Source organism: Eleutherodactylus coqui, chromosome 7 (assembly GCF_035609145.1).
Source record: "Eleutherodactylus coqui strain aEleCoq1 chromosome 7, aEleCoq1.hap1, whole genome shotgun sequence".
In the NCBI taxonomy this organism is placed as follows: Eukaryota; Metazoa; Chordata; class Amphibia; order Anura; family Eleutherodactylidae; genus Eleutherodactylus; species Eleutherodactylus coqui.
In genome coordinates this window covers 100,513,237-100,574,184 of record NC_089843.1, presented here as the reverse complement: position 1 = coordinate 100,574,184, position 60,948 = coordinate 100,513,237, and the positions used below count along the sequence as shown (strand labels likewise).

Sequence of the window (60,948 nt, the reverse complement as noted above, 5' to 3'; positions counted from 1 at the left end):
CGACGTTGACAGTGAAGGGTAAATAATGCGTTACCCTAATAGTTTGGACTTTTACAGATACAGCGATACTAATCATAAATATGGCCATTTTTTTTTCGTAAACTTAATACCTTTTATTAAAATCAATACAACTTTTTAAAACTAATTTTTACAGTTTTGCCTAGTCCCCACAGGGGACAAGAACTTGCGATAGTTTGATCGTTCCTGCAGTATGCTGTAATGCCATAGCATTACATTATACTGCAATTTGACAGGCAATCTATCAAGCCATGACACAGGCATGCCTTGATAGGTAATCTGCCATGGCAGCCCTGGGGCCTTTCAGAAGGGCCCTGGGATGCCATGGCAAAAACACGGCAACCCGCCATCTTATCGCAGGGGACAATGCAAGACCTCTGAACATCGGTCGAGGAATTTAAAGGGTTAACAGCTCCAATGAGTGGCACTGCTTATTGGAGCTGTTGCAGGTGGGTGTCGGCTGTAAGAAACAGCCGGCACCCACATTATATGTAGCAGGATCGACCCATGACCCCCCTCCATAATACCTAAGTCCACGATCTAGGAGCAAGACTTTCTATGTAAATGCTCGGCACGAGCGCTGACGACCTTAGCGCTGATGGCTTATGCTCTTTCCTAACCTGCATGTTCTTAGCAGTTTATTTAGGATCACAACAAAATTTATCTTTGTTGTAGTGATAAATAATCAAAAGGTGCAGGAGAAGTGAGATAAGGGGTGAAAACTAAAAGCCCATTTACACGGGACCATTCGTTGAGAGTCGTTCAAGCTCCTGTACTCTCACTAGTCGTCCAGTGTAAACGCATGCAGCAAGTGAACAAGAATTGTTCCGTCGTTCAATTTCTGCATGCAAAAAACTGAAGGAGGACAAGCTGTTCAGTTTAAAACAGCAGTCATTCACTTCTGAACTACTGTATGTTTAACGTGAATAGAGATGGGCAGAGGGAGATTGGGGGGGGGGGGGGGGTGACGCTCCCCAGCCTGCTCCGCCTCCATGCCGGCAGTGCTTTCAGCGGTGCCAGTGATACTCGCTCCTATGTAACAGTACAGAAGCAAGCATCATTTGCCCGACAGCTCGTCCCATCTAAATGGGTATAAGCTATTAAGTCCAGCCTCACTGGCTGATCTATCGAGACTCAGAATACAGTGTCTACATAGTGATATGCAGAAGCTGCAAAAGACAAAACTAACCAAAATTTTGAATTAAACCATATTGCAAAACAGATCGTCAGCCCAAAAGGTGTTCTAGCCTGTAAAGGGGTTGTCAGGTTGTGTTAGATTACCCAATGACAAGCAGAACAAAGGCGGCAGGCTGTACATGAATGCTTATTTTCACTACAGCACTGTTTGTAACCATTGCCATGGACATGCTGAATCCTGCAGAGCAGGAGCTATGTGCTATGGGTAACAGTATGTAGGGCAACACAGCATTTTACAAGGTTATGTCTGAACCAGATTGCCCCTTTTACTGTATTCTAAAATAGACCCAGTGACCTTATTGATACGGATCGATTATTACCTGTTCAATATGTCTCTCATTAGTCTTACAAATTATTCAGCGTCTGTTCACAGACTCATAAAATGAGGCAAATACCCGTCTGAAAAGAATACAAGTGACGTTACAAGAGCACGGCACAGCTTTATTAAACAGTTAGCCTACAAAAGGGGCTTCTCTTATAAAATGTAGCATGTTTAATAAATAACCAAAGTAAAATAAGAAAAACCGTCCAGAAGATAAACTGCAGTTGGCTATTAAAAAGACTCTTCAGGATTTCTAGTCTTCTTCATGGTGGCCAGTTTTAGACAACTGTAACAGGAAATAAGACACAGATGAGGAAATCTTACTCTTTAAATAACCAGCAGAGAAGAGGCGACGATCAAATATTTATTGCATGCTTGGAAAAAATGTATTTCTGCAGACCAATAAACTTGTCTCTCATATGGAAGGATACTCTCAGGCTTCATCCTCAGACAGTGGACCCATGTCTGCACTCCTCCCAAAATGGCCCTTTGTTATGCATATCTGCTTCTATCAGCAACTCACATTCTTTAAGATCTACGGACACCTTTGGGGGCTAAAATAGATTTTTTCACTTAAAAGGCATGTATCTCGGGCTGACAATCTTTTTTGCAATAGGATTTTTTTAAAAATTTTGCCCCATTTGTCTTCTGTAGCTACTACTGCAATCCAAGTCTCACTAGGAGATCCATCAGTGTGCTGGACCTACAGAACCATTTCCTCTTCACTCTTGCAGTTTTTCTCAGCTACTTTATGACCAAACAAAGAAATGTTGTTGGTTATAGATTAGGCAACGAAAATCTTTAGGAGAGAGAGAGGCAGAGAGAAGCATAGCCTCACACCAGCACTTGGATCTCCTACTGAGATTTAAAGAAGTTTCTGGGCAAATACTATTAACGATCTATCCTCAGACTCGGACCTCAATGTGGAGCCGGAAGTGCAATAGGAAGCTTAACTCCCATTGATTTCAATGGGAGTGAAGCCGCTGCTGAGACTTCCTGCTCTGACTCCAATGACGATGTCTAACGACAATGATAGCAGGTCGGACGATCAACTGATTACTGGGGATCCTGAGTGATGGAATCCCAGCAATAAACTATTGTCCCAGAAAAGCCTTTTAAACAGCAGTGTCTATGTACAGTGATATGTAGAAGCTGCAGAAGACAAATGGTGTAAAATAGTTCAAAACTATTACAAAAATGATCAGCCCAATATACATGCATTAAAGTGAAAAAAAATTTGCCCTCAAAAGGGGTTCATAAGCTTTAAAGGGGTTGTCCCGCGGCAGCAAGTGGGGTTATACACTTCTGTATGGCCATATTAATGCACTTTGTAATATACATCGTGCATTAAATATGAGCCATACAGAAGTTATTCACTTACCTGCTCCGTTGCTAGCGTCCTCGTCTCCATGGTTCCGTCTAAATTCGCTGGCAGCTTGCTTTTTTAGACGCGCTTGCGCAGTCCGGTCTTCTCCTTTCAGCACGAGCCGCTTCAGTGTGCTCGCTGCTACAGCTCTTCTGCGCATGCGCAGACGAGCTGTCACTGCTCGGGAGCGCGCTGGAGCGGCCATTCTGTACCATCCTCTCTTAGAGGAAGGGGCAGAGCCGCCCAGCTGTCCCGAGAAGCCGCCCAGCTATCCCGCCGTCCTGCCGCCCAGGTAAGTGATGGGCCGGGGGGGGGCTGCCGCTGGGCCGGGGGGGGGGGCTGCGCCGGTTACCTGCTGCCTGGCGGTGGGTGACTGTGTGCCGTGGTCGGCCGCGTTCAATCCAGGGGTCCGGTCGGCGGCTGCGGGGCGTCTGGTTGTCAGGGAGACACAGCTGGTAGCGTCTCGGGAGCGCGCACGTCGGGCTACAGCAAGCGATGGGAAAAGAGCCGGCGGCCATCTTGGGAAAATTTTTATAAGTTGCTGAAACGCTGGAACTGTAAGTACAAACCAGCTAGAAAAGTCATTTACAGGGGGGCTTAGTAATGTATGCTTAATTAGGGGGACTGGGCAAAAAAAAAAAATTCACTGCTTCCTCGAGACAACCCCTTTAAGCACTGAAATCAGTCTGAAACCCACTGTGGAAGATTTATCAAAACTAGAACAGAAAAGGGTTCTAATGCCCATAAAAACCAATCAGGTCATTCATATATGAACCCCATTCTTTTGAATGAAGTCATACACATGAGCAATTTATTTTCGGCACGCCTATTTTTTTGAGGCATGCCCTTGCCCATCGTTTTCAATGGAGTCGGCGGCAGCATTGCACAGTGTGCTATGTGCACATGAGTGCGATGCAAGGTCTCCCCATTAAAAACAATGGAAGACACTCCACGATCCTCCACCGTGACTGTCACCTGCAGCGGAGGATCACTGCTTCCCGAAAGTGATCCGAGACGGTTTTGAACCTAAAGAAGAGGTGGGTAACTTTGTAAATTACATTATTTAGCCTCTTCTGATCCCAAGTTACAATTCGAATTATGGTCCGGAGTTGCATTTACAGTTTTTCAGGCTGCAGAACTAAAATCTCCCAGCATACCTTTCTGACTCTATATGACTGAATCGAGCTTACTCTGAGGATTAACAGTCTACAAAATGTACATGTGGGTGGTTGTACACGAGAAATTCTCCACTGTTTTATCAGTTTTCCTTCTTCGCAGTGGGTTCTGTAGAGTCCTCTCACTTAGTGGGATGTTTCTGTATTTATTTGTTTAGCCCACAACTGTACTTGCATGGTAACCTGATGCCAAAAGACTAATAGCCCCACCGAATTGTAGGAGCTCAGTTAAGCTTCCAGGGATGCTTAGGCATGGACTCCAATATGAATGAGGTTGGTGAACATATCTCTGGGATAAGCCGTTACTCAGGATCAATGTAAAATAAGTTACTTAATTTTTGGTACTCTTTGGTGGACATAACTTTTTACTACCATGTTTCCCCGAAAATAAGACACTGTCTTATATTAATTTTTGCCCCAAAAGAGGCAGTGTCTTATTTTTGACGGTCTCTGGCAGCACTGCGGAAAAACTTCAGTGTTCTCTCCTTCTGACATATCAGCTTCTTGCTGGTGAGAGGACACTGCAGTTTGCTGCAGCGCTGCCGGAGACCATCGCAAGGCATCGGGACGCTGCGGAGCAGGTGAGTATTGATTTTTTTTTCACAGCAGGTTAGCTAGGTCTTATTTTTTTTTTTAGATTTCAAGCCTCCCCTGAAAACCATCGGGATAGGTCCTATTTTAGGGGAAAACACTGTATATAAGGATTGGCATGTGGCAATGACCACCCTCACATCAAAAAGTAGAAACAAAATGTAGTTGTGCAGCCTGGACTGACACCTTACGAGGCAGTGAGGGCGCACTGCAGACTTATGTACCAATCAACTCATCTTTTAACTTCAACTTTTGGTTTTATTTTCAAAGCACTGAAGCAAAGCAAAAATGTTTTAAAACGGTGCACATTGCCCTGAACATTAGTAGTTACAGGATTAGTGATTTTGAATTAAATCGATACTTACATGCTAGTAATATGTTAAAAAACGCAGATCCCACCAGGTGAATAACAGCATGGATTAAAAAAAAGAAAAAAAGAACACATTAAAATGATATATTTTACAATTCAACATATATCGCTAGGTAGTTAAGACTTACCTTAATGACATCAACCCAGTTCCATCCACGTGGTAGTTCTCCCTTGTGGTCTAAAATGTATAAAGAATTGTGTTTGTCATCAGTGGTATAAAGATCCCTTGGTATTCAGAGCACCTCAGTAACCTGTAACCATGGGAGAGATCCCATGCACTGTATACCCTTGTAGATGGACAGGTGGATATAGCAGAGTTTCTACAGGTAAGTTTCTTCTTAAAAATAAAACATTTAAGCTGGTGATTCACTTGGTGTGAAATAGTCAAAATGCAGTAAAAATCATGTATAAAGCCAAAATGGCCTGACTCAAGCTGCTCTTAAACAGCTAAAACCCCCAAATCTCATCTACCTGCTTTGATCTTTGTACAATTTTGGGACTAAAACATCCTAATGCTTTCTTTGTAATCTTACCTTTGTTGGACAGTTCATCATTAGGCCTCATGTCCACGGGCAAATTAAGAATTAAAATCCGCAGCGTTTTTCACGCACGCGGATCCGCGCCCCATAGGAATGCATTGACCACCCGCGGGTAGATAAATACCTGCGGATGGTCAATAAAAGTGATTTTAAAAATTTCTGGAGCATGAAAAAAAATGGACATGCTCCATTTAGGTGCGGATCACGCGTGCAGGAGCTTATAGAGCACATAGCTCAATTGATCTCCCGCATGAAAAGTAAAAGACAATTACAGTGCATCCTCACTGCATCCGCAGCCCAAATCCGCGGTACAAATCTGCAGCGGATCTGATTTTCCCCGTGGGCATGAGGCCTTAGAGATGAGTGAGCGTGCTCGTTTAAGCCTGCTACTCAAGCGAGTAGCAGTCTTTTCGAGTAACCGTGTACTCGTCGGAGCAGCAGGCTTGAGAGACAGAGACAGACAGAGACAGACAGAGAGACAGACAGAGAGACAGACAGAGAGACAGACAGAGAGACAGACAGAGATCTCTCTTCCCCCGATTGCCCCCCGCATGCTGCTCTGGCGAGTACACAGTTACTCGAAAAGACTGCTACTCGCTCGAGTAGCAGGCTTAAACGAGCACGCTCACTCATCTCTATTCATCATCCCACCTCCTTCATTGCCCCTTGAAACAGCAAAGCCCTACAGAGCTACTAGGGCTTAAAAAGCCTATGCACAGCTTTTCACTTACACGCATGTATTTGGAGCTGACAATTATTTTTGCAATAGCGTTTGAGACTTTTACAGTGTTTCGTCTTCTGCAGCTTCTACATATCACTGTATATAAACAGTGCAGTATAAGCAGCTTATCACACTGGCTTTTCTTCCATACGTTTCACATACGGACATCCGAAGTGTGTCCCAAACCCCGAACTCAGAGCATCATATGCGTATGAGGCTCCAAGTTTGGGTCTGGAGATTTGTGGTCAGGCCACTTCTGTAGTCCGTACATGAAAATGATAGAAGAAAAGCCAGTATGGTTAGCACCCAAGTCTTCTCAATAGGAGATTGGTCGCTGAGGCTGGACTGCCTGCTTATTTTTTTGTCTTTCTCTCCTTTCCTGCAGGTTCTTATCAGCAACTTTGTTGTGGTGATAACTTAGCTGATAAGAACGTGCAGGAGAGGAGAGAGCAGAGGGAAACTAAAGGTCATTTTACACAGGCCACTTATTAGGCGCGAACATTCCTACAAACCCTCATTTGCTTGACAATTGGGCTATGTAAAAGGACGAATGATCAGCTGATGATCGAGCAAACACTCATTCGTCACCTGAGGAGAGCATAAAACTATCCGCTGGTCAGCTGCACATTTCTCCGTGTAAATGGGAAGATGTGCAGCCTATTAATGACAGCTGTATGGGGATGAACAATCATCTCACTGGTCCCTACAGGGCAGACTGTGTACAAGGAGGGAAAGAGTGATGAGCAAAATGCTCATTAGCACAGACAAATTATCTATACATGTAGAAGGACTTATTCGTCAGTCCAGCCTCACTGTTAGATCTTCTATTGAGACTTATGCCTCTTTATCATGGGCCGAGAATCTTGGGATTCTCGTTTGTCCAAGCGAATGAGCTGAGGACGTCATCACCAGTTCGTTCACGCTCGGGCAGCCCGTTTAGAATCCTGCAGTTCTGGTTCACTAATTGTTCAGTGTTTCACAAACCTATGTGAATCATTGAACAATCAGCATAGAGAATAAATGCCTTATTGCTGGAGGTCTGACCGCTGGAACCCCAGCGATCGCGAGATCTGTGCAACATAAATCCTCCATGAAAATGGAGCAGCGGTGCGCTCACGTGATCACCCTTCCATTCATTTCTCTGAGACAGAGAGATCAATGCGCTCAGCAAGTTGCCTTTGTTCCATAGAGTCAATAGAGCAGTGGTCAGACTTGTGGACCAGAGCTCTACTTTAATGGAGGATTCAATTCAAAGATTCAAATTGAGGATTCAAAGATCCTGGGATTGTTGTTGGTCCCAGCATTGGAACCTGAAGGGATCAGACATTTATTCTCTATCCAGTAGATAGGAAACAAATGTGGTTAGTGGTAAAAACTCTTCAACAGGGCAAGGATGAAAGTCGGGTTCACTCTTTTCAGGGCTGTTACCGTATATACCGGCGTATAAGACAACTTTTGAACCCCGAAAAATCTGCTCTGAAGTCAGGGGTCGTCTTATACGCCGGTAATACAAAAAAAAAAAAAAGAAAGTGTCAAAAAAAAAATCATTACTCACCTCCCCCGGCGTTCTGCGGCGCTGCTGCAGGCTGTCGCTCCCTCCTGGTCCCCGGCAGAGCATTGCTTTCTGGACGCAGGGCTTGAAATCCCCGCCTCCAGAAAGCTAATACTGTGATTGGCTAACACACGCCGTCAGCCAATCACAGCCATTCAATGACATCATTGAATGATTGTGATTGGCTGAAGGCACGTGTGTTTTAGCCAATCACAGCCATTCAATGATGTCATTGAATGGCTGTGATTGGCTGATGGCCCTGCGTCCAGAAAGCAATGCTCTGCCGGGGACCAGGAGGGAGCGACAGCCTGCAGCGGCACCGCAGAACGCCAGGGGAGGCGAGTACTGATTTTTTTTTTTTGCTCCACTGTATTCCCGGCGTATAAGGTGACAGTTGGGGGGTCGTCTTATATGCCCCGTCGCCTTATACACCGGAATATACGGTACTTTAACTAGTCAGGGTGTAAATAGGGAGTAAATGGAAGTCATGAAGCCTGAACACTGTATTGGTGAATGTGGGGAAAAGAACTGAACTACTTCTCTGTCACAACATAGAAGCCAGCGGTCCCAATCATTTTTGTATATCTCCATGTAACTCACCCGTTTTGTCCGCCAATTTTCTCTTTTGTGCTTTCGTCAACTGCTCCTTTTTGTCTTTTTTCTTACTAGATTGAGTTGTGTTTGTTGATTCTACTGTGCTGTCATTTCCTAATAAGGTCTAGGAAAAAAAAAAGCCCCAAAAAAACAAACATCAATTTTTTTCTTACATTGAAGATGATATGCCAATAGCTGAAAGACGTAGTATAACATCCTAGAGAATGTATTGCATGACGCGCACTGTGAAGCTCTGCACACGTTCCCTGACAATGTTTAAGCTTTGCACATTGCAAAAAAAAAGATTTAAGGGCTTTAAAAAAAAAAAAAACCCTGTTTGAAATCTGACATAAATGCACTAATAAGTCCAGCCTAATGCACCCACCACCTTTGACTTCACTTTGTATACCCAAATATCACGAGTTATAGTGTGTAATGACAGCATAAGGAGAACATTAAAGTAAAATATATAACAAAGCACATATAGGCCGCCTGCAGACCGCCGGGTCGGATCCCGCTGTGAGAATACTCGCAGTGGGATGTGGATCCGTGCCCCTGCAGAGACCTGCGGCTCACCCGCTCCTGGCATCTCCCATCTCTGCTACGCGCCGGCTGCCGGCCAGACGGTGCATGTGCAGAGTGGAGCCAGCCCATCCCTAGTCTCGTTTCTGTGCAGGCCTCTGCGAGACCCGCACAGAAATAGAACATGCCGCGATTTGTTTTCTGCACATGTTTTCACGTGGACAAATCGCGACTGTGTGCATAGGGTTGCATTTTCTAATGCAATCCTATGGCAGCAGCAAAAATCTGCGGGAAATCCCGCCGCGGAATTTCCACCTCTGTGCAGGAAGCCATACACTATAACATGAAGAAGCTTGTCAAATACAAAAGTTTATTAATTGCTTAAACACCGCCTGCCGCAAATGTACGTCTAGTAATCCTGGTACTTTAACCCATGCCAATGTAGAATTATGGTGCTTTGTGTATATAGCAGGCTTAACAATTGCTCCCATACTCTAGACAAACATTTAACAGACATTTGCTATCCTAGCTTCATTCCCTCTCGTCCCTATCCATTTTTTTTTTTAAATTAAAAAGAACAGTGTTTAACCCTTACCGTACTGTTGCTGAATGGTTGATGATGCTCCATTAATTCTTCCTTATTGTCTTTGGCATATTCAAATAAAGTGTACGTCATTGATGTACCGAGGTTGGCCTCCACCTGCTCCTGTAACTTATTTACGATGCCCTTTTTCACAGCTTGACAACTAAATAAGACATACAAATGCATAAAAAGAGCAACAATACCATAACAACACAACTGGACGCGAGAACACTTACATTTGATTGTTAAAAAACGCATTCATGGATATGTTGGGTGCAGTTTCAGGGTAGGATTCTGGCCACGCTATTTCAACAAGAAAGGCTTTGAGGTCCCCAACGTCACCGACCTATAGGAGATTAAAGCAGGAGAAAGTAAAACCTTTTTCTCTTTATCAAATCTTTTCACTTTCTAGATGTCAAATATAAACTGAATCGGAGTTTGGAAAGATTTTACCTTTTGTTACTACAACTTGCAAAAAAGCTTTGGCTTCATAGGCGATGATTTCAATATCAAGGCACAACTAACAATATGCATGTAAATGAAAAACCGTATTACCCGATACTGGAAAACGGTAGGCCCAAGCTCCTTAAAGCAGTCATCTCCTTCGTAGATAGAGCGAAGAGCTTCTAGCTCCATCTGAAAGGCAAAATGAGCAGGATAGTAAAAAAGTATATACAAAAACAACTCCAAAAAAAGAAAGCATATATCGTGTTACCAATGCACACTTAGCAGTTTTGGTATATCCCATGAGATTCAATTGAGGGGTCACTACACCGCAACAGTGAATGAGGGACCAGCCCACCTCATTCTTGTGATCGGGGGGGCTGTACCTGTAATGTACTAGTCCAGCCCTATGTGTTTAGTAAATAGTTTTACTGGTTCTATCACTCACACATTTTCGTCTTTCATGTAAACCTCAAACTGAAGATGAATGTACACATTAAAGTTGATGGTGAACGACTGTTTTGCGGATGCGGTCGTACACGATTCAGTCCATATTGACCAGAACAGTTGTTCAAAGTGGCCATATGCATTCAAGGAAACTGGGTGACCAACAAGGGAACGTTCTTTCAAAGGAAAATCGTTCATGGACGACCGACCTGGCTACAAAGATTTTAAACCTGGCTGACTTCTTTCCAAAGGATGGCAGCCAGTCATTGGGTTGCTAAAACAAATGTTCATTGTAAAATTACACCCAATGAACGATCGCTTTGGTTGAAATCGTCCTTTTTTATCGACTTGAGTCTAATGTATAGGAGCACTTTTAGGATACAAGCACTTGGCAATGCTGCCTGCAGACACACTGCACGTTCTTTGTATGATGCCTCCTACATGTAAGCGCAGGTATCTTTGGTCTGTAAATAGAGTATAAGACGCCACTTGTCAAAACCGTTCTTGGTGTGCCAACGCTCAGACATCAACTGATAGGACCTCAAAATAACACAATGGACACACGGCTCTGTGATCCATTAGAAGCAAGGCTTTACCCCTGAACCCAATCCATGAGGAGCTCAAAGATAGATATTCCGATCAGGTTTAAGACCACCTGCCTAACATTGTGTAGGACCCCATTTCCTGCCAAAGCAGCTCTGATCTGAGTTGTGAGGTGGAGTAGTCATCGATTGACTTTCCCACAGATGCCGGGTCGGAGATCTAGGAAAACTGGAGGCCAAGTCAGCACTTTGACCTCTTTCCTGAAGAATCTTTGCAGTATGTATTATCCTGCTGAAGAAGCTGATTGTAGGTACTTGTGCTGACCGGCTCTGCGGGGATCGCCACGCGCGCGCTGACCGGCTCTGCGGGGATCGCCACGCGCGCCCTGACCGCTCTGCGGGGATCGCCACGCGCGCCCTGACCGCTCTGCGGGGATCGCCACGCGCGCCCTGACCGCTCTGCGGGGATCGCCACGGGCGCCCTGACCGCTCTGCGGGGATCGCCACGGGCGCCCTGACCGCTCTGCGGGGATCGCCACGGGCGCCCTGACCGCTCTGCGGGGATCGCCACGGGCGCCCTGACCGCTCTGCGGGGATCGCCACGGGCGCCCTGACCGCTCTGCGGGGATCGCCACGGGCGCCCTGACCGCTCTGCGGGGATCGCCACGGGCGCCCTGACCGCTCTGCGGGGATCGCCACGGGCGCCCTGACCGCTCTGCGGGGATCGCCACGGGCGCCCTGACCGCTCTGCGGGGATCGCCACGGGCGCCCTGACCGCTCTGCGGGGATCGCCACGGGCGCCCTGACCGCTCTGCGGGGATCGCCACGGGCGCCCTGACCGCTCTGTCTTAGAGGCCTAGCCCTCCATGGCATGTTCATGGGTTATCCTTGGGGCATGTTCACACAGGGTGGATTCACCATGTATTTTCCGTGAGGACCCTCAACATGGAAAATCTGTAGTATTTACAGCAGCGAAGCGGAGGAGATTTTCAAAATCTCATCCACACACTGTAGAAAGAGAAAAAAAAAACAGCCCAAAATCTGCACGGAAATTGACCCGCGGAGCCGATTCTGGATCCACAATTATAGGACTGGATTTTCAGTGCGGAAACAACTTAATCAAACGGGACCGTAAATGCAGCAAATTCTGCATCAAAAACCGTGTCAAATTCCGTACCAATGGAGTTTTTGCGCTGCGGCCATTCCGCAGTATGTTCTGCCCCGTTGGACGCCCCCTACAGACCCGGGCTGGAGTCACTGTATTGGCACTCAGACTTGTACAATTAAGTCTTTAGGTTGTTTCCCCCCAGATTTACTGATCATAGGAATCATCAGACTAAGGACTCATTGGCGCGGCTCCCCACATTCACCGCTTGGCGCTGTCAGCAGAACGTGAGCGCAGACTACACCTGTATTATATACCTGCAGGGAGCGCCCTGATACCTGTCAGCACTGGGACAACACTGCCAGGTACTGCACACACCCCTGACAGTGCCAACATGGCATCTCATGCCCCATTATCACAAGCACAGTGCCAGTGATAAGCACTGCTGACAACACAACCCCCTCCTGTAATGGCAGGTGCCCAGTATATGCCCTGTGTGCAAGGAGGCAGTTCCGGCTACCCACCTCCTGGTCCTCGTTGGCAGCCATGCTGTCAGGACGCGCAGTTGCTCCTACCACATCGGGGTTACTCCTCAGCTCCTTCAGCTCCTCCAACACCTACAGCTCCTCCAACTCACGGAGCATGCATTGCGCATGCGCCGTGCCATCACAACCTTTACCTCATCAATTCGCGTCACACATTAGCGGACATCTTTGTTCAGGGAAACGTGTACTCGGCACGAGTCTTATAGAGCATAAACCATCCTTTTCTTGGAGAGCTGTGAGATATACATTACTGCATCTCTCTGTGTTTTAAAAACAATATGTAAGAGGGAAAAAATAATAAAACACGGAAATATTATGCCCGATGTAAACATGGCGACAGCGGGCGCTCCCAGCAGGCTTTGCGGCTGGATCAGCTGACAGAGTAGGGACAGGGCTGTGTCCCCGGGATGACGAGTGAGTGCTCGGTGCTGTGTATCCCGAGGGGCCTGCAGCCGGGAGGTGACATGTACTGAGGCCTGCAGCACGTCTGGTAATGGCAGTCACCGCTGTGTATGTAATGTGCTGGACGTCTGCTCGGCTCTGCAGGCAGCGCTGGTGGGTGATGTATGTGCAGCAGTGAGGGACCTCCAGTCAGTGCGATAGACATTGAATGGAGAGCTGCACCTCTGGGTGTCCGATCACCGAGACCCCGCTGATCTAGTATTCATCATCTACCACTGGCAATGCCTCAGGCTGGAGCACCCCTTTAAACTTGACTAACTTTTTGGAAAATGTTTTTTTGTGTGTGTGTGTGTGTGTGTGTGTGTGTTGGTTAGGTGGGGCAGCAGTTACTACACAGGGCAGACAGTGGGCATGGTGTGTGCCCGTGTTTATATAGCATCATCTGCAGTTACTACACAGGGCAGACAGTGGGCATGGTGTGTGCCCGTGTTTATATAGCATCATACGCAGTTATAACATAGGGCAGACAGTGGGCATGGTGTGTGCGCGTGTTTAAATAGCATCATCTGCAGTTACAACATAGGGCAGACAGTGGGCATGGTGTGTGCCCGTGTATATGTAGCAGTGTCCGCAGTTACTACAGATGGGGGGCAGTGGGCATGCAATTTGCCCATGTGCATCTCACAATGTCCGCAAGCTACTACAGCAGGCAGTGGTGGGCATGCAATGTGCCCATGTATACATAGCAGTGTCTGCAGTTACAACAGTGTAGTGGTGGGCATGCAGTGTGCCTGTGTATACAGTGCAGTGTCTGCAGTTATTACAGGTGGGGGCAGTGGGCATGCAGTGTGCCTGTGTATACAGTGCAGTGTCTGCAGTTACTACAGGTGGTGGCAGTGGGCATTCAGTGTGCCTGTGTATACAGTGCAGTGTCTGCAGTTATTACAGATGGGGGCAGTGGGCATGTAGTGTGCCTACGTATATGTAGCAGTGTCTGCAGTTACAACAGAGTGGTGACGGGCATGCAGTGTGCCCGTGTGTATGTAGCAGTGTCTGCAGTTACTACAAGGGGTAGTGGTGGGCATGCAGTTTCCCCGTGTGTATGTAGCAGTGTCTGCAGTTACTACAGGGGGTGATGGTGGGCATGCAATGTACCCGTGGGTATGTAGCAGTGTCCACAGTTACAACAGCAGGCAGAGGTGAGCATGCATTGTGCCCTTGTATATGTAGCAGTGTCTGCAGTTACTACAGGTGGTGGCAGTAGATATGCAGTGTGCCCGTGTATATGTAGTAGTGTCTGCAGTTACTACAGGTGGTGGTAGTGGGTATGCAGTGTGCCCGTGTATATGTAGCAGTGTCTGCAGTTACTACAGGTGGTGGTAGTAGATATGCAGTGTGCCCGTGTATATGTAGTAGTGTCTGCAGTTACTACAGGTGGTGGTAGTGGGTATGCAGTGTGCCCGTGTATATCTAGCAGTGTCTGCAGTTACTGCAGGTGGTGGCAGTGGGTATGCAGTGTTCCTGTGTATATGTAGCAGTGCCTGCAGTTACTACAGGTGGTGGCAGTGGGTATGCAGTGTGCCTGTGTATATGTAGCAGTTTCTGCAGTTACTGCAGGTGGTGGTAGTAGATATGCAGTGTGCCCGTGTATATGTAGCAGTGTATGCAGTTACTGCAGGTGGTGGCAGTGGGTATGCAGTGTGCCTTTGTATATGTATCAGTGTATGCAGTTACTGCAGGTGGTGGCAGTGGGTATGCAGTGTGCCTTTGTATATGTAGCAGTGTATGCAGTTACTGCAGGTGGTGGCAGTGGATATGCAGTGTGCCTTTGTATATGTATCAGTGCCTGCAGTTATTACAGGTGGTGGCAGTGGATATGCAGTGTTCCTGTGTATATGTAGCAGTGCCTGCAGTTACTACAGGTGGTGGCAGTGGGTATGCAGTGTTCCTGTGTATATGTAGCAGTGTCTGCAGTTACTACAGGTGGTGGCAGTGGGTATGCAGTGTTCCTGTGTATATGTAGCAGTGCCTGCAGTTACTACAGGTGGTGGCAGTGGGTATGCAGTGTTCCTGTGTATATGTAGCAGTGTCTGCAGTTACTACAGGTGGTGGCAGTGGGTATGCAGTGTGCCCCGTGTATATGTAGCAGTGTCTGCAGTTACTACAGGTGGTGGCAGTGGGTATGCAGTGTTCCTGTGTATATGTAGCAGTGCCTGCAGTTACTACAGGTGGTGGTAGTAGATATGCAGTGTGCCCGTGTATTTGTAGCAGTGTATGCAGTTACTGCAGGTGGTGGCAGTGGGTATGCAGTGTGCCCCGTGTATATGTAGCAGTGCCTGCAGTTACTACAGGTGGTGGTAGTAGATATGCAGTGTGCCCGTGTATATGTAGCAGTGTATGCAGTTACTGCAGGTGGTGGCAGTGGGTATGCAGTGTGCCTGTGTATATGTAGCAGTGTCTGCAGTTACTACAGGTGGTGGCAGTGGGTATGCAGTGTGCCCCGTGTATATGTAGCAGTGTCTGCAGTTACTGCAGGTGGTGGCAGTGGGTATGCAGTGTGCCCGTGTATATGTAGCAGTGCCTGCAGTTACTACAGGTGGTGGTAGTAGATATGCAGTGTGCCCGTGTATTTGTAGCAGTGTATGCAGTTACTACAGGTGGAGGTAGTGGGTATGCAGTGTGCCCCGTGTATATGTAGCAGTGCCTGCAGTTACTACAGGTGGTGGCAGTGTGTATGCAGTGTGCCCCGTGTGTATGTAGCAGTGCCTGCAGTTACTACAGGTGGTGGCAGTGTGTATGCAGTGTGCCCCGTGTGTATGTAGCAGTGTCTGCAGTTACTGCAGGGGGGGGGGGGAACTTACCCTTAGTAGTCAGACATTAATCAGACATAAAATCCTTTTTAGACTTTTATAGTGACTATTAGGCCGGCGACATACGAATGTATTTGGGCAGCATTTATGCCTATGTGATGCAGATGGGTTTCCTGGCGGGACCAGAACCCTGAGCACCATAGGTTAAGCTGGTAGTTTAGGTCAGACCGGAGCACCTGTCCTTATCGCGGGCACATAATTGCAGCTGAAATGTGCATGTCTCTCATTGGCCTAAAGGTGGAGAAGTATATATAAAATCAGTTCTGCTGCCTTCCAGGGGTTATCTCCACGCCACCACCCCTGCGATCATCACTTGGCCACCACCCCTGCGATCATCACTTGGCCACCACCCCTGCGATCATCACTTGGCCACCATCCCTGCGATCATCACTTGGCCACCATCCCTGCGATCATCACTTGGCCACCATCCCAGCGATCATCACTTGAGCCAGCGCCAGCCCACCACACATCTCCCTTGTAGGAACTGTGGCAAAAGCCTAGCAGTCATTCAAGTTGGCTGTGTCCGGTAGAGAAGGGCATTTGTTTGCAGCAACTCTCCACTCTGGCTCGTATAGGGGTGGGGGGCCTGAACGGGGAACCCCACCTTTATGAAGTTATCTCACAAGCTCCCCCATACATACATAGTCTTGGTTCTGATGATCATGTATGTGTATTGCCATGGGGAGAGGTGATAAGCTGATATCGGAGATCTCTGTCAGCCGCTTATCTCCTTGGGAAGAAAGGATCGATGTAGTTAGGATACTTGGGGACTGGAGCTGAGAAGCCCTGGTGTAGCCTTAGACTGCCGTGTACCCATCACATCATGAACACCTCCTGCCGCCGTATACTTCCCTGATCTCCCATCACGATTTCCTTTCTTTACTCCTCAGGTATTCACACTAAGTTCGACAATGGGCCCCACCCAGTGGGACTTCCCGGTGGAGTTATGCTGCCGTCCTATGGCCTTTGTGACCCTGACTGGATTAGACGTGACCTATAATGCTGTTCATCGCGCCATTTGGGATGCATTTTGTGCAAATAGGCGAGCAGACCGAGTACCCATCTCATTTAAAGTGCTTCCCGGAGACCATGAATACCCAAAATGTAGAACAAAGGTATGATCTTATGTGACGCATGTAACGTATGATGCCATATATCACATCTGAAGAGGAAAGCCTTATTGAGGCTCAGCGTAGGAGCGGAGGTTAGGATCTGTCACCGCTGCTCTAATTGTTTAGTCCTTTACCTTGCTAGCCATTTTATAATGAGCAGCATCTCTACATGGAATGACTTCCTAGTCGGGCTGGGTGATTTGGCTGAAAAGTAAAATCTCGATTTATTTATTTTTTATTCTTTTGCTAAACAAGCTAAAAATACCACAATACATTTTTTACATAAGGGGATCGCATACACAGCAATTTCCTAATATCAAAATTAAATGGGACAATTCTGATAATCAGTACTTGGCAAGGAATTGCTTTGTATGTAAAAGAATGAGGAATGAACTTTAGTTACATACACATGAAGGATGGGGTTCCACACCCCAAGTCATCACAGCCCCCATGTACTTTCCTCCTCAAAGTCATCATGGCCACGCTGCCCGGCATCCCGCACACCACATTTCCTCCCACTTTGGCCACACCCACAGGAGGCAGGGCTAATCTGGATTTAACAATTCCGACAAAAGTTAGAATCATGCCTCAGCAAAATGACGATTAATCACGTTAATTTAATTAATCGCCCAGCCCTACTTCCTTGCAAGCTTCTGATTCTACAGAGCAGTCAGTGGAAACAAGCAGAGATGCACTATAAAGCAAGGAGTAAGGATAGATCAGCATACCAGTCATTGATCATCCCCAAATTGCACAGCCAATCACTAAATAAAACCGTAAATAGCATGTCCAAGATAGTGGCTTGCCTATATATTGTGTAAGGGCATGACTGCATCTAATGGCAGTGCTTTTCTGCTTCCTTAGAGAACATCTTATGAATGGTACATCCCCAAAGGGATCCTTAAGACTGGTTGGATGAATAAACACCTTAACCTGGTGCCGGCTCTGGTCGTGGTGTTTTACGAACTTGACTGGGATGAAGCCCAGTGGAAGGAGAAGCAGTCAGAATGTGCAACTCGGGTGGAAATAGTAAGGTAAAGATCATGGAAGACTAAAGCTGGGCGTAGATCTTAAACGGGTTATACCACAATCAACCCCTTTATACAACCCCAGAATCAAGTGTAATTGGTAGAGGTCTTACTGGTGGGACCCCCACCAATTCCAAGACCAGGGGGTCTCATGCCCCCCCTGCAGTGAGGAGTAGCTTGAATGTGATGGTAGCTGCTCCATTCATTTTAAGTGGGACTACCGGAGGTAGCCAAATGCAAGTGCCTAATTTTCTCCGGCAGTCCCATAGAGTTGAATGGAGCGGCCACCACTCTATTTAACTTCCTCCTCACCACAAGGGGTGTAGTGAGGAGAGTAAAGGACATGGGACCCCATTCTTGGGATCTCTGGGGGTCACAGCAGTGGGACTTCACCAATCAGAGTTTCATCATCTATCCTGAAGACCTTCTACAGTGTATGAGGGTTAACGGACTCCTACCCAGTCCGGCTCCTCTGTTCTCAGTAATCAGCTGTTGTCACTGGGGGAAGCCTTGCCTAGGCCTACAACATCCAAGCATTACATTTCAGCCATTCCCTTAAATGTCTGTCCATGTAATGCTTGGATGTTCTGGCACATAGAGGGGGATCTTGATCTTAATGGGGCATGTGGACAATGGATCATATCATGAGACGACCTCAGAAGTCCCACTCCAGACATCCTACAAATATTAGGAAAAGATCCCCTTGTCCCTGTGAGGGTTAAAATAACTCTGTACGAGTTGGAGACATTAGTGAGTTGCTTTTTCACCTGAATGGATGTTATCATTTGCTTGTTTTATACCATGCATAGAGGTATGTCAGAGATTTATATTGGGGGTGTTCCATGTGCTGAGACCCCAACCCCAATAACTAGAACAGGGGGTAGAAACACTTGGCTGCACCCTGTCTCTCCAAATGGCATCTTGCATTTCTTCTTGACATATATCATACAGGCCATTTATTACTACACTTATATATGCTGCAACTACATGTCACAGTGGAATAGTGCATTTAATGGTCCATGTCTGTACCACAGGACGAGCTTGCAGGGAAGAAACACGAAGGTGGCCGTTGTTCTTATTCAGAAGAAAACCCCTTTACCTCCAGGTATTGGAACATAGGTGTTTATCATGAAAGAAAGTCTGATGGATGTATCACTTATTATGGAGCGTGAACACTGAAAATATATTGTGCATGCAAGATATATATATATATATATATATATAAGACCGGGCACATGTGAGCCTTTTAGTATTGCATATTCCGCGCGCGTGGAAACGCTGTATCATTCTCACATAGGCGGCCATGTTACTGCTCACACGAATTGCGTAAAATATGAGCGCAAGAAAAATCACATCATGTTCTATCTTCGCTGCGAGACATGGCCGTGTGAGCCCAGCCTAACATGTTTGCAAAAATGTAGAGATTTGAACCAGCAACCAGCATGGGGTCAGTAGCGATATCTCCTAAATCCATTTTTCATCTTTGTCATATTGGTCTTTTAATCATTTGTTTTTTTTTTAGCATTAATTGCATAGTTAAAAGACGAGCTTTACCTTCTCAGATCAATTATGTATCGTTCAACGCTAAATTCTTGACATTCTTTTTTTAAGTTTTTCGAATGCTGTCATTGTCTCTGCCATTACTGTGTCTTGGAACAGGAAATATTTAAATGAACGAAAATGCGCAAAATAATTACGCCTAAATCCACAGTCATCGTTTACTTTTCATTGGTCGCTCAGTTTTAACCTGCATAAAAGTCATTGCTGGTTCGCTCACTTCTCGCTGCATCGAAACGCTTCTCATAGAATGTGAAGCCTGAGCAAGAAGTCAGCAAGAAGTGAGCCATACGCAGCAATGATCTGCCCGTCTAAACGTTCTGAACGAGCGCGAACAACTAGTGGCGGTCACCCGTATGTGCAAATTGTTTAGCTGACAGTTGTCCAAATATATCACATTGGCAGCATGACCAGCATCCGGATTACATTTGCCTCCTTGTAGAAGCCAAGCATGTTGGTCAAGCACAACCTCTTTGTGTGTCTTCATGCTGGTTATCGGCAATCCTTTTCCCTTTTCACGTGCAGGCGAAGATCTGATCGCTTCAGAGAGAGCTGCTGCCCTGTGTAATGCCTGCGACCTTTCGGGGAAGTCTCTGTTCGTGTTGCCGCATACAGACCACTTGGTGGGCTATATAATCCGGTAAGTAACTGTATACTGTGATAACATTTGCCTGTTAAATGCACATTACTCTAGCTACTAGCACGTTTGGTAGATGTGCTCGTGGCACATAATGTACTGTAGGCAAACATTCACTTTGTTGAAGCCATGTCTGTCCATTGCGCTGTATCTTATCCCCATTTAAGTGAATGGCGCTGAGCTGCAATGCTTGACTCGGTGTATGGCGATTATTATGGAAACGCAGCAGACCCTTTTTTTTGTAGCCCTTGGTAAAACTCCTTTAACTATCCAAGTACTAAGCATGTAAAAGCTAAGATGCATTTACTGTTGCAATCCAGATCCCAATCCCTGTTTTGGGACTCCGGCTTGTGTGACCGGTGGCCTGCCTATAGAGACCCATGAACCGGAATGGACAGTTACTGACATGGAATTTCTATATTTCTTGAAAACTGAAATGACCATTTTCTGTTCTTCTCCCCCCTTAGATTGGAGAATGCCTTCTATGAGCACGCACAAACCTACTACTACACTGAAATCCGAAGGATAAAATCCCACAAGGAGTTCTTGAATAAAACCACTCATCAGGTACGCATATAGTCAAATTAGAATAGCCAGTACCACTCCTAAAATCTCAAGTATAACACAAGGCCGCCGTGTAGTACATTCCATGCAGCATGGGGCGAAGGCAGCTGTTTTGGTTATAATAGAGTATTTTGACGATCACTTTGCATATAAGACTATGTTCACACAGCAGAAATCTGCATGTTAGTGTGGATTTGTATTACATGGATGCGGATCCAAACGCAGATTACCCTCATTTAGTGAGGGCCAATGCATGTGCGGAAAACAAAATGTGCATTCTGCGTCAGAAGTGACTCGTAACTTCTTTTTTTCCCATGATAAGGATTTTAGATACATGTTGACTACACTGCTGATTTCTATTCAAGTTAATAGGACACTTATTTGACACACATTTGATGCAGAATCCTCACTTATTCCATATCATATTTCACAGTGTAAACAGGGTCAAAGACATAGTATGTAATGAAGGCAATGTTTTACATTGTATACTGCCTATTTCCGTGGTGGTGTTGACTAGGCCAGTGCCCATACGCAATGCTGTTGCATTCATGTCACTGGTTTGTCTGGGTTGTCACTTTAATTCCCATGTCATACAATCATTTTGACTTAGTAGTGACAGCATTTTCTTTGGACCTGTGACCGCTGCACTATTCATTGTCTTATCTTCCAGCTGCTGTTTGTGAGACATCAGTTCAAGATTGCATTCTTCAGTGAACTGAAACAAGATACACAGAATGCCTTAAAGTAAGCAGATACAAATCTATGTAAAATACACCGAGCCCTGATATTGTGTATGAGTCCTTCTGCAGGCATACAGATTTGAGCAATAGTCTGCAACAAATTGTAGTTTGGTATGAATTCATTGTATTTTAACGGATTATGTTTGTGTCTAGGAATTACAGGACAGCTTATAACTTGGTGCATGAGCTGAGGGCCCATGAAACAAATATGCTGGAAATAAAGACCATGGCTGGATTCATAAACTATAAGGTGAGACCAACCATAAAATTTGTAAATAAGCATTATAAAGAAATTGGAGTTGGGACCTATCCATGCTAGTTGTTTCATAGTGATCTGTCTTTACTACAAACCATTGTCTGATGCCAGATCTTATCTTTAGCCTATTATTTCTGTCTTGGCGATTACCTAACTAGTTTTAAGGCCCTTTTACATGCACCAATTAACGCTCAAAATTCGTCCAAGCAGATGAAAATGAGCGATAATTATTGTTTGATGTAAACGCGGGCATTTTTCGTTTGAATGATGGCTTTTAGTTCAATTTAAAATCCATCGTTCAGACGCTGAAAGGCTGAGCAAATACATTCCATTTGAATGTATTTCGCTCATCTTTCAAAAGACTGCAGGATTTTCTTCCCACGGCATGTTTATACTAGCCGTGAGGAGAACAATGCAATCTGCCGGCATTCGCGAGGAGAACAAAGGAATGTATTGGAAGCTATTTACACAGCTGGGCTTGTGTTTAAACACAAGCTGGGCTCTGCAAACAACTACTGGAGGTCCATTCACATGCAAATGACGATGATAAAGTGTTAATGGACATTAATATTTTATGCAAATAGATCGCTAAATCTTTTAGTAGTTTGAAAGATTATCTTTGCATGTGAAAGGGCCTTTACACATCGTCTTTATAACAGAGAGATTGTCCTGTGACCTTCAGGAACAGATGGCACAAAGAGGTTTAAAGGACACCTCCCTTCAGCATGCCCAGTGCTTTCCTGTTCCTTCAAGGACTAGAAGACAGAAGAGATACCTGATAGTTAGTCCATTGACTGGTGGCTGGAATCTAGCTGGGCAACCTTACTTTCACTAGGTGGTGTGAGAGTGAATGTCAGGCCTGCTTGAGATCAAATTCTAAATTCCATATCCCTGCTGAAATTAGCTACGGGTTTTTTGGCCGATGCTTCAGCTGAGTCAGTACATGCAGCGGCTTAGGGCTGCACTATTGTCAAATTCTGCCAATTGTGCTCTTTGACTGAAGTATTGGCAGGGTGACAAAGTATCAAACTAAGCTCTGTGGAATCCCTTTTGAAGGAAAATGTAGTCTTTGGTCTAATTCTAGATAAAATATTAGAAAAGGCAATGGATAAAAAGAAGGGTTTTCCAGAAGAAAATCTTTCAAGAAAAAGTAGACTTTTCATCCTTCCAAGGCAAGACCCCGGAGTTATACGGGTAAGGGGTATACTGGGAGATGGAGTCACCCACACAGGGAAAGGGGCAGAGATTTTCTCCTGAATCTCTCAATGGAAGCCGTCCAATCCGCAGCACACCCTCAGCTGACACTGTGGACGTGCCGCAGATCCAAGGGAAAGTGTACTGCGCATGTGCGCGACACCCCGGCCAGCGCGCCAAGCGCATCCACAGTGCAGAAGAAACTGGATCCTGCCATGGACAGAGAAGACCCGCACTGCAACCGAACAGATGAGAAAATGTTTTTTAGGCCTCATGGCTGTGGGCACAGGTGGAAACCGCTGCAGGATTCCACACTTGGAAACCGTGCGCGCCCGTGGACATGAGGCCTTACACTGTATTTGGTTGGCATAAAAAGAGCAACTGTTGCCCAAATAATTGTCTCTTTCCACAAACCGATTTGTTGTTTGAACGAGCGCACAAGTAACATCACCGCCAGTTCGTTCGCAGTTATTCTCCCTTGTGCAGAATGTTTAGTCAGGCAGGTTATCATTGAGAATTGTTCACTTCTTGTTCAGTGCTTCATATTCTATGGGGAGTGTTCCAACGTAACGAGAAGTGAGCGAACCAGCGAAGATTTTTATGCAGGCTGAAACTGAGCAGCGAATGAATAGTGCATGATGACTCGTGTTTAGACATAACTAATATCACACACTTTCGATCGTTTGAGAGATTTTGGAGCAACAGTCGTTATGTGTAAATGGGCCTTAAGGCCCATGTAGACCCAACGGTTCTTGTGCAAAATTCGCTCAAAGTTGTATTTTGAGCAAGAATTGTTGGGTCTAAATGCACGTGCAGTTTTTGTGCATGAGTCGTTCCTTGCTCAATTCTATTTTTCTTGAATTGAGCGGTGAACTCGTTATAAGCGGTGCAGGCTGTTATGGGCAGCTCCTCTGTTCCTTAAACTTCCTCACTCCTTCACTGACCTCTCAGGCCATGCTGTAGGTATAATACATTACAGGTTTTAACTGAAGTGTTCCTTCACATACATAGCATAAAATACACAAGATAATACAACTATGGGTGAACTAGATTGCATCGGTGGATGCTCTCTATGGGGCCTCCAGTAATAGTACGTCTTTAAATATTTAGTATTGGAGGATTGTCTTCCTTTTTTGTATAATGGATACATGAATTCTTTGTTCAAAGTCTTGCCAAGTTCTCCTAGATTTGTGTTTGCTCCCCATTTTTCCTGCGAGTCGTAACGTGTAGTGCAGTATTCAGTATTCTGTATGTGAACGGATTAGACCAGCAGGGACACCGCAGATGACTGAATGCTGGAACATGGGGATTGAAAAGTGTTTTCTTGCCATAATTATTGACAGTGGTTCTCTCTTCATGTCTGGTGTAGATCTGCCGCCTGTGTTTCCAGCACAACACTCCTCTAGATGCCATTGCACAGTTCAGAAAACACATAGATTTGTGTAAGAAGAAGATAGGCAGTGCCGAATTGTCCTTCGAACACGCGGCCTGGATGTCTAAACAGTATGGACTCTCCACATGAATGCATTAGCTGATTGATTGTACATATTGGCCATTCTGTGTAGTATAATGGCTGCCATGTTTTACAGATTCCAGGCTTTTGGAGATTTATTTGATGAGGCTATTAAGCTTGGGCTGACCGCCATTCAAACCCAGAATCCTGGTTTCTACTACCAGCAGGCTGCGTATTATGCCCAGGAACGCAAGCACCTAGCCAGCCTTCTCTGTAAACATGATGTAAGTTTATCTTATTGTATATTTTATTGGTTCTAGTATAGTGAGTCCATTCTTAGTTGCTAAAATCCTCTTTTAGACATATTGCTTATGTTTCAATTGGACCTTACCATAGAACCTTTAAAAGGCTTCTTTTGTCTTTCTTTTACTGTTACTTTGCATTGTTGAATTGTCTTTTACTTTCTTTATATGTATTGCATTTGTTTAGCCCTCTGTAGCATATCCCAGTCCAGATCCTCTGGAGACCCCTAATGGTATGTTGGACTTTTATGGACAGAGGGCCTGGAGACAAGGCATATTAAGTAAGTCAATGTTGCATTAAAACATTTGGGTATGTCCATGGTGACGTCAAAGTAGCGTACATGATATAAGGTTTCCATTATCACAATATAGACTAAGACCTGGCCAGCTTTGCCAGTGGCTAATGTCACTACAAGGGTTGTTTTCCCCTGTAACTGGGGCTCCTATGGGTGCCGCAGCTACAGTGGGAAAGTGTCAAATAAAAAAAAGTGAATGTCCCCCAGAGGTCTTACATGACGTCATGGGGGACATAGATAGTAAAAAACACAATTACACACATCAGTAAAACAAAATTACAGAATAAAACAACATATACATAAGAAAGAAAATAACATAATGCCGACGCCAACCAAGACTGTCGCGATAAGCGCCCTGTAAACCATACTTATTATATATCAAAACGTCCGAAACAAATAGAGGAACCCATTTCCATGCTTGATTTTAGCATAAATATACTAACTTTAAAAAAAAATAACTATAAATGTTTTGAGCATTTTACCCCCAATAAAACTAAAAACGGGGGAAAAAAGTGAAAAATATATATAAAAAATCGCCCTATATGTCACAGAGAAAAAAAAACACAGCAAAAATAATTTTGATAGCTAAAGATAACAAAATACAGCAGTAAAACTACTACATGGGTAAAATCCCTAAAAAGTGTCTGGTCCTTAAAGGGGTTGTCCCGCGAAAGCAAGTGGGGGTATACACTTCTGTATGGCCATATTAATGCACTTTGTAATGTACATTGTGCATTAATTATGAGCCATACAGAAGTTATTCACTTACCTGTTCCGTTGCTAGCGTCCTCGTGTCCATGGTGCCGTCTAATTTTCAGCGTCTAATCGCCGGATTAGACACGCTTGCGCAGTCCGGTCTTCTTCTTTTCTGAATGGGGCCGCTCGTGCCGGAGAGCGGCTCCTCGTAGCTCCGCCCCGTCACGTGCCGATTCCAGCCAATCAGGAGGCTGGAATCGGCAATGGACCGCACAGAAGACCTGCGGTCCACCGAGGGTGAAGATCCCGGCGGCCATCTTCACCAGGTAAGTAAGAAGTCACCGGCGCACGGGGATTCAGGTAAGCACTGTCCGGTTTTCTTTTTTAACCCCTGCATCGGGTTTGTCTCGCGCCGAACGGGGGGGGCTATTGAAAAAAAAAAAAACGTTTCGGCGCGGGACAACCCCTTTAAGATACAAAACGGCCTCATCCTTAAGGGGTTAAAGGGCTGACACACCACTGGTGACTGTACCCGGATATTAAAGGGGTTGTCTCGCGCCGAAAGGTTTTTTGTTTTTTTTCCAACAGCCCCCCCCCCCCCCCCCCCCGTTCGGCACGAGACAACCCCGATGCAGGGGTTAAACAAGAACACCGGACAGTGCTTACCTGAATCCCCGCGCTCCGGTGACTTCTTACTTACCTGCTGAAGATGGCCGCCGGGATCTTCTCCCTCGGTGGACCGCAGGGCTTCTGTGCGGTCCATTGCCAATTCCAGCCTCCTGATTGGCTGGAATCGGCAATTGACGGGGCGGAGCTACAAGGAGCCGCTCTCCAGCACGAGCGGCCCCATTCAGAAAAGAAGACCCGAACTGCGCAAGCGTGTCTAATCTGGTGATTAGACGCTGAAAATTAGACGGCACCATGGAGACGAGGACGCCAGCAACGGAACAGGTAAGTGAATAACTTCTGTATGGCTCATAATTAATGCACAATGTACATTACAAAGTGCATTAATATGGCCATACAGAAGTGTATACCCCCACTTTGTTTCGCGGGACAACCCCTTTAAGGGCTTACATATAGAGCAGTTTTGTTAGTTGTTAGAACAGCTATATTTAAAGGAGATGTCCCGAGGCAGCAAGTGGGGTTATACACTTCTGTATGGCCATAATAATGCACTTTGTAATATACATTGTGCATTAATTATGAGCCATACAGAAGTTATAAAAAGTTTTTTACTTACCTGCTCCGTTGCTAGCGTCCTCGTCTCCATGGTGCCGACTAATTTTTGGCCTCCGATGGCCAAATTAGCCGCGCTTGCGCAGTCCGGGTCTTCTGCTGTTCTCTATGGGGCTCCGTGTAGCTCCGTGTAGCTCCGCCCCGTCACGTGCCGATTCCAGCCAATCAGGAGGCTGGAATCGGCAGTGGACCGCACAGAAGAGCTGCGGTCCACGAAGATAGAGGATCCCGGCGGCCATCTTCAGCGGTAAGTATTGAAGTCACCGGACCGCCGGGATTCAGGTAAGCGCTGTGCGGGTGGTTTTTTTAACCCCTGCATCGGGGTTGTCTCGCGCCGAACGGGGGGGGGGTTTAAAAAAAAAAAAACCCGTTTCGGCGCGGGACATCTCCTTTAATTGAATTGTTTGGCTAAAAGCACAACAACATTTTAGTTTATTGTAAAATCTTAATTCAAACAAAAGGTCACTTTCTGATGATGATTTTCTAAAGTGGAGATTTCTGGGTGTCATTGGAGAATAGTGTTTGGCCATCGTACATGCAGCCCGTATGGTGTGTGACATTCTCAGTAACACGGAATGTTGGGGTTATCACATTCCGTGAGACATAAACGATCTGTCCGTTATATTCCAGAGTACTATTAGGATATTAGCTGTTGTCCTGCTGCAGGATACCAGTAGTAGTATACATCATGAATGAGTATGTTCTGTGTTATCCAGGTTTTGATCTGTCCGATCCAGAGAAGGAGAAGGCCGGTATACTGGCACTGCAGCTAAAAGAAAGAGAAGTCATCCACTCGGTAAGCAGCCTTTGGGTTTTCTTTCTCTACGCTTTCACTAGAAGCAATTACTTAACTTCTGCCCCTTGTGTTCATCAGGAACTTATTATCAGCCTCCTCAGCAATGCCGTAGCTCAGTTCAAGAAGTACAAATGCCCACGGATGAAAAGTCACTTGAGTAAGTACTTTTCAAGCCTTTAAAACAATCTGATATATTAATTACTATTCATGTAATGCTGTCAGTTAGGGTGCATTCACACTGTAGTGTCCTTCAGATATATACATTGGGAGAATCTCCCTACAGATGCCTCAGAGCTATGTCACTCTATAGCCATACAATGGCATATGTCTCCCATAGGCTTCTATGTTGAAAAAAAAAAACCAAAAAGCATATCGCACATTTTTTTTTTTTTTGCAGGATGCCTCTCTATTTAACAGCACATTTAAAGCCTACCTGAGTTTTCATTGGATGCTACTTTGCTCCTGCTTTCACCCAGATGAGCTCTGTCAATTCTGTTTCCCATAATAGATTTTCTTATTTTTCTGCTTCCTTGTTTGCAATCCACTTACAAGTGGGTCGTGACCTAAGCAGCCATTCTGCCAATACTGTGCTGGCTGGGACTTCCTCTCCCACACTTCCCATGTTGCTTTGCATAGCCCTGCTCCAGTCAGCTGCAAGGCTGCATCTAAATAGTCATTCTTTTGTTGCATGTAGGTATTAGCAGGGTCCCCACTTTCCTGTTACTAGAGTAACTAAATGCCTAACAACAGGCAGTGGATTGAAAAGGGGCTGGAAGGAAGACCCCAAGTGGCAGCCACTTCAAACTTTACTTTTAGCGGTAAAACAAATCATTTTTTTTAATGCAAGTATAATACAAGATTGATGATTCACACATAGGCTGTTAGATGGGCAGAACCTGAGTGAGAAGTTACTGTCCATTTCAGCATGTCTAGTAAATGATTAGACCTATGACATCTTATTAGTTTTCTCTCTTTTACAGTGGTACAGATGGGGGAAGAATATTACTATGCTAAAGACTACACTAAGGCCCTAAAGTAAGTTCTAAAGCTTTAAATGGGATCTTTTGAGTTATAAAAGATATTACATTTGTATACAATGGGGAAGCTGTATGGATGATAATTCTAGAAGAGACGTGCACAAAACTTGCTTCTACAGCAGGAATTCCTGGTTACATTGTGCCATGTCTTATCTACCACTTGCCTAGGAAGTATAAGTATACTTCACGTAAAGGAGTTTTTTATGGAAATACTATTGATGACAGATCCTCAGGATAGGTCATCAATACCCTGTTTCTCTGAAAATAAGCCCTACCCTGGTTTTTCGGTGAGGCTTGAAATATAAGCCCTACCCTGAAAATAAGCCCTATCTGCATTACATTTAAAAAATAAAATACATTTCCTGGCAGGCTTGGTCCACGTCCCTCCTGCTGCTCTCAGGAGCTCCAGTAGGCTTCTTCCAGTCCTCGGCAGCCCACAGAAGATAGCTTTCTGGTTACGGGATTCATAAATGCAGCCTCAAGGAAGCGATGGCTCTAAATGGTTTTGAGCGCTGTTCAGCCAATCAATGCAGCGCTCGATGAACCAATGCAATGGCTGTGATTGGTACATCCAGCGCTGCATTGATTGGCTGAGCAGCGCTCGAGAAGCAATCACATCCATCATGTTGTGCAGATGGGATTTATCAATTGGCCAATAAATGCTACTGCTCAGCCAATTCATAAATCCCGCCTCCAGAACGTGGCTGTGATTTGGCTGAGCAGCGCTCGAGAACCAATCACAGCCATTGCATTGGTTCATCGAGGACTGCATTGATTGGCTGAGCAGCACTTGAGAACTAATCAATGCAGTCCTCGATGAACCAATGCGATGACTGATTGGTTCATCCAGTGCAACACTAATGGGTTCTCGAGTGCTGCTCCGCTAAATCACAGCCATCCCGTTCTGGAGGCGGGATTTATGAATGGCTGAGCAGTAGCATTTATTGGCCAATTCATAAATCCCACCTCCTCCACAGCATGATGAATGCGATTGGCTGAGCAGCACTCGAGAAGCAATCAATGCAGCGCTGGATGTACCAATCACAGCCATCGCATTGGTTCGTTGAGTACTGCATTGATTGATTCTCGAGTGCTGCTAAGCCAATCGGAGCCATTGGTTCCTGGAGGTGGCATTTATGAATACCGTAACCAGGTATATGCATAATCTAGCATGCACTAGAATTTGGCTTATACTCACTTTCTGTGTACCATTTAACATTTACTATCGTTTTACTTGTCAGGTTGCTGGATTATGTCATGTGTGACTACCGCAGTGAGAGGTGGTGGACCCTTCTCACCTCTATACTTGGCACAGCTCTAAAATGCGCTTACCTCATGGCACAACTCAAAGATTACATCACCTACTCTCTGGAGCTGCTTGGAAGAGGCAAGTACTTGCTTGAGAAAATGATTGTTCTTTTCTCACTAATGTGGGGATCAGCTATTTCCATAAAACAGTCATTCTCCAAATTCGCAGTCACCAGGAGGGTATGTGAAAGTCTCAAAAATCCTTTGGCTTTATTACAAATGTGGAGCTGATGGCGATAAATGCTAATGATGCAACTACCAAAGCCTACATGTTATGGCAGATGGAGTTGTCAGTGACTATCGGTAAAATTGCATCCTAAAAACTATATCTTTTATGCTTGCTTACTTTTATGCGTCTCCCAATCAACTAAGAGCCTCTCCTTAATGCAGGCTAAAGTTTCCCTTATGCAGCCAGTCTGAATATAATGCTGTTTGAATGTAAACTCTGGATTACAATGTTGTTTTTTTCTTTATTTCCCAAACAGCGTCAACATTAAAAGATGATCAGAAGTCCAGGATTGAAAAGAACTTGATTATGGTGTTAATGGTGAGTTTACGCTTCATATACTTAAAGGGGTTGTCCCGTGAAATCAAGTGGGGTTATACACTTCTGTATGGCCATATTAATGCACTTTGTAATATACATCCTGCATTAAATATGAGCCATACAGAAGTTATTCACTTACCCCCTCCGGCATGCGCAGACAAGCTCTCCGGCGCGAGCACGCCGGAGCGGCCCCATTGAACAGAGCAGAAGACCGCACAGCGCAAGCGCGTCTAATGGAAGGAGAAGACAACGTTAGTCAGCGCCATGGAGACGGGGACGCCAGCAACGGAGGAGGTAAGTGTATAACTTCTGTATGGCTCATATTTAATGCACGATGTACATTACAAAGTGCATTAATATGGCCATACAGAAGTGTATACCCCACTTGATTTCACGGGACAACCCCTTTAATATATAAGGATTTTGTATGTTGTCTCAGTGATGATTTATTTTCTTCTGTAATGTGCAGAATGAGAGTCCTGATCCAGAGCCAGACTGCGATGCCTCCATCGTGAAACTGGCTCAGCATTTATGGGCGGATCGGGTTTCCTTGGCGGGGAGTAATATGTTTACCATTGAAGTGCAAGACTTTGTTCCATTCGGTATGTGTGTGTCAAGGTGTTGACTCTTCCTATACTTTGCGGTATAATTGTATATGATTCTAAGTTGACGTGAAACACTTTTTTTTTTTACTTTTACTGTTCAGTACAATGCAAGGCCAAGTTCCTGGCGCCCAGTTTTCATGTTGATACTCCAGTGGAGCTGTATGTTTATTTAAAAACGGATTGTCCACATCCTATCCGCTTCTCAAAACTTTGTGTTGGATTCAGCAACCAGGTAACATATCCAAGTTCATTGTCCAACTGTTTATTTTAACACCTTAGGGATCAAACACGATAGATATGCGGCGCTTGCTCCTGGGTCTTAATCCTCACCGACAGCAGATGTACAGTGGGATTAAAGCTTCTGCTCCTGCAATCAAGCAGGAGCAGGTCAGGTCCTCAGCTCTCAGACACAGCAAAGGACCCAGAGGAGAAGGGAGAAGCGTTTTTTAACCACTTCCGCCTTCTTCTGTCCCAGGTACATAGTGCTCCATGAGTGCTATGTATTCAAACGTGAAAGTGGAAATATTACTTCCACTTTGCGATCCGGCGATCATGTGATCACTGGGTGCTGCCTGTTACAGATGGATTGTAGGGTCCCAGTAGACTGATCAGCTCTGCTAGTGACTATTGTCATTACAGGGGTATATTTTCCCCTGTAACTGGGGCTCCCATGGATGTCCCAGCTACAGTGCAAAAGTGTGAAATAAAAAAAAGAAAGAAACGATGTGAATGACCCCCAGAGGTCTTAAGGAACATCACGGAGGTCACAGGGGTTAAAAAGGAAAAAGTTACAAAAGTAAGTAAAAAAAAATTACAGAATAAAATAAAAATATATACCTAAAAAATGACCCAAAGCAGACACCAATCAAAACAGTCACCATATGCGCCCTGTAATCCAGAACTATAGAAATCGTATATCAAAATGTCCGAAACAAAACGAGGAGCATATTCCCATACTGTGTTTAAGCATAAATTTGCAAATTAAAAACTATAAATTAAAAAAAAATAATTTTTATTTTAATTTTTTACCTTTTTACCCCCAATAAAACGGGGGGAAAAATGAAAAAAAAATAGGGCTATGTGTCGTGGAAAAAATCAGCAGTAAAACTAGTTTTGGTAGCTAAACGAAACTAAAATAGGGCAGTAAAACCACCACATGAGTAAAATCCCTAAAAAGTTTCTGGTCCTTAAAGGGTTAAACAAATGTTACATATTATATGTATAGTTCCTTGCAGAGAGATTAAGGAGGACCGGTCATGTTCTCTACTAAGTGGAGCCGGTGGCTTCTGCCCACACTGACAGAATCTCTAGTGGGAGCTAGTGTGGAACGAACGGCAAAAAGATAACAAAATGAGAAATGGCGATCCAGTCATTGGGGGCGCAGCTGTAAAGCTAAGGTGTGCAGCCTTCCCCGCTGATCAGAGGATGTAACTGGACCTCTTTAAAGGTTTGTTCCACCAAAGACCTTTATGGCATATTGACTTTGTATGTATGGTGAAGAAGTGGTCATTCTCCATTCAAGTGAATCAGAAACATGGAAACCAGTGAATATCAGATTTATCCATGGGCTTAGTACTTAAAATATGCCATATACCCTCCCTGACCTGATGAAGGGGCATTGTTAGTCCTAAAACACATTGTTTTACTTCTGGATATCCTGTTGATCTATGAAATGTGTTCCTTCTTGGAGTTGGATGAGTGCTGTGGCTTCACCATCATCCTTGTATACGGCTTCTCCCTCCAAGATGGGCAGCTGTCAGTAACGGCCTGTGAACAACGGCAGCAGGAGGTATTACTATATGCTATAGCAGTGGTGGCGAACCTATGGCAGGTGTGCCAGAGGCAGCACGCAAAGCCCTCCCTGCTGGCACGCGCCACCGTTGGCTGCTCACTGCAATAGTGAATACTGGCAGGGGCCGAGGCTCCCCTGCCAGCATTCACTCAGCAGCGCTGCTATCTGCGCTGATCCCGGGGCACTCTGTGACGTCAGTGTGCAGCCGGGATCCTCCTCCCCCCTCCCCTGATGTCGCCTACTTGGTTCCGGAAGAGATGGGCAGGAGGCGTCCGGCAGCACACTGATGTCGGTGTGCACCTGCGATCAGCGCTGCTGGCAGCGCGTCGGGAAGAGGAGCAGCGGCGCTTCCTCAAGGAGGAGGGGGTAAGTATGTGGGTCTCGGGGGAAGAATGGGGGCCGCTGTGGGATTTCACTATTACTACTGGGGGCCGCTGTGAGGTGTCACTGTTATTTCTGGGGGACGCTGTGAGGTGTCACTATTATTTCTGGGGGACGCTGTCGGGTGTCACTATTATTACTGGGGGACGCTGTCGGGTGTCACCATTATTACTGGGGGACGTTGTCGGGTGTCACCATTATTACTGGGGGACGCAGTGGGGGGGGTCACAATTATTACTAGCGGATGCTGTGGGGGGGGGTCACTGTGATACTGGGTGCCGCTGTAGGGGGTCACTGTGATACTGGGGGGAGGTCACTGTGATACTGGATGTCACTATTATCGTTGGATGTCACTATTATCGCTGGAGGGTCACTATTATCACTGGGGTATGTTTGCATGTGGCGGAAATGGGCAGGGCGGTTTCAAAATAGGCAGCGTACAGATTTTGACAGCTTTTAAGATGCGGAAATGCTGCCGAATTTTCCACAGAAATTTCCGCTGAGGACATTCTGTAGTATTTCTGCATCCAAAAAGCAGTCAGAATCTGCACGCTGTCTATTTTGAAACGGCCCTGTCCTTTTTAGAACGACGGGGGTAAAAGCGTACGTCGTGATAAGCCCCGCCCCCTGATGTGTTGGCACTTTGCAGTAAATAAGTGGGTTTTGGGGTTGCAGTCTGGGCACTCGGTCTCTGGTGTCTATATTAGCACATCCTTTAGAGGTGAGCCTTCCTATCTTTTATTATCTGTATACTGCACATACGCTATGGTGCGCCGCATCTGTTTCTTTGGATTCTAGTCCTTCTTATAGTCTTTAGTGAAAGCCCTTTAAATCCCCCACTGTTTCTCCATCCTGCCTTTCATCAGACTATAGTTTGGTAAATGGTACCATAACTTCTACTTGAGAGCAATCACAGGGGAATCTAAACTCCATACAGCTGCATTGCTATATATTTGAAAGCAGTTGGTGTGATCCGTATATTAGACTTACATAATGAAAATGCTTTATAGAGCAGTGTCCAAATATTTTAGGAAAACTACAACCAAACCGGACACTTTAAGTATTGCAAATTGTCCATGTAATATAGTAATAGTATGTGAGCATATAATATTGTTACGGCCAGCATACTCTACTTATAATGTCTTTTGGCAAGGAATACAACCAGTACTGTGTGGTGGAAGAGCAGTACCAATCCAGTGACATCTTGGAGCAGTCGGCTCAAGGAACCATGTGCCTGGTGCCTGGGAAGACCAGAAAGTTCACATTCAAGTTTGTTGCTAAAACCGAAGATGTTGGTAAGAAGATTGAGGTGAGTGAAAGCAGAAGTAATTCTTTAAGGGCGCCTTCACACCTGCGTTGGGGCTCAGTTCAGGGTTTCTATCTCTCTGCTCCTGTTTTGGAGGAGAGAAACTGGTATAAAACGGAAACATAATTATTTCAATTGCGTTTCAAAAGAGAAAATCTTTCGGGTTTTTTTCACAGGCATTCAGTGATGTCATTCACTGAGTGGCTGTGATTGGCTGCTGGTGCTCCATCAGCCAATCACAGGTCTAACTTTGCTGGAGGTGGGCTATTCAAAGTCCCGTCACCAGAAGAAGCAGTTATGGCAGACGGGGAGGACTCCGCAGTTTCCCGCAGCGCCGCCGGAGACCATTGGGACGCTGCGGACCAGATCAGGCAGGTTGCCCCGCACCTTCTAAGAGTACCAAATAGAGTAATGTCCCGCCAGACTACGTCCTGCGAAAAGGAAGAAACAGACAGCGCCTTGGAAGTGGGAAAAAAAAACTGTTCCTGGGGGGACACATCTTTTGAGGGTTCCTCTTAACCTCCCATATAATCCACATAACTGGAGAGCTGCACATACAAAAAAAGAACACCCCCCTCCCCCACCCCAACCTAAAAAAAAGGTGTTTTGGGGTATAAAGACAATTAAAACTGAGTGCACTCTAATGGTGGTCAAGAAGGAGTGCTGGAACTTACTTACTCTTCTCCCTATGGTTCCCAAGTGTGTGTTAAGGAAAAACCACGTCCTCTCTGGATGGATGATTATATGATACTTCAATCCATACACATTAATAGAGAATCCCAGCATACAAGAAAGCAATGGAGGTGAGTGAGACGCGTTTTGGAGCTGAGAATGGCTCCTTTTTCAAGTACAAATCTGTGCAGGGATTACTGGACGCTGGGGTGGTTTTTCCTCCACACACACTTTGGGACCATAGGGAGGAGAATTCCCCCACCTTATAGTGGTCACTCCCTCCACTCCAAGTAAGTTCCAGCACACTTTCCTTCTTGACCACCATTGGAGCGCACTCACCCAGTTTTAATACATCCTACAAAAAGAATGGACATATGATATCCCTTGCTGTTTTGGGTACATTGAGCACTACACCCATGTCACACAAATGTGACCTAAGGAACTGTGAGAAACAGCGGCCTGTAATCTCAGGGGCACTGCCGGGTCATAGTTGGAAAAATGTATAAAATACAGGTAAATCTAATCGTATTTGCTCCCATTTTATCTTATGTAGGCATCTCTATGTTAAGTTAGAAGTTAAATTTAATGTTCCTCATTGTCCGATTCCGATTCCCAAATGACTGTTATGAATGTGTGTGATGAGATCAGTGTAACTTATATTACTGGATCTTGCCTGAAATATCGAAGTCGTCGCACTTTTGTCTCCACTCTCAGTTGAGATAAAACAGAATGGATACAGCTGCGTTTTTTTTTTTCTTTTCAAACTCATATCTAGCAATCCTATTGGCTGTTCAAAAATGCTGTTGCCATGGTGACAGAATTAGCTGCAGATTTAAAGGGGCATGACTTATGAGATAGCAAGTACCGGAACTGGGTTGGAAGAGGATGAGTAATGGGAGTGCGCCCTGGCTCTTTAAGAGGGTGGACGGAAGCCTGCACAATCCCCATGGCAGAAGCCTGGGAGAGAGCAAAGGAGAGGCGTGCAGAGTGTGAATGATGGCGATGCCTGAATGCAGCCCGGACAGCAGATGAGCAGCGGCGCACGCTGTGACAATCTTATGTGTTGGTAATTGCAAGTGTACAGAGAAGGTCTGTTAATATATTTAAGAGGGCTCCAGATGGTGACCAAAGTGGTTGCCAATATGCCCAAGAATTTCCAAATGGCGACAAGACTGTAAATTCATATCACTATTTGTGATTTAGCCCCAGCGCCTCGCAGTACATTGCCTCAGCATGAACTCACACCATTTTGGTACCACTTGGTTTGTTCTTCTTCATCTATGCACAAGAATATCACAGTATTCCTATATTAGTGACTGACAAAACCCCACCTAACAGCATATGTTGGTACTTGTAGTGTATGTATATATAGATATACAATTTGTAGACAGCACATTGGCGTAAAGGTGTTTTGGTAAATTAATGAGGAATAACCTCACATTTGCCTAAGTATTAAAGATAGATCTGCTAATAAAGGAATACTTTTGTCCACCCTTCAGATAACTTCGGTGGATCTAATCCTGGGCAGTGAGACTGGCCGCAGTGTGATTCTGAACTGGAGGGGCGGTGGAGGGGATGCCGCCTCGGCTCAGGAAGCCATCCAAGCGGCTCGCTCCTTTAAACGCAGACCGAAGCTACCGGATACTGAAGTGCACTGGGACAGCATCATCATCCAGGCCAGCACCATGTAAGAGAGAAGTGCTGTGGAATATCTCACTTCAGCAGCACAAAAGTCTAATTAATGTTTTTGTTTTCAGGATTATTTCCAGAGTACCTAAAGTTTCCGTGCAACTGTGTCACGAACCGCCAGCGCTAAATAATGAGATGTACTGCCTGATGATCACCATACAGTCTCAGGAGGACACGGTTATCAGAGATGTGAAGCTCACTGCAGGACTTAAACCAGGTATTCATCATCTTTTCTTCCATGAGTTTGTATCCACAATAGCATGTTCACACAACGTACATTGCTTCATATATCTGAATCTTGTAGCATCGCTAGTTGTAGTCCCCTCCAAAAAAAAGTAATAATTTAAATCACCATCCCCTTTTGCCCTATCTATAATAAAATTATTTAAGTAATAAAACAAAAATACATTTTTGATATCACCGCATCCGTAAAAGTCCGATCTATTAAAGTAGCGCATTTTTACCCCGCATGGTGAACATCCTCCGAAAAAAAGTCAAATACTCTTTTTCGGTCACCCTGTCTCCCAGAAAAAAATGCAATATAGAAAGGGATCAAAAACTACAGGATGAGTCCTCGCACAACTACGTCGACGGAAAAAATAAAAAAAGTTATTGCGCAGTAGATGGTGGCAGAAAGTAATAAAAAAATATATATATCTTTGAAAAAAAAAACCAAAACATATATATATATATGTTTGGTATGGTAGTAATCGTACTGACTGAGAATAAAGTTTATCAGGTCATTTTTGAGTTTTTGCGCCGTAGAAACAAGACGCACTGAAAAATGGCGGAATTTCGTTTTTTTGTTTTTTTTTTCATTTTATCCCTCTTAGAATCTATTAAATGTTTTTCAGTACATTACATGATACATTGAATAGCAATATTGAAAAATACAACTCGTCCCGCAGGAAACAAGCCCTCATACAGCGACGTCAATGGATAAATAAAGGAGTCACGATTTTTTAAAAAGGTGGGAATTAAAAACAAAAATTGGGGGGAAAAAAGGGGCTATGTCCTTAAGGGGTTAAGTACCTCAATTTCAGCTCTTTTATACTTGCAATCCAGAGGAAGATGAAGTTCATTTAAATGTCAGAAACCCAGTTCACCATAACGTGGTGGAAATGTCTTCCTGCCCCTTCTGGCTGTCAGATAGTTCCTTGGATCTTTAGCAGTGACCCTGTGTATTGTGTTTTACAAATAATACATTTAATCCTTTCATAAATCTATCCACACTTGCAGCCATTACAACTTTCTGTGGCAGTATGTTGTATAACTGTAAGGTTTGGTCAGTAAAGCATCGTTGGCCATACACATTAGGTATAGACTGGTCAAACCCAGCGATTTCAGCTGGACCCAGCCTATCATCTTATGTGTATGAGGGCTTCCAGGCTCTTCCCTAATGGTAGATGTTGGGGGAGATAAGGATCCGAGAAGTTACATTTTGACTGCACAATCACTTAAGGTGCTTTTACACTGGACAAATATTTGGATTCCTGCAATCCAGCAAGAATCTGAACAATTATCGTTCAGTCTAAAGGCTTGCATCGACTGAGCAACGAATGAGAAGTCATTCAGTTTCTGCATGCAGAAAACTGAATGATGCATTGTTCCGTGTAAACAGGCCGTCGTCTGGTTATGAACAGCTGCTAGCTTACTGTGAATGGAGGCAGGCGGGTCAGAACAATACCTGGCCCGCACCACCTCCATTCAGTCAATGGTGCTTCTTCCTATGTAAAAGAATGGTAATCATGATTGCTGGAATGACCCTTATGGCCCTTTTACACCCTTATGGCCCTTTATCATTCAGAATCGTTAAAACTCCCACGAGAATTTGAACGATAAATGTCCCGTGTAATTGCATGCAGAAAACGTAATGACAAGCCATTTAGTGTCAACAGCAGTTGTTCTCTTTTGAATGACTGTCTGCCTACCATGATTGGAGGTGGGCAGGGAAAAAAACGCTCTCCTACCTGCTCCGCCTCCATTCTGAAAGCGCCGTGAGCGTTGCCAGCGATACTCCCTCCTGTGTAACAGTACAGGAGTGAGCATCACTGGGACGAGCGTCAAGCATTGTTTGCCCTCTGACAGCTTGTTCCGTGTAAATGGCACATTAGTTCTTGGTGGTGTCTAGCACCTGCTTTCTCAACGAGCATTCATCTGTGTGGGGAGGACAGGTAAGATATGACAGCTGTCTAATGTGTACGGGTAGCCTAATGCTTCAGAACTTTATGACAAAATTGCAATTCCTTCACCTTTAAGAAGTGCCCCTGTGTTCTCTGTTGGGTCCGTAAAAAAGAATAACTTGCTGCATATCTATCTTTTTTTTTTCCTATGGACTAGTGCCCAAAACTGGACTGCAGTACTCAAGATGTGGTCATACCCTTTCTAAAGGCATAGAATAAAACTTAGTACATGCAATATCTTGCAGACTTTCATTGTAGCAGACTGACATTTTGGGATATAAGCTAGTTTATTATCAACAGGTACACCCAAATCCTACAGCAGAGTACATCAACTGCAATAATGACATAATACAAAAGAATACAGGCTTAAATACAAACTAAAAAACAGGCAAAAGCCTCTTTATTACGTATCCGCTCCATAGTGTCTATGTATTTTACTATATCCTTCTGCTAAAGCCATGAAAGCCATGTTCACATGGTGGGGATTTAGTGCACTTTCTTTGTGGATTTTATTTTGAGCTTAAACCAAGTTTGGATCTGAAACAAAGGAAATTCTTACACTCAGACTTCTTTTTTTCTGGATCTAATCCTGTGTTTTGCTTTAAATAAAACAGCACTGTGTAGATGCAGCCCGAGTATAATCTTTACACACATCTTTAATTCTTGGCCTTCATATTGATGCCAGCGCTAATGTCAAAGAGGAATTTACTCCTGGCAAGAGCAGCTTCATTACTTCTGCTTCCAATCGCCTTATCTGCCCTCACACTATGGTATGTATTGTGCAGTAACCCGGGAAAACAATGTCTCCCCCAGGGCAGGATGCCAACCTCACGCAGAAGACTCTGGTTACGCTTCACGGAACAGAAATGTGCGATGACTCAAGTCCGGCTCTGCTCACTGACATCCCTATAGGAAGCCTGCAACCCGGAGAAAAGGTGCCTGTCTGACCTTTCTTCTGTACTGTGTATTCTTACAGGAAATGATAATCTACTAAGCATGCAGATCCGTTACAGGAAGCCAAATACGGATCACTCTTACCTGATGTAATACAGCAGCCATATGTTTATATAGGGATTGAGAGCAGACAACTGAAGCATGATGGTTGCTGTGTACAGATCAAATGTTTCTATAGATGGCTTGGTTGCTGTCAGGTACAGATTTACGGAAATCTATAAAGTACATCTAAATTACAGCTTTATAACAACTGTTGGCTCTTTTGCAATAATGTAAACTAATTAATATGTATTAATCAGTCTTCGAGTTGTTACTTATGTACATCGGATAGTGATCACACCAGTGAAATCTACACTTATTCCATAACTCGCATCAGTATTATATTATCATTTACTTTTATACTATATATTATTATATAGTGTTACATTTATGTTACCATTTGCTTAGAAGTCTCTGCGATATACGTAGCACTGTTTACGTACATTTCATTGGATATGTTACAATGTTAGTATGGTAGGCGCCATGCTTCATTATGATAATTACTATCCTATATATTGTGTTTTTTTGTGTGTTTTAAGGGGGTTCTCCAGTTAAATACTCTTGATGACCTATTATCAGTAGTTGATCGACCGGGGTCTGTCACTCGGGACCCCAACCGATCAGCTGAGCGGGCACATGCTGTCAGTGCTACAAAACCACTACACGGAGGTCAGCGCACAGGCTTCCACTCTGACCTCTGTGTTTTTGCGGCGCTGACAGCATGCACCCGCACAGCTGATCGGTCAGGGTCCCAATGGTCAGACCCCAGACACTCAACTATTGATGACCTATCCTGATCAATAGTATTTCACTGGAAAACCCATTTAATTTAATGCTTTAGGGTCTGAGCCTATTTTAGTGTTAAGGGGTGTTCTCTTCTCCGCTTTTCATATAGAGAGTCTCAGAGGTGTGAACTGCATCCATCAAACTTTCATGCAAGTCTCAGATGGGAATATACCTTTTTAACAGCATAAATATACAGTGTATAAGGGCATTACATTATAAAGATCATCTTGCAGTCAGCATTAGTAACGGAGTTACTGTCACATTTCATATATAAGCATATAATAACTGTTGTGTCTTGCTATCTCCGTAGCTGGATATGCCCTTGTACATCCGCTGCAGCACTGTTGGAACACGTGTATTCCTCGTTTATGTTTCATACCTGATAGATACCTCTGTTGATGGCAAAGAGATTGTCTGCAGATGTCACAGGGTAAGATGTTGTGGAACGGAGGTGTCTTATAATTTCATGCCTTGGCTGGTATGAAGCCACCAAATATGTACTTTTTTTTTCTATATTTCTTAAATATATAAATTTAGGGTGATTTTTCATATTAATTCTTTGTTTCTCCTCTAGGACGAGACTGTAACCATTGAGACAGTGTATCCCTTTGATGTTGCTGTGAAGTTTGTCTCTATAAAGGTCCGTATTATAGTGGACACACACGTTACCACACATTATATAGTAACATAGTATGTTAGGCTGAATGAAGACAACGTCCATCTAGTTCAGCCTGTTCAACCACCCCATCCCATCCTGTTGGTCCAGAGGAATGAGAAAAAAAAACGAGCAGTCATTTTAGCTCATTCGGAGAAAAAAAAATTCCTTCCTGACTCCATAATGGCAGCCAGAGGAATCTCTGGATCAACAATCCCGCTGGTCACCTAATGTCTATATCCTATACCTTAGCATTCTAAAAAGACATCTAGTCCCCTCTTAAATTCCTCTATCGATTTTTGCCATTAACACATCCTCTGGCAGAGAGTTCCACAGTCTCACTGCTCTTACAGTAAAGAACCCCCTTCCGTGTTGGTGATGAAACCTTCTTCTAGACGTAGAGGATGCCCTCTTGTTACCGTCACAGTCCTGATTAGATGCCTATATCAGTCTTATTAAACAAAGGTGTCACATTTGTGTTTAACCCTATATAAATTGTTAACTAACTTGAGTAGTTTGCCTGATGTAACTCAATATCTGAACGAAATATGGATGTCAAGCATGTTTTATGTTCTATGCAGACAATGACCTGTAAAAGTCAGAGGTGCCCTTTACATTACATCATCATTACCTGTTGTACAGGGCGATTCAAAAAGAAAGATACGTAAGCAAAGTGAATTGATGTACAACAGCCAGAATGACGTGAAAAGATAGAAGAACTCTTCAAGTTTTTAATGCACCTTTCAGATGTTCAAAGTGGGCGCCATTGATGACACTAGATGACCTAAAACACATCTTCACTGCAGTGGAATCAATTACTGAGGATATGTGAAGATGTGATGGGACAGAACGGGACTAATAAGATATCTGCTGTGTCACCAACGGTGTGAAGAGTTCTTCTATCTTTTCATGTCGTTCCGGCCGTTGTACGTCAGTTCATGTATGAAGGAATCAGCATTACTTTTGCACCATATTTTTTAATCACCCAGACTGCAGTATAAAGACTTTTTATTCTGGTAGCCAGGCTTGTAGCAGTGATGTAAGCCCATTTATACCCTCTTATCTGATGGTAGTTTTGTGTCATGGCAGTTTGAACATCTAGAACGTGTCTACACCGATATCCCATTTTTGTTAATGACGGATATTCTAAGTGCCTCTCCATGGGCTCTCACCATCCTATCCAGCCAGCTGCAACTCTCTTCATTTGTTACCCCCGTGGATCGACTCGAGTCACATGTCGAGAATGGTGAGCTAATGTTGTATAATATTGTATATTCAAACAACTGCTTGTCAAGTAGCCTATCGGGGTGTTTGAGATAGTAGAGGTGGGCTCCCTCTATTGGCCAGAATGGAGCGAGTCCTAAAAGAGCACCCTTCGATCTGGAGGAACCTAGTGTGTGTGGAAGTCAATGGATGGCCCATTGAATTAATTGGCATGTCGTCCTGTTGAAAGGGTTATCCTGACAACAGTAATAATGTGAAAACAAGCTTGCTCTCTACTGTTCATGCCTGAAATAAGCCCATTAAAAAATAGCATATGCACATTTTTTATATGTATGAAAATACTTGATGCAATTTAACAAATTTCCCAATTAATGCATTTTTGGTATTGATATTAATGTTCTGCTCAGAATATGTGAATAATCTATATAAGCACCAGCGTGATTTACCCTCTGTGTTTACCAGTTGTGTTGCAGACTGCGGAGAGCGCCAGCGAATGCTTCTGTCTTCATTGTCCTCCTGTAGCCAATCCGCAAAACGGTGTGGCCACTGGCAGCTACATTATTTCATGGAAGAGGTAGGAGAAGTATGACACCGTATTGGTGAAGAGCAGAATGTTGCTACATATTTAACTAAAACCTCCCATCTAACAGATTAGTTACTACTTGGCACTGCAGTCAAATCCATAAATATGATTTCCCCATCCATTGTGTAATTGGCAATCATTCTTCAATTTATTCATGGGGGTCACAATTTCATTCTTGCAAACTTTGTCCCCTTCTATTTTATAGTCTAGACCTAGTGTATACAAACTAAGGCTGTAATATATCAAGCCTGACGTTAGCATTCTATATTATATATTTATCTGTTTAAGGAGTTCGGCTGCCGAAAAAGTCCCCGTTGTGAAGACAGTGGTGACATTGCCACATGTCATTGTTGAGAGTATTCCTCTCCACATCCGAGCAGGTAAGTCAGTGATGTCCGCTATAAGATGTTTGACATTAGGATATTCCTCATAGACAGAAACAGGCCACCAAATCTTGAAGCACAGGTTCATTTTTCAACACCGTTTTACAAATGCTAAAAGTCAGGCTGCCTTCACATCTGAATTGTCACCTCCATTCGGAGATTCTATCGCAAATCTGGCCCGAAATACCGAAAGAAAAAGCGCTGCATCCACATATATGGAGCAGCTTTGTTACATAATGGACGGTGATGCTAGATATACCTGGATTTTGACAAATATTTCTTGAAAAGGGTTCTAGGCAGAGTACAAAACTTGTTAGAGAATGAGGTCAGCTCTGGCGGGTTCCATTTATATAAGAAAAGGGTCAGAGAGGCGACTATTGACTTTCACAGAAGCTAAGGGGTCAAAGTATAGGCTATATGTGAAACCCAACATGGTCTTGCCCAAACAAATGTGAGAAAGAATGTCTTTGAGGAATGTTCAGTCAACAATATCAAAGGTTTTTCATTTGAGAGGTCTGGTTGCGTACCGTGGCAAATTCTGAGGTCAGAAAAACAATATGGTTTTCCAGTTGGGGTAACTCAATCTGTCAAAGATTGTAGAGTGTGAGAAATTTCCTGAAGTGCCCTAGTTTGCTTCTCTTCCAGACGTCTCTTTCCGGACCATATGCAAATCTATGTCTGTTTTGGTAGGGAGGGCACGTAATATCTCTCACCGCTCAGTATGGTCTGGGGTAGCTGGAGCCAGAGTGAATTGTGGGCTGTTCACATTCCAGTCTGAGAGAATTGCTAGTCTTCCATAGGAGGCAGATGAAGTGGGACAGAGGCTCAACGCCATGGGAGATTGTGATATATAGTTTTTAGTTTATCATCACAGCACTGTTTATCATCTCACCTTGTGCAGATCTGCCATCCTTTGGAAGGGTAAGAGAATCTCTGCCAGTCAAGTATCATCTACAGAATAAGACCAATTTGGTTCAGGATATCGAAATTGCAGTGGAGCCAAGTGATGCATTTATGTTTTCTGGACTCAAACAGGTAGATTTTAATACACAACCGCTGTTATTTTCGGGGCCCAATTTATCTGTCATGTCTATTTTATAAGGCTGCAAGTTGAGATCTCAGTGGGCATTACCACTGGTCACTCTTTCTTCTCTACATACTGTAGCCTGTATATGCTAGTGTTTCCTCAGCCTTCCCTCTCGCACACCGACTTCACCATACATGCTGTGATTGCTGTGAGAAAATACTTCAGAATTCCCCTTCGACCTATATATTATATGCCATGTGTGACTAGTCCTTACCACTGTCACCCCAGATGGCTCCATTGTGCTCAGAAATGGGTTCTCAAAAAGCAAGTGAGGCATATGTAACTGCTGGGTCAGACTACACACAGGGTTTGTTTGTAGTCTGTAACCATAGCAGCCAGGACATCAAACTGGTGCACATAGGGTTGCATAGGAGCTGTAAATGTAAAAGAAAATATTTTTAAATCAAGACTATTTACAAAATTGCACTGCGGCTAACAAATAAAAGTTGCAAAAGTACAAATAGGCTTTATCTGTAGTACATTGTTTTTAATTTTCACTTTTTATTGTATTTTTTTTTTTAACCTCCCCCTAAAAGTTTTTCTCTTATATTGTAAGATCCGATTACAGATCCTACCTGGCACAGAGCAAGAGATGTTGTATAACTTTTACCCCTTGATGGCCGGATACCAACAGCTTCCATCTCTCAATATCAATGTATTGAGATTCCCAAACTACACCAGTCACATGCTGAAACGTTTCCTACCTACCCATGTATTTGTGAAGGTGAGTTCATGTGGTTCCTGTTCCATATGTAAAGTCTATAGTGATAGCTGTCTAATACTGGTCTTCTATTTGTATTTTGTCATACTTATAGATTTTGAGCGAGTTGGCTTTCCTTATGTGGCTCGGCAACTTAAACAGATTTTTACCTGTTATAAAAAGGGATAAATTACTTTTTTTTTTAAATTCTTGCTAAATATAGTTATAACTTAGTACAGTATCACAGGTTCATCTGCACCCCTAATGATCGTGCCAGTGCTGGATTCACAACTGGAAATGGGAAAGTTTTTTTTTTTTTGTTGTTTTTTTTTTAACAGAACTTTGGTGCCAGATCTCCAGAAATTCTGAACCGGCATTACTTTTGTATTGTGTTGCTTGGAAGCCAAAGTTCATAGATTCAGTATTTACTGTGAGAGCAGTTCCTCTAACATATAACTGCACCAAATGAACTCGCCAATGGTCAATATTGATTTGTCTTTCAGCCACAAGGACGTCGTGTGGATGATGACTCTATTGAAGCTGCATGAGATGGAGAATCCCCTGCATTGGTCTATGTCTGCTCAATCCACATATGAATTCTGGTCTTGGCTCAATATATTTCTATTGTCCTAAAACAAAAACGTCTGTTTTTGAGTGTTTTAATATTCAGGAGGATACATGAGGACATTAGGTTAAGGCCTAGGCTTTCTCAATACTTTCCAGTTCATGCCAGTATTCATCTCAGTGCAAGTATATCAGTAATACAAGGTAATATAGCATTGCGACTACATGCATGAGCTTTTTAGCCTATGGAATAGCCCTGAATTATTACATACCTTGTTTGTCTAGATGTACATCAATACATTATAGCCACACACCTCATATATAGCCCACTAGTTCTAAAGACTATAATATGTACACAGCTATCCAAATTAATGTGTGGACTTTCAGAACCCTGACATCAAGTAGGTTCATGTTATGTCTGGCAACTAGTCCATTTGAGAAAATGGTGGCTACTTACCTGCTTTGACTTGACCAAAGTCTTTTACAATACAAAACTATTTAGTAAATGTTATTGTGTACAGTATGTTACTTGTAGCAGATGCACTGCCTGTATAACTGTACTGTACTAATACATCAAGCATATACTGTAATCGATCGAAAATGTTAAATTTGCCAGCAAATATATAACCTGTGGCGCTGGAGCTGGATGGAGAAGTCATGGTATTGCCTTTTGATGGGATGACATTGAGCTGAGAAGTCAAAGCACACAGCTAAATCCTCACTGATTTGGAAACTAATGGGTCTGCTATCACATCTGTTTAAATGACCGTCCAGTTTTAGGACAGAATTCTGTCCTTGGACTGAATGGAGGAGGGTATATTACTTGCTGCTTTTCTTCTCTGCCAATGTCCTTCCAATCCCATCAGTTTGGGATTCTGTTTTAAGCTGTCCAAAATGACCTCTGCAATTTTCTAGATACCTAATGCACACTGTGCACGGCTCTTTGATTGGCCAATGCTGATCACGTGAGCAGTGTTGGCCAATCAGAGAGCAGGTATAGTATATTGGTAGTCTAACACTACCAATGCACTGTGGGGATTAGGTAGTTTGAAGATTGTGTCGGCCATCTTGTACAGCTGAAAACGGGACCCGGAACCAACAGTTCAGAGGATTATCAGCACAGACGACCAGCAGCATGATTATAGCTGCCCCCTCTGGTCCCTGGACAAAATTTTGTCCCAAATCCAGACTATTACTTTAAGGCTAGAAAGGCTTATGCAGATGTGTAGTTGTAAAGTGCCGCTAAAGTTGACATCTTCACCCATTCTACAGTTACTACTTTCCTTCACAACACCGGAACTGCTTCACTGGGTTGGATATCAGATTTGGTTTAGTTCCCATTCTCCACTGTAAATCTTATGTAAATAAAGTACCATGTGTGACTCATTGACATTTCTCCACTTTATTATTGTTTATATGTAAACTATTCGGTTCTAAGCTCTTTAAGCCATCTATGGTCAATGTTTTAATTGGAATCACTTTGCAGAATTTAACTTAAATGCGATTTCCTAGATTTATGGGCACTGATGATATAATTGATGCACATACTGTACACTTCATATGGTTTATGTGCCTAATGCTCAATGTGTGGCTTACATAATATCTGCAGAAAACTTTTCAGAAAATCTGGGTGGTCTTGTTAGACACACCATTCTCAAATGACCTTTTATGGAAACCAGAGTTCATCTGATAGAGGTTTTTTTATTCATGATCCCCTCTGTCCAAAATGTAAAGAGGAGGTCAGTAATTGGAGATCATCTGTGCAATACACGTATGGCCCTTTGATTTCAAAGAGCATTGTGTAATGCTTCCAGTAGAGAGAAGCCAGAACATAAAACCTTTCACTACTTATACAGCACAGTTTCCATAAAAAGTCAGAATAGCCATTCAAATCAAAATGGTACCAATAAAAACTACAAGTTGTCCTGCAAAAAAAAACAAGCTCTCATACAGCCCTGTCAATGGAAAGCTAAAAATGTTCTGGTCTTGGAATGCAACGACACAGAAATATTTCTGTTTAAAAAAGTAGTAACAGATGAAAGGCATAAATATGGTGTCTTCATAATCGTAATGACCCATAGAATAAAGGTTACCTATAATAGCAAATGGTGACAGACGTAAAAAAAAAATAATAAAATGGGGAAATTATGTTTTTTTTGGGTTTGTTTTCCAATGCTCTCACTAAAGAAATAATAAACGTTATTGAATAAATTTTATACCCTAAATTGATTTCCATAAAAACTAGAACTTCTCCTGCAAAATACAGGGTGTTATACAGCTACACTAACCAACAAATAGTTGTGACCGAGAGAACACGATTTTCTGGTTAAAAAGACTGAATTATGTCACTGAGGGGTTAAAAATGTACTTAAGAAGAGGGTATGTTCACAATTAGCGGAAATGGTGCAGATTTACTGCAACAGAAAATATAGACCAAAATCCTGCAGGTTTTGATGCAGACGTTTACATGGATCCAGCAAATATGCCGTAGATCCGTAGTGGCCAAATCCGCAGCTAAATGGTGAGGATTTTGCAGCTGATTTTATTGCGGCTCTGCCACAGGTTCTAACTAGAGATGAGCGAGCATACTCGATAAGGCTAACTACTCGAGCAAGTAGTGCCTTATGCGAGTACCTGCCCGCTCATCTCTAAAGATTCGGGCGGCGGCGGGGAGGAACGGAGGGGGGGGGAGATCTCTCTCTCAGTCTCTCTCCCCCGCTCCTCCCTGCTCTCTCCCGCAACTCACCGCTCTCCCCCGCCAGCACCCAAATCTTTATTTTTTTTTGAAAATAAGTGTTTATTTGGACAGAAAAGCATGTTACAATAATCAGGCCAGAGGAGCATCACATACGATAATACAATCGATACATATACATACTTGTTGATGCACCCATTCTCCCACTCCACCACCTCTCCTCCGTGGAGTTCGTTGCTGGCTTGCCTCCGCCCAGCCTTTTTCTTTTAATTAACAGAAGTCGGTCCCACCTCAGGGTAGGGGACCGTTAGGTGGAACAGAACAATGCAAAGAGACAAACAAAAAAGAAAAGGTTAAACAAGGGTAGGGCGCCTAGGAGCCCATAAGGGGATTGGGGGGGGGATGGGGTGTGGGTGGTCCGGGTAGTGGGTTATGCTCGCCTGTTGGGTACCGATTTGTGCAAGCCTTATGGTCTGGTTAGACAGCTCCACTCGTGAGTGGGTTCCGGTGTCATCATATCTGAGGTCCCCTGCGCCAGAGGGAGGGCTGCATGGCCCGTTCAGCTCGCGGGAGGCTGTCAGGACACTGGGTGTTTACGACGCATTTGTTGTCCTGGAGATCCAGTCCCCCAGGCCAGGTGACAACCTAAAGTCCAACCATGGCCTCCATGTTGCATAAAACTTCTCCACCGTAGCATCCTCCTCTGCCCTCATATCCTCGAATCTGGCCAGCGTATTCACTGCCTCGACCCAGTGGGCCTTAGTGGGGCTCGTGGTGTCCCGCCAGAACCTTGGAATTATCTGCCTCACCGCCAGTATGAAAAATTTCAATAAACCCTTTCTAACCTGGGCGATAGGTCCCTGGAACATGGACAGTAGGGCCAGCTCAGGCGAGAACACCACGCCTGCCCCAGATAAGTTATTGTATAACTCCTCCACTTCCTTCCATAGTGCCGCCACCAGGGGGCAAGCCCACCAAATATGCACCATATTTCCCTGTCCGCTCAGACATCTCCAACAATGGGGGGAGGACTGGGGAAACATTTTGTGCATTCTGACCGGCGTGGTATACCAGTGGGACAGAATCTTATAATTTAGCTCATGCAACCTGGAATGCACCGTTGCCTTGTGCGTTAGAGTGAAGGACCTCTGCCATTGTTCTGCAGAGAAGCTTTTCCCCAGTTCGCCCTCCCACGCCCCTGTAAACGTCGGGGATTCGTCCCCCATCTCACGCTCCAGCATTAACCTGTATAGTAATGAAATAAGATGCCCAGTAGATTCAGGTGACATGCATAATACCTCAAAAGGTGTGAGGGCTTTAGGTATGTTCAGGCCGGGTGTCAGGGAGTCCAGCGAGCCCCTCAGTTGTAAGTATGTCATCCAAGCTCCCGGCGGAATCCTGGACTCCGCAAAGAACTCCGCCAACGGCTTTATCCCCCTTTGGCTTATCACATCTCTAAGACGTGGAACCTGTATTGCTGGGGTCAGCAGCAAGGTTCTATTCGCCACAAAAGCCTTGAATTGAGGGTTGGCTAAAATAGGGGTAAGAGGACCCGGGATCGAGACCAGCCCATCTCTTCTGGCAAAGCCCGACCAAGCCTCCCCCAGAAGCCTCAGTAGGGGTGACACTCCGGGGTAGTCTCTGATCAGGCCGCCCGGGACCCAAAACATCCCCTGGGTCAGGCCTGGATCCGAGTCAAGTTCCATTTTGACCCAAAGTTTGGACTCGCTGTGTTTGAAGAGATCGAGGACGCACTTCGCTATATTAGCCTTATAGTATAGGGTGAAGTCCGGTAGCCCCAGGCCTCCCCTATCCTTGGTCCTAGCCAGCGTACTCTGCTTTAGTCGGGGCCTGCGTCCACGCCAGACAAATTTGGTAATTAGGGAGCGTAGGTGCAGCAGGTATTGTCTATGCAGTCGGATGGGGAGGGCCTGGCATAAGTAAAGGAACCTTGGGAGCGATACCATCTTGACAGAGTTGATTCTACCGCTCCAGGACAAGAACAGGGGGTTCCAGGTGTTCAAGTCCTTTTCCAGGTTCTCTAGAAATGGTTTGTAGTTTAAGTTAAATGTGTGTGAGGGGTCTACTGGGAGCTGGATGCCCAAGTATTTGATGGCTTTGCTTTGCCATTTGAATGGGAATTGTTTTTTCAACCTGAGTTCCTCTGCCTGAGGGATCGAAACATTCAGTATCTCTGTCTTCTGGAGGTTGATTTTAAAGTTACTTTTATCGCTGAACCTATCAAATTCCCTTAAAAGGACCGGGATGCCAACACTCGGGCAGGAAAGGTAAATCAGCAGATCGTCAGCGAACAGGGACAATTTGTACTCCTCGTGCCCGACCCTGAAGCCCCTAATGGATTCATTCCCCCTAATAGCGTTGGCCAACGACTCCATTGTTAAAATATAGAGGAAGGGTGACAACGGGCACCCCTGCCTGGTTCCGTTGTGAATGGGGAAGGGATCTGATAGTACCCCGTTAACCCTTACCCTGGCCGTTGGGTCCTTATACAGGGCCATTATCCTCTCTCTCATTCGGGGTCCCAGGCCCACGTGTCGCAGAGTGGCCTCTAGAAAGCTCCATCTTACTCTGTCGAAGGCCTTTTCGGCATCGACAGCCATGAGACAGAGCGGGATCCCCGCCTCCCGGGCTCTCGACATTAGGGACGTGGATTTAATTACGTTATCCCTACCCTCCCTCCCCGGGACGAACCCCACCTGATCCCTATGAATTAACTTCGGGATGAAGGGTTGCAGCCGGGTCGCTAACAGCTTGGCAAATACTTTAATGTCGGTATTAATGAGTGAGATGGGCCTATAATTGCTGCAAACTGTCGAGTCTTTTCCCGGCTTGGGTAAGACCACAATGTGGGCTTGCAGGGCCTGGGCTGGGAAGGAACAACCCCTGTTTACCGCGTTGAAAGCTCCCAGCATCAGCGGGGAGATTTCTTCTTTAAAAATTTTATAGAATTTAGAAGTGAACCCATCAGGGCCTGGACTCTTGCCCGTTTTGAGTTCTTTGATTAGGCCGGTGAGTTCCGGCAGTGAGAAATCCTCCTCTAGATCGTCAAACACAGCTGGATCCATGACCTTCGGTGCAAAGCTGTTAAGGTATTCCCGTATGTCTTCCTCCCCTGTATTATGTGTTGTCTCGGAGCCCTGTTTCAGGTCATATAGATTATTATAGTATGACCGAAATACCTCCAAGATCTTGGAAGTGGCGTGAACTACTCCTCCTGATGCCTGTATTTTGGGGATATGAGTCATAGGGGGTCTCGGGTGTAGCGTCCTAGAGAGCCACCTCCCGCACTTGTCGCCAAATTCGAAGGCGCTTCTGCGCATTCTATCTCTAGCTCCTAGGGATTTTTGATCTAAAATTTGGAGGATTTGGTGCCGAATCACAGAGATTTCCGCTTTTATCGCGTCCGAGGGGTGCCCCTTGTTGAGGGTTTCCTTAATGGCCAGATCGCCCAGGAGTTTTTGCAGCCTGGCGGATCGGTCTTTCTTAAGGCGAGCGCCGTGGGAAATGAAAACCCCTCTTAGGACGCACTTAAGAGCTTCCCACTTGACCGGGAGACTTGTTGTGTCATTTCTGTGGTTCGCCTCAAAGTCTGATATTGTTTTCTTAATTTCCCCGACGCAAAGCGAGTCGTTGAGAAGATTCTCGTTGAGTCTCCACCTGTTCGAGTGTGGCCGTCTACCCATGTCTGTTAATTCCCTGTATATTGGGGCGTGATCCGACCAAAGGAAATGGCCCATTGAGCACGCCGGTGCAAATTCAAGGAGGCTGTGCGAAATAAGAAAATAGTCAATGCGACTGTAGCTATTGTGGGCCGCTGAGTGGAAGCTGTAGTCCCTGACACCCGGGTGCAAGATCCTCCACATATCTATCAGGTGCATCCTCTCCAGCTCCCGTTTTAATGCCCTCCGTGCAGTATGTGAGATGGGGGACTTACCCGCCGATGAATCCGCCTCCGGGTCCAACACCAGATTGAGGTCTCCTCCTAGTATCACTCTGGAACCAGCGGCGAAGGCATCCAATTTTCTCAAGGTGGAGATCCCGTGGGAAATCTGACCCTGATTGGGAAGATATACATTAGCAAAAGATAGTGCAACACCCATAACCTCCAACTTTACAAATACATAGCGGCCCGTTGGATCTGTCTCGTGGTCTAGGACAATGTGTTGGAGCGATTTGTGCAACGCTACTGACACCCCTCCCGCCTTCTTCGTGGGATGGGGGCTATGAAACCACGTGGTGTAATATTTAGAGGAAAGACGCGGGACACACTCCGCCTTAAAATGTGTTTCCTGCAACATTGCGACCATGATCCCCTTCCTGTGAAGGTGATAGAGAATTTGGTTCCTCTTTTCAGGGGTGTTGAATCCTTTTACATTGTAGGAGCACATGGAGACGTTAGCCATCTATATGGGGGATAAGCAAGTGCTCTTGGTGTCCCGGGACCCACACCCCATGTGGGTTGTGACGGGGGGGGGGGGGGGGGACATACAAAACATGAGGCTTGAAGCCTCTCAAACTGAACAAACGTAGATTGTGAAATAGCATTTCAATATAGCGCCCAGGCTATAGCCCCTATGGGGGGTGCGGGGAAACCGACGGTGAGGCTACGCTCGCTGGCGGCTCTGGCCAGATGACATTAATATTGCGAGGTGTTTGAGCATTACCGGCATGGAACATGTAAACCTTGAACAGGTGAGTCTTGTCGTAATGGAACCTGCAACAAAAGGTTAATAATAACTCTAACAGACAGGAGAATGTTATGACAAATTAATGAGAAGCATTTGATATCAGCGTTTGTCTTTGGCCCTGACTTTCTGCCAGGGGGAACCCAGGGCAGGGGCCAGCGCCCCTCCCTGGCGAGGCCAGTCCGGGAGGGCTATCATTGGAAGTCCGAGAGAGCCTAAGAATCCCGGCAAGTCCCCCAGTGATCTGAAGGACACCCTTTTATTTCCTTTCCGCGCCAGCAATTGAAAAGGGTATCCCCACTGGTACTGGATTTCATTCTCTCTCAGAGCTATCAGCAACGGTTTCAGCGCTCTTCTGAGTTGCAGTGTCCTGCGTGATAAATCTTGGAGAAGGAGGATGGGGGAGCCTTGAAAAGTCAGCTCCCCTGCCTCCCTGGCTTTGCGCGTGATCAGTTCCTTTTCTTGAAAAAAGTGTATTCTGCGCAGGACATCGCGCGGTCTCGCTGGGTCTAGCGATCTCGGGCCCAGTGTACGATGGATCCTGTCTATTTCAATGTATTTATCCGCCGGTCTCTGTAGGATATCATTAAAGAATTTCTGGGCCCACGCCTCCAGCTGCCTATTTTCCACCTTTTCGCTTAGGCCTCTAATGCGCACGTTATTCCTCCTATGTCTGTTCTCTAAATCGTCCATGTGCGCAAATAGCTCCTCTATCTGGGCGGCCTGGGTCTGGATAACTTTTCTGTGGGACTCAGCGGTTTCTATTATTTTGTCTTGGAGGTCTTCTACTTCTGACAGGCGCTGGCCCACGTGCACTATGTCCCCCTGTAAAGCTGAAATGTCTCTCTTATGGGATGCCTCCAACTTGAGCAGAGCTCCGTCCAGGTCCCCTTTAGTGGGGAGAGAACGCAGGTGAGCCCTCCAGTCCCACTCCTCTCCTGCATTGCTGGAATCTGTGGGGCTGCGCTGGGAGTTATGCCTGGGAGCATGTGAGAGCCTCATCGGGGTATCAGAGGGGCTGGGGGACTCACTCCCACCCCCCCTCTGGCTGCCTGGGCTGTTTGGATTCTCAGCCTGGGTTGGGGCTGCTGTGTGTGGAGACAGGGACTGGGCTGAATTGCCTGTGTCCTGGGGCTGGCTGCTGCTCTCTCCTTTCCTTGCTGTGTGAGGGGACAGAGACTGACCTGCATCGCTTGTGTCCTGGGGCTGGCTGCTGCACTCTCCTCTCCATGCTGTGTGGGGGGACCGGGACTGACCTGCACCACTCGTGCTCTGAAGCTGGCTGCTGCTCTCCCCTCTCCCTGCTGTGTGGAGCTTCAGCTGCGGTGAGTGCCTCTCGGTCTCTGCCCCCTCCGTCTCCTGGCCGGTGGATGTGTCCTCGGAGCTCCTTTCAGGAGTCGCCCCCGCCGCTCCTCTCCCTCCTGTAGCGCTGCCGCTCTTCCCGCTCTTCTCCCCGGCCGGCGCCATCTTGGATCCGGCGCTGCGGTCAGTCTCCTCTCTCTGCGGCCGCAAATAATAGTCCAGGCCGCCTCTCTCGTTCCCAATCGGCTGCCCTGGCGTGCTCTGGGCTCTCCTGCGCCCCATTCTGCCTGTCTGACAATTATTGTGTGCCGGTAAGCAGGGGAATATGGCCGTTGCCGCGGGAGCTCTCTCACAGTCCGACTTGCCTCTCCATTGGCTGGCTCCACCACCCCCCCCCAAATCTTTAGAGACGAGCGGGCAGGTACTCGCATAAGGCACTACTCGCTCGAGTAGTTTGCCTTAGCGAGTACGCTCGCTCATCTCTAGTTCTAACCCTTGTATTTCAAGGGTTGAAAACCGCAGCATAAATCTGTAGCATAAAAGATGCTGCAAACTTGGAATCCACAGCATTTTTCAAAAACGGGGATTTGGCGTAAAGCTTTTCCCTTCCATGTGAAGATTTTTGAAATTTCCTCCACGTAGCTCGTACTGTAAATGCTGTGGAATATCTGTAGCAAAATCTGCTGCCACAATTCTATAGCATTTCCAGCATGTGTGAAGGCGGCATAAGGCTGCCACAGCTGCTGCGGAGGATCGCAGAGTTTTTCCCATCACTTTCAATGGGGCCGGCGATGCGAGAGCACGCAGGAAGATGGAACATGCCTTGCTGTGTTTCCCGCATTGCAATGCCATGAAGGAAACAATCGCTCATGTGTATTACCCCATTCTAAAGAATGGGGTTCGTATTTGAGCATCTCACAATGCACAGATCTTGCACAGTTTTGACGTCCTGTGTGAAGCCAGCCTAAGGCTCTGTATGCGTTTAATTTTTTTTTTTTTTAATATATAGGGGCAGCTGATAGTAAAAATGAGTTGCAGTTTGCTCTAAACCCACCATGAATAGGAGTCAGAGCTGTAATTTCCTTTGGAATGGAGGATTTGGCAATTGTGATTATAGTTACAGTAAGGGCATGTTGATTGACATGGCACACCCATAGCTTCCCTGGATGAGAGATGTATGGAACAGTAAATACTGTCAACGGCCTGGCAGCATGGTGAAAGCATGCAGTGCTGATAGATGTTGTCTAACCTCACAGTAGTAACAATAGCTTCACTAATGCCTGGATAAAGGTTTCTGTCAAACATTGTCCAGCCCAGCTTAGCGAAGGGATCAAACATTGCCCAAAATATTGATCCTGTTATTGGATGTTGTAATGTAGTTGGAATCCTTTGTCAGTAATTCACAGTGTTTCCACAAATGTTAATGTGATGAATTACACAAATCTCTACAATTATTTTGCCATGTTGTAGCTATGGTGGCAAACCGTGGCTAGTTGTATAACTAAAGGCCTTATAAAGGTTTCTTGTTCCTTTGTTGGAGGTGACGCAACACAACAAAGTGCATTCATGCTCGTTTGCTGGAACCTTAAGGGACTCAACGGTTCCTCTTCCACATAAGTCTTCTAAATAGGTGGAGACCAGTTACAGATATTGTATTAGACCTTCCAGCTATGGCTCAGGAAAATGCCATAACAATGATACAGTACAGAGATGATGTTGTCTATTTGATCTTTACGGCAAAATTTGGAAGGGCCAACCTTTACCATGTTCAACTTTTGACATGTACATGTGAGAAGATAACTTTAGTGGGTGTTTGTTAACTGCAATCCGACCATTTCTCAAAACCAATGGATCAACCTTTAGTTTAATACGCAAAAATGGGAATATAAAATATGTAGAACAATTTGTGTTTTGGAAATCCTACCTTTTTATATAGCAGGTCTCCCATATTAATTTGTGAAGTAATAGCTCCTGGTCAGTATCCAGCATGTCCACAAGGCATATCAGGATCGAATCTCTTATGATAAAGTATCCCTTCTTACTGAATTGAGTTTCCCTTAATTTGTTAAAAAATGGAAGATCTGGGAGAACTACTTTTATAAACCCCAAATTTATTAGATAACAAAGAAATGAGTAAATCATCCTGTGATATTCTGCGTTTTGTTAGAGATTAAGCATTGAAAGGGAGTATATTCACTTATTGTTGGCAGCAGTGTCAGGTTTTAGTTAAATTTATGCCAAATTATAAAATTACTTCTATTTAAAAATGAGACACCTCCCTTTATTGACTCTTTAAGGACCAAGTGTGGTAAATTTACGGGGCTTGATCCTGGGCTTTAATCCCAGACAATAGCAGAAGTACGGTGCGGGATTAAAGTTTTTCCTCCCAAAATCAAATGTCTAACAGCCCTGGACCCGGAGGAGAAGGGGGTAAGCTGTTTTTCCAGGCTACATAGCATGCAATGATCGCTATGTACTAAAGAGCGAAACCAGAAGTGTTAACTTCCGCTATGCGACCTGGTGATCACGTGACCGACAGGTCCCCCTGTCACAGCAGACCCTGATCAGCTCTGCCAGTGACCATTGTCACTACAGGGGCATGTTTTTCGCTGTAACTGGGGTTCCTATGGAAGCTTTAGTAGAAAAGTCTGAAATTTAAAAAAACAATGTAAATGACCCACAGAGGTCTTATATGAGGTCATGGGTACATAAATGGTAAAAAAAAATAGTTACAAAAATAAGTTTAAAAAAAATTACAGGATAGCATAAATATATATAAAAGAAAATGTCTCGACACCAACTAAAACCGCCGTCATATGCGCCCTGAATATAAAGAAGAGTTCTATTGCGCTCCAAGCAAAAGTAAAATGGGTTGTACTCACTCGGGAGAGGGGAGGAACCCAGTGTACACTGGGTAAATAACTCCCCCCTCTCTTGGTCTAGGAAGGCCTTGTATAATAATGCTGTAGGTCCTGCGTCCTATGCCAGGTATACCCAGGTCCACAGCCAATCCGTGTGGTCAGAATGACTCCGTTTATTAAAGAGGTAACAGAAGGACTCTCCACCTGGAGAGTCCTATGTGCATACAACGCGTTTCGGCAAAACAAGCCTTTTTCAAGTATACAATATAAGTACAATAAACAGTATATATAACCATCTAATACACATACCCTCCAATGAGTTCCATGTGAGGCGAAGCGCCATTACTTGGACGGGGCGGGACTAAATATCACATGTCATATGCACCCTGTAATCCAAAACTATGTAAATTATATTTCAAAACATTGGAAACAAAATGAGGAACCCATTCCTTACTTTATTTTAGCGTAGATATACTAATTTTAAAAATACACAGCTAGAAATGTAAAACTATTTCCTAGCTTTTTAACCCTAGTAAAACTAAAAACAGAAAAAAAGAAATAAAATTTAAAAAAAAGCCTTATGTCACGGGGGGAAAAAAATCAGCAAAAATTAATTTTGGTAGCAGAAGAAAAAAAATCTTCATATAAAGTTCTTGCCTGCTTCTCCAATCTTATTGGAAAGATAGCCAAGAGATTTTTTTTATCTTATTCCGGGCCCTAACATAGTATTCTCTCCTAAAATGATCCTTAAATTCAGACCCATCTGGTACATTTTATAAATAAATCCTCAGTATTCCCATTTTTTATAGATGCAGCTAAAGTTTTAATTCCCAGACATTGGAAGGAGAATGAATCCCCTTCAATTCTTGAACAAAGTAAATATAAGTGCCTTCGATAGGACTATGAGCCTGCGAGATGGAAACCTTGGGGAATACCAGGATACTTGGCACAAGTAGTTTGAGTTTCAGAGTAAATACCAGATTTTTACTCATTAACTAAAAAAATAATACCCTTTTATTCTTTCATCAAAATGTTTAAACCAAGATTACTTAACACAAACTTTCCCTCCTCTTTATGTTTCATAGCCATAAGTCATGAAATTACTTTCTCCCTTTGCATAAACTCAGCAGAATTGTCCAATGGTTTTGGTTCAGCCTGTTTGAAAGTTTGATTCTAACCTTGTCCCCTCTCCTACTCCTATATGTAATCCCCTTTACTTCCTTTTTCTCTTCTCCAAAATTCTGAATAAATATTATATGTAGAATATGTAGAACTCATACAGTACTGCAGACGTGGCTGTAAAAGACACGGAGGTCTACTGGTAGAGCCAGAATGGAGCTCCTATCTCTGTTTGCCCCTGATTTTTATTTTTCATAGGAAAATTTGAAAACAAAAGACCTGCAAAAGCTATTGTAAGTAAGGGGTCGGGGTGACAATGGCCAACACTGGCATGCAGCCCAGATTTGGTTATGATCCTGAGAGAGACCACAAAATAGTCATCACAAGAGCCAGATGCAAGAACCGCTGGGGCATGTCAGTCAGCTGTAGGATTCTTTGCTCTGTTCTGCTAAAGTAACCTGAATGGAGAGAATGTGTTTGTTTGATATGATTGATGATCCTGCGCCCAGTCAGTTGACTACAAAAATACAGAAGTGATTCTTTGCTGTAATGTACTGTGCGGACAGCGACCAAAGGTGGATCCTGCGCTGTGTGCAATAAAGTTGGTTGGTTCCACCATATTAGCTCAGGTCAATGGGTGTAAGACATGGGAGCACTGACCAGAAAGCACAATTGTAATAAACTACTGTTGTCTGTGTGGTAACAAGGGCCACACCTTCTACAATAAGGCAGCCTGCAAACCAGTAACAATGGACTTGTGTGTGCAGAAAACACTAGGCGCAACTTGTTTAACAAATCACTTCAAGGTCATTTAAAAAACAAAGCACTAAGTAATGGTGCCATGTTTTAGGGAAAGCAATTTACATAGGTTCAACTGAATTACTGGACTTAAAACACAGAAATCAGTGGTTTCCCTTACATCCCACAGCAGCACAACCAAGGGGTTAATTCTGCCCCTGTATACAATTAAAACAGATGGAATTTTTAATAAATCAAATGAAGCCATTAACTGGAGCCCCCTGAACCTCTAAGAAGGATGTATAGCCCCTCCCGCCCTGTGTTTTTCTTTCTGTCCTGTATAGGCTAGGACAGGTGGTTTACTCAGCTACTTGCTTACTATTGGGCCTCATTAAGACAAGCGCTGTTTTAGCACAATCTTGAAAAGATTGCAACTATACTGCACTAAAGATTGCGTGAATGGGTGATTTCCAGCTATTTTAATTAGCTGTGAAATTGCCCGTCTACACGATCAGAGATGCGTGATATCCAGCTCCCATAGGAGTCCATAGAAAGCACACACCAAAGATGGGTCAGGTCCTATCTTTTCTCGCACCACGGACCTTAGATGTAAGCTTTGTAGTCACATGTCCTGTTCTTGATTGGTTGAGTATTTAGTACGTCTAAAATGCCTTCATGTGCGCGCTTCTATAGGAAACCAATAGTTCTAATAGACGTGATCTTTTCACGCGCTAAAACAGCGCTTGTGTTACTTAGTCACACTAAAAGAAGATGATAAATATGTCTCCATGTCCTAGGTCCATATAGCTATGGACACCTAAATTTATGATTTTCTTTTAGCGTGACTATAGCTTGAGATTGGTGCGATCCAGAAACGGGGTGCCAATAAACTATTTTATTTGCATTCCTGCTCACTGATCCTTCACAGCAGCGCCAGTGATTCTCCAATATTAATGCCAAAATAGGCCGGGTCCTTAAGGGGTTAAAAAATATGGTAGTAGGTCATCTTCTGCTGACACATTTCTTTTTAAGTACCCAAAACTTATCTGATCTTGAGCAAAATTGTAAACATGAATTTGTTAAAACAAGTGTGTATTGGAGGACGTGATTGCAGGTATAGATGTCTACTAACAGCTCTAGCATGAAAAGTTACATCTCATCAATTACTACGTCTGTGACGTCTGGGTGTCTGTTGTTCCCTTGGGCAGGTAGCCACTTAAAGAGAGATGAAGTTTTGTAAGATAGAAAGCATGTTTA

General features: G+C 44.6%; 2 protein-coding genes across 4 annotated transcripts; one reads left to right on the top strand and one right to left on the bottom strand.

The window, feature by feature from the left end:
* Positions 1-1,615: 1,615 nt before the first annotated feature.
* RWDD4 (RWD domain containing 4) lies at positions 1,616-12,749 on the bottom strand. The gene is made up of 7 exons (XM_066573486.1): positions 12,613-12,749; positions 10,106-10,186; positions 9,787-9,896; positions 9,563-9,713; positions 8,452-8,569; positions 5,035-5,217; positions 1,616-1,823 (listed from the first exon to the last, which is right to left on the bottom strand). The coding sequence occupies exons 1-6, from the start codon at positions 12,634-12,636 to the stop codon at positions 5,129-5,131; spliced, it is 573 nt and encodes a 190-aa protein (XP_066429583.1). The 5' UTR covers positions 12,637-12,749; the 3' UTR covers positions 1,616-1,823; positions 5,035-5,128.
* A 250-nt stretch (positions 12,750-12,999) lies between these two features.
* On the top strand, positions 13,000-47,660 carry TRAPPC11 (trafficking protein particle complex subunit 11). 3 transcript variants are annotated; one of them, XM_066573483.1, is made up of 30 exons: positions 13,000-13,123; positions 16,796-17,020; positions 17,882-18,051; positions 19,080-19,150; positions 20,128-20,242; positions 20,707-20,806; positions 21,474-21,547; positions 21,697-21,793; positions 24,363-24,496; positions 24,583-24,730; positions 24,936-25,029; positions 27,696-27,775; positions 27,854-27,932; positions 28,756-28,810; positions 30,054-30,199; positions 30,606-30,667; positions 31,137-31,269; positions 31,374-31,504; positions 34,611-34,754; positions 36,923-37,110; positions 37,181-37,329; positions 40,109-40,230; positions 41,385-41,504; positions 41,649-41,714; positions 42,819-42,975; positions 43,416-43,527; positions 43,825-43,916; positions 44,821-44,954; positions 45,563-45,730; positions 46,210-47,660. In XM_066573483.1, exons 2-30 carry the CDS (start codon positions 16,817-16,819, stop codon positions 46,252-46,254), a joined length of 3,390 nt encoding a protein of 1,129 aa, XP_066429580.1. In that variant the 5' UTR covers positions 13,000-13,123; positions 16,796-16,816; the 3' UTR covers positions 46,255-47,660. The 3 variants fall into 3 exon arrangements, with proteins under 3 accessions (XP_066429580.1, XP_066429578.1, XP_066429579.1); XM_066573481.1 differs by having other exon boundaries at positions 34,599-34,754; XM_066573482.1 differs by having other exon boundaries at positions 13,000-13,143; positions 34,599-34,754.
* The last annotated feature ends 13,288 nt before the right edge of the window (positions 47,661-60,948 follow it).

Excerpts from the sequence above, each read along its gene's own strand:
- TRAPPC11 (XM_066573481.1), top strand. The coding sequence starts at position 16,817 with ATGGGCCCCACCCAGTGGGACTTCCCGGTGGAGTTATGCTGCCGTCCT. Across the intron at positions 19,151-20,127 it reads GAAAACCCCTTTACCTCCAG|GCGAAGATCTGATCGCTTCA; the intron begins GTATTGGAACAT and ends TTTCACGTGCAG. Across the intron at positions 40,231-41,384 it reads GCCTGCAACCCGGAGAAAAG|CTGGATATGCCCTTGTACAT; the intron begins GTGCCTGTCTGA and ends CTATCTCCGTAG.
- RWDD4 (XM_066573486.1), bottom strand. The coding sequence starts at position 12,636 with ATGGCTGCCAACGAGGACCAGGAG. Across the intron at positions 10,187-12,612 it reads CTGCCAACGAGGACCAGGAG|ATGGAGCTAGAAGCTCTTCG; the intron begins GTGGGTAGCCGG and ends TTTGCCTTTCAG. Across the intron at positions 9,897-10,105 it reads CTACCGTTTTCCAGTATCGG|GTCGGTGACGTTGGGGACCT; the intron begins GTAATACGGTTT and ends AATCTCCTATAG.